General features: G+C 35.4%; 4 protein-coding genes across 6 annotated transcripts in view; 1 reads left to right on the forward strand and 3 right to left on the reverse strand.

Moving 5' to 3' along the window:
- dpysl2a (dihydropyrimidinase like 2a) overlaps positions 1-5,827 on the reverse strand; it is a 21,128-nt gene extending 15,301 nt beyond the window's left edge. Inside the window, exon 1 of the mRNA XM_046871904.1 lies at positions 5,470-5,827. Within this exon, the coding sequence (XP_046727860.1) occupies positions 5,470-5,511 (42 nt within the window). The 5' untranslated portion in view covers positions 5,512-5,827. The remainder of the gene's footprint in view (positions 1-5,469) is intronic.
- Positions 5,828-10,349: 4,522 nt separating this feature from the next.
- bnip3la (BCL2 interacting protein 3 like a) lies at positions 10,350-20,453 on the reverse strand. The gene is made up of 6 exons (XM_046871902.1): positions 20,273-20,453; positions 15,308-15,575; positions 14,184-14,265; positions 13,966-14,066; positions 12,882-13,037; positions 10,350-12,719 (listed from the first exon to the last, which is right to left on the reverse strand). Exons 1-6 carry the CDS (start codon positions 20,436-20,438, stop codon positions 12,671-12,673), a joined length of 822 nt encoding a protein of 273 aa, XP_046727858.1. The 5' UTR covers positions 20,439-20,453; the 3' UTR covers positions 10,350-12,670.
- Positions 20,454-27,387: 6,934 nt separating this feature from the next.
- Positions 27,388-39,838, forward strand: rnf165b (ring finger protein 165b). Of its 3 annotated transcripts, none has more exons than XM_046871204.1 (8): positions 27,388-27,658; positions 31,757-32,066; positions 32,206-32,340; positions 32,665-32,794; positions 33,565-33,669; positions 33,817-33,912; positions 35,860-35,963; positions 36,111-39,838. In XM_046871204.1, exons 1-8 carry the CDS (start codon positions 27,598-27,600, stop codon positions 36,226-36,228), a joined length of 1,059 nt encoding a protein of 352 aa, XP_046727160.1. In that variant the 5' UTR covers positions 27,388-27,597; the 3' UTR covers positions 36,229-39,838. The 3 variants fall into 3 exon arrangements, 2 of the variants coding, with proteins under 2 accessions (XP_046727160.1, XP_046727161.1); XM_046871205.1 differs by having other exon boundaries at positions 32,209-32,340; positions 36,111-39,835; XR_006928290.1 differs by lacking the exons at positions 31,757-32,066; positions 32,206-32,340; positions 32,665-32,794; ... (2 more) ...; positions 35,860-35,963; positions 36,111-39,838 and adding an exon at positions 28,703-30,036.
- loxhd1b (lipoxygenase homology PLAT domains 1b) lies at positions 39,753-59,773 on the reverse strand. Its single transcript, XM_046871203.1, has 42 exons — positions 59,485-59,773; positions 59,153-59,267; positions 58,968-58,979; positions 57,855-57,935; positions 57,574-57,758; positions 57,356-57,454; positions 57,130-57,278; positions 54,793-54,916; positions 54,232-54,482; positions 53,977-54,112; positions 53,645-53,805; positions 53,466-53,552; positions 53,249-53,384; positions 52,984-53,138; positions 52,712-52,872; positions 52,541-52,617; positions 52,028-52,224; positions 51,738-51,930; positions 51,428-51,588; positions 50,482-50,800; positions 50,155-50,306; positions 49,775-49,908; positions 49,392-49,537; positions 48,849-48,953; positions 48,636-48,764; positions 48,089-48,250; positions 47,608-47,789; positions 47,358-47,474; positions 47,120-47,282; positions 46,491-46,645; positions 46,143-46,352; positions 45,906-46,011; positions 45,444-45,622; positions 45,107-45,292; positions 44,770-44,897; positions 44,570-44,687; positions 44,173-44,350; positions 43,642-43,827; positions 42,372-42,542; positions 42,091-42,229; positions 40,645-40,797; positions 39,753-40,526 (listed from the first exon to the last, which is right to left on the reverse strand). The coding sequence occupies exons 1-42, from the start codon at positions 59,771-59,773 to the stop codon at positions 40,046-40,048; spliced, it is 6,768 nt and encodes a 2,255-aa protein (XP_046727159.1). The 3' UTR covers positions 39,753-40,045.
- Between the last annotated feature and the right edge of the window lie 8,291 nt (positions 59,774-68,064).

Raw genomic sequence — 68,064 nt, forward strand, 5'->3', positions numbered from 1 at the left:
TAGGGTGTACTCACTTTTGTTGCCAACGATTTTGACAATAATGGTTGTATATTGAGTTATTTTCAGAGGACAGTAAATATATACTGCTATACAATCTGCACATTGACTATTCTAAATTATATCCAAGATTCATTTCTATAATATTGTCTCTTGAGAAGAAATACTAAAATGGTTGATAGCATTCAAGGTGTGTACTCACTTTTGTAAGATACTGTATGTTTGTTGGCTGGTTGTTCATAGACCTAGAACGTGACTGCTTTCTCATCTTCTAACTATGCATATAAGACACTCCCAGACATAAAGGCATGCAGTTAACAAGTTGTTTATACTGCTGCACTTGTGTTAAACTTGTTAAAGGGTATAAATCTGCCATCAGAGTAAACCATTTCGGTATTGGCACTGCCAGCCCATTTCATGTCTGAACACTGCATCTTTATAATGGCCAGAACACACAATGGCCAGAGCACACAATAAGAGCGCATCACTGGCTTCCAGGGGAGTTAGACACTAGTTGTATGAGCAGAATGGGTCATTTATTCAGTGCTGAAGGAACAAGGCGTTTGTTATACAGGGTTTAATATATAGAGTGAACCCCAACTCCAATATCAAAGCATTGTATTATACCCGGTCAAAATAGCAGAATAAACAGATAACAAAAACACTGAAACACGCATGCAGCAGCTACTTAAACATACTAGTCGATTGAAAGGTTTGAAATGTGGAATATATGGGAAAAGAATAGGCAATTTTCACCAGTAAAGAGAAAATGTGATAAATGAAATTCAAGCCCCAGTTCTGTGTACTAGCAAACTAATCAATGTAGCAGGCTTAGCTGTACAGCATGCAGCATGGAGAGGAAAACTACTACAAAATATTAGCAATGCTAATTGGTTAAAACCAAACCAAAGGTAGTAGGCACCATTGAGTTCCAGAAAACTCCAGATATGCAGTAACTGTACATTCATTGTGCAAGAAAGTATCCTATCACTAGACAATCTATTAGTCACAAGCGGTAAAGCAGATAGCTCCCTATACACAGTACATAGTTACTAAAAGGCTAAAAGAACAAAATCAACATCAAAGCCTATAATTAAACACCATCTTGATGAGATAATTGTCATTACTACACCTAACAGCAGGCAAATGCAAACTGAAATCTTTTTAAATCTTCGGAACATTGAAAATGTATTCTGTCGGTCTTGTCTTGCACCCACACACCTGAGAATCGTAACAAATTGAGCAAAGTAGTATGTGGGTCATGTGCCACTATAGGTGGCCAATAAATCTTTGAAGAAAAAAAACTAATAAAAATGCTAGTTTTAACTTGCTCTCAGTCTTAAAAAACTTGCTTACAAAATACTAATACGAAACAGAATTGAAAACTTTTATCTAACACATGCAGGTAGTTGGGTTGAAAGAGGCAGATGTAGAGGACAGGGGGGTATGGAGACGAATGATACGCTGTGGCGACCCCTAATGGGAGAAGAAGAAGAAGAAGAAGATCTAAGACAGCTTGAATCCCCTCTGAAAAAAAGAAGTTTGGATTATTGCTGATTTGTGGCTGTGTTGTATCAGGATACTTTAACCTGAAACTAAGTTGCCTCTGCCAGCAGATTAAAACCTGTTTATCGATGGATATGTTGCTCAGATATGTTCCCCAAACATACATTTAAATAAAGGCATAAATGTTGAAAGAAACCTTTTTGAAAATCTGTAGCTTATCCGTTAGATATTATAGGAGGTGTCTCAATATTGGTAAAGCACTTTTGTACGTCGCTCTGGATAAGGGCGTCTGCTAAATGCCACAAATGTAAATGTAAATGTAAATATTGCTAATGCGTCCAGGAAAGGCTATCTAAAGTTATACAAGGTAAGTATTTCTAATAAACAACTACCAAATTCTTTTTGTCACAATTCTGTTCAGTCTGGTAAGCTGGTAAATGCATCATATGGTGCTGCCCATCTGTGAAGTCCTGACAGAGCATCTTTCTCTTCCAAACTGTCAGAACTACTTTCATTTATGGTGTAATTAGAAATTGTAGCTCTTACGTTTGCAGTTCTCAATTGCAAAACTCATTTACAAAATGTTGTGCTAAGGCAAATGCAGCAGTTTGTCCAATACTTACTGCCTGATAAAACCTTAACCCTCTGTATTATCACTAGCTTAAAAAGTTCCTGACAATACCCCAATTCTCTACCTTGTATTTAAAATAGCTGCAATTCTGCATGACAAGCATATCTCTATATTATAAAATAGAAAGGAATTCAACCTTCCTTGTCACTAAATGAAAACTAGTGAACTAGAACTCCTGACCACTAACTGATTTTTAGAATTTAGTCAAATTCATGCCCAAGGTATAGGTAACAACCTTTAAAGCTGTTGCTTGAAAGTCCCAGCTTTGTCCTTTGACATAATTTAGAAATACAAATAACCTAGTTTGTACACTGATAAGTCATGATATTAAACCATTTTTCTATTATAGTGTAATTCCCACCTGTGCCATTCCTGAAAAAAATAAATATAGTCTTCTGCTAAGTTAATAAATGACAGACTATTATTTGGATTTGCCATTTATTGAGTCTTTCTGAAGTTATCTGCATGAAAAGAAAACTTCTTTCTAGTTGTTTTATGTTACTAAATAATGTTTTGTATGCTGTCTATATATACAAAAAATACAATAATCCCCCGCTTTACCGCAGTTCGAATCTCTGGTTTATCGCGGAATTGCATTTGCCACATAACTAATTGTTTAGCTGATTTTTCCGGTCTCTTGTGGATAGCACGATAGACCGGAAAACCTATAGGGAATTGTTTTTATGGAGTTTTATGTTGAAATAATGAAATGTATTAGTAAAAAAATAATTTAATTATAAAATAAAGTAAAATGTTAATACAGTACAGTATTGTACTGACAATACAGACATAAAATATCATTTTTGGGGTGGTGTCTTTGGAACATAACCACCGTGATAAACGGGGGATTAGTGTAATAAAAAAAATCATTATTATATATATTAATATTACAATATTACAATATGACAATATTACAACTACAGTAGTGTGACCACTGTAGTCAGCCACTGCATCAGTGCACTATAACATGGATGGCCTACTTCACATACCTGCTTTCATGGGCAAGCTTCCATAGAGATCATAGGGGTTGCTAATGCCAACTTACAGTGAGTCCACCCCTTCAGGATTCAACTCTTTGTCATACTAAATAGAAATATATGCTAAATCTTTAAAACCATGCTATATATTGTTTATCAACAGGTTAAAAACGATGACAAAGACTATATCCAGTTTTCCAAGGATGTCAGCCTACCAACCTACTAGTCAGGCTGACTAACTGAAGATAACAAAGCTGTATCTACATGCAAACAATGTCTCTTATTACTTAAGTCTTTCTGACTGTCTTGATTTTGTCAACTTACATAGACATTTGTTATGATGCTAAATTTAAATTGCTGTCAGACATATCTTAATTTCAATAAATCAGAATGGTGGCAAAACTTGCAGAAATTTATGACAACCATCATTTAAATCATCTACTCATCATTCCTTTCTTAGTCTGTTTAGCTGTTTCTTTACCTAACTAACAAGCCCTTGATATAATTATTTATTTCACTGGTAAAGATTTTTATTAGACTCATGCTATACTCAGCTGCCCCTTGTTTTTTCTTAATATGCTTTTTGAGTGCCAAGCAGTAAAGACTATGTTATTATCAAGGACACAGTTTCTAGTCTGAGCACTACAAAAAAAAAATGGACAATCCAATGAGTTGAAATGTCTATCGAAAAGAGACAGTGCCTGTGGTGCAGAATCACCGCAGTCAATAAAACTCAAGAGTGTATGTGCATGTTACGATGAGTGAAGGCCAAGGCATGACGGTGTGACACTGCCAGACACAACTGAGGAAGCAGAAGCCAGAGACACTGAGAAAAAGTGTGTTTGTGTGAGAAACAGAGACAGAGAGAGACGAGGACACAGAGATAGAAAGAGAGAGTGTGAGAGAAAGAGACTATGTGGAATGAGGAAGATACAGGAAAGGAAGCTTTAGAAAAATGGCACATTTTACATCAAGGAGAGTCAAAGAGAGACCAATGCATGAAGAAGAAACAGACCGCCATACTGACAGACTCACTGATGCTTTAAATAGGTTGACATTACAGTTCCATCATATCTGTAATCTCAACCTCTAATTAGCAGTCTTTAGGAATACTAGGCCTCAACTCTTGTTTTTATTATTTTTTAAATCCATAGACAAACCTATTATTTAATCAGTAGCTCTGATTAAATGCGATATTGTGATAAGTACTGCTCTTGTGATAAATATTAGCACATCCATGATTTGTAATTTGTAAAAATAAAAATAATAATAAATGACATTTCAGGCTTAATATGGACAAATACTTGCATATTTTTCTTCAAAATAAAATAAGAATAAAATCATCATGCTTGGAACAGGACAAGAACAGTATGATGTGTATAATTATATGTATAATATGTTTGTGCAAAAAATTAGGATAAAGCTTTTTTTAATAATGCCATAAGCAGTGATATACAGTATCTCAAGCAGGACATTGTGAACTCTTGGCCTTCTCTCTTTGCCCTTAGTCACTGTATGCCCATCTAATTAATCCTTCACTAAAAACACTAGTGTTCTATCCACTCCCTCCTTTATCACTCCCTCTCCCTGCTTTTTCAGTCATGATTATCATTATTAAAACACAGCCTTTAACTTATACACATCTATTAAGTTGCAAGGGCAGAATCAGCCTAGGCTCCATAAGATGCTGCTTAAATCCATTGACCTACTTTCCAAAACAGGATTTCCATTCAGTTTTCTCCATTTAACCATTTTCAAAAGCAGCACACTCCATGCTTTTCCACAGGAGCAGGCAGGGAAGCCATTGTGCATGACAGCAAAACGCCTGGATACAAGACGAAAGGTTGATGCTTCAAGCAGCTGTAAAGAGGGTCATTATTTTCCAGGATTGTCAAAGGCAATTCAATTTTACAGTACTACAGAAGGACTGATCATTGTCTTTATCATCAGGTTATAAAGAGCATCGGTGATGACATTCCTGACGACGGGGCATCAGAGGGCATATGATGCCATAATGCACCAATTTGTATGTAGGTTTTAATCTAAACAAGAATGACAAACCGTTTTACACTGTGATCCTGTTAATAAAAAACGTGGAATAATCCATAACCATTAGACATTACTGGGCCAAAGTGAAACCAGGGGAGAGACGGCAGTGTGTCACTGCTGCAACCAGGTGACAGGAATAAAAATCAGTATGCGATGACATTTTGTTAAATAATATCAGGTCATTTTAAGTCTAAGTTGAATTAATGCAGCGCCATTTCTATAAATCACCTGCAGCTGGAGAGATTTGCTGATTCCAGGGGTTTTCAGATTTTAAATGGTTTGATCGAAATGCAGTGTACAGATACTCACAGTGATGCGAGGGATGTTCTTTTTGCCCTGGTATCCGGACATGTCGACGCTGATCGCTGATTGTTCGCCGCTTCTCAACCACAAACAGCTGAATTGATGCTCAAGTCGACGCCCTGCGATTGGACGACACCCGCCGTCTGATGGCTGGCAAAATAAAACAAAAACAAAGCAACACAAATCTTGAAACAGCTGCGATTCACAGGCGACACAACCTGTAAGAGAGAGATCCCCTTCGTTTAAAATGACAGCTTTTCCCCCCGACGTTCCGGTGTTACACCAGATTCACCGGCGTTGCGCCCGAGACACTTTCCGAATATCACTGATAAGAGGGGATTTGCGCCGAGAAATCATCCGCGCATGCGCACCGCCCCGCCCTGCTGTCCCACTTAATGAAATACAAAAATACTGAATAAGATATATTTACAACTGAAACAAGACAATTAGATAATATTTAAAACGGAATAAATAACACTACCGCAGCAAAACGTTGGGGGATGTATTTATTATAAATCACACACAATACGCGCGGGCTCGCACGCACGCGCACCTTCGTGGGGACATTTCCACTGACCTCTTTATTAATGCAATATTGCTTTACATACATATTAAGATCATCCTTGCTGTAACCTCCTTAAATAAAAAGGAAAGGATGTTGGCATTTAGGGACCCGTGAAATGCCCCCATCGTTGCAAACAAGCATATTCCTTTCGTTGTGGGGAAATCTTGGTCTTAACAAAGATATAAAAACATGGACACACACACACACACACACACACACACACACACACACACACACACACACACACACCCGCGCTCGCGCGTAAAAATAATACCACTAGCTCTCGCCCAGTCAGAGGGCTCCAAAACAACACTCTACTCCAACCTGGTTGCTATGGGATACATGGCATGCTCCTAGTAACTTCTACTTTAGTCTCACATAAATGAACACAGGACACAAAACACACAAAATCGAATCAAGAAACTGCACCAAACAAAAAGTGGATTTATATTTTACATGCATAACTTTACAGTAGACAACTGTGTGTAATCAGAGTAGCTGTCCTGTTTTTTTATGCTGGACTTCAAAATCTGGATCAGTCTATGTGCTTTGTAACTTGTACAACTACAGGTATAATGTGCTCCAAAGGCTGGGGATGGCCTCCTCTTGTTGCTTTCTATCTAGTGCTTATCATCTAACCATTCAGGTGGATATAAAAAGCAACCCCACTGCTACCACCACCACTCAAGAACCTTGCTGTTAATGGAAAAATATCTTAGAAAACATTTCTTATTGAATGGTAAGTGCATCAAATCAGAGAGAACCCAAAGTGGTCAGTCTGACTCAAAGTTTGTTTATTTTTGATGGCGTGGGGTTAAAGAAGGTAGAATTTAAAATTTAAAATGAGTTATATTAAATTTTTCTTTTTCAAAAAGGGTGGTCGACTCAGAGATAATAGTTTCTTAAAGAACATCTCTTTTTATAGGATACATGCCACAGATTTAGTTCAAGCCATATAGCCACAGAACTGGCTTATGTTTGTGGTCATGCACAACACTTATTAACATGTTCTTATTGAAAACAACACAGATGAGTGTTAAACTTTGCAATTCAAGAGCAGGCATTCAAATTAGAATTTCTTTCTTTGGCCTCTCCCAAGCAGTACAAGTGTTTTCCAAGATGTAAACATGTGTTCTTGTCTCATCCAACTGACTCTGGTACAGGATGCTACCATATTCAGGTGACTGGTTCCTTTCTGGTCCCATCAATGACTCTCTCTGCATCAAACTAGAAGTTGAAAAGAATGCTAGATAACCTTTTAGGTGTGACACTCCAGTGAGATTTATACATGGCATGATATTCTCGATACATGTGGTTATGCAAGGTATCCACAACACACACCACCTTGTGTATGTAGTATGTAGTATTGTGTATGTAGATTTTGAAAGAATTTTCCCCATAGACTAGATGTAGATGTATGTATATATATATATATAGAGAGAGAGAGAGAGAGAGAGAGAGAGAGAAATATGATTGTTTGGGTTGAGTGGAAAATGTATATTTAAGTAATCACACATATTTAATGGTTTGATTGACACCAATCGTTCTTGAGGCAAGGTTGTCATAGTTTAATATATTAATAATGTGTGTATTTGTGAAGCATAATATATTTACATATGTTGAATGTTGATTGACTGGTGGAGGTTTTTCCGGATTCAAAACGGACCTCATAAACACTCATGGGACATTATACACATGACCTTATGCATATTTTGGCATGCTTGCCATCAGTTATTGACATGTTAAGCATGAAGGGTTTGTCTTGGCTTGTCTGAAGATGAGCTGAGCAAAATTTGAAAAAAAGGCAGAGTTCAAAATAGTAGTTTTAAGATTAGTAGCTAAATATTATTAGCAGTGTTATGGTTGTCCCCAAACTCATTAAGTGCGTATAACATGTACCATGGTTCATAATGATACTCAGATGTGTTTGTGAAAACCCAGGGGACTAACGATACACGTACTTAATACTGAATTATTTTGGTACAGGGCTTTTGGTTTGGTACACGTGCACCAAATGCAATTCTTTTTTACGTGCGGAACAGCAGCAACGTATTAAGTGGCGGATCACAAGTTTGTCCAGTGTCTGTCTTCCACTTTGAGTGCCTTTTTTAAATGATTTAACTTGAAACCATACACCATAATGACAGGGTATTAAAAAAAAACTAGATTTAGTGAGGTGTCAAGTAGCTGCTCATTACAAACTTTAGCTGCTAACCAGAAAGTGGCTGATGGCTAATGCTTTCGTTATGGATTCTTAAGCGTATTATTATTTATTATTTATTATATATTATTTAAACCAAGCTGGTATTTTATTTAAAATAGTTATTAAAATGTACTGTTGAAAGGTTGATCACAAATGTTAAAAATAATAAACTGCATTAATAAAAAAGACAAGCAAATGTATATTTTGCATTTCTTCCGCCTACCTGTACCGAAATTGAACCGGAACTTAAAAACCGAACCGTGAATTTTGTGTATCGTCACACCCCTATGAATAGTGATTTTAGGAAAATGTATGCACAGTCAAAAGCAAAAATAGATTTTTTTTACGACCAGTAGATGGTGCTGTTTCGACAAAGCTCACGATCCCACAGGTTATGGTTGTTATCCACCCACAGGTTTGCGGTCAATACACCAAAGTATTGCACAAATGGAACCTCACGTTAATTTTGGGACACCTGCCACCATGTCCCATGAAAATGTCTAAAATGAAATTTTTTGCCTTCAGTGTCTACAGAAAACCTGAAAAAAACAAAAACAAAAACTATTTTAACAATCTAGTAGTACAATTGTGCGCACAAGCAGACCAGTTTCACCAGGTTTTAGATGAATGCCCTCCACGATACATTTAAACATTTTACTTCTCTACAGAAAATGTATTACTTTTATTGCAGTAATGTGATGCTTCAAGCAGATATTGTAAGAAAGTTATATTTAAGTTGTTATATTTCAATATATATTTCAAATTTCACACAGGTATGTTTCCAAACAACACATGCCGAGTCATTTAGAAAGTTGTTATACCATCTTTAATGAAAACAAAACAAATAAGTAAGACTAAATTACCAGTATAGAGCTTCAAACTTATGTTGAATTATGTTCAATGTTATGTTGTTCAAATGATGGGATTAAAATGCTTTAGGTTGAAGCCATGTCAGAAGCATCTGGGGATAATTTGAGAAAGTAGAGAAACCTCTGCACAATTTAGCATAGAATTGAGAGAACTAATCAAGCTTACAAATAAGCCTAACATGCATGTGCACGTATTCTCTAATAACTAATGCAAAAAAGCACGTCTGTAAGTTGTTTTGGATAAGGGCATCTATCAAATGCCAATACATTATGTAAAATACTAACATTTTGCTAAAACACAATACATATGATTCTCAGCTTATAAATAAAATTCCGTTCAGACAAGCTGATGATAAACAATGTATCCAGTGCTGGCAGTAAAAGAAAAGAGTAAATATTACTCAATAATGAATTTAATAATGGCCCATCTGAAACTTAAAGTAAAGATCAGACACAAACATTATATGACATTAGAATAAAAACATTTAAATGTTCTGTATTGTTTCTTCGTCTATTCTGTAATAAAATGGTGTGTAATAGCATAAATTACATTTAAACACTGATCTGGTTTGTGCTCTTAAAGAAACATCACCAGTGCACAATAATGCTTGCAATATCATGAATTCCAGTTAGAGTGAAGCTTTTCTTCATGAAAGGACTTTCTGTGCCATGCCACAATGTTCTTACCTTTTCCATGCATACGAACCAATGAGAGCAACACTACATGTCAGAATTCATGCTTGCCTGTTTGTGTCAAAAGCACAATCTAATATCACAGTCCATCACCCAAAGTCATGCATTCATACTTAATGGTAAATAATCACAGTCCACACACACGCACATTCATGCATGCATTAGTAAGACAATACCAGTTAATAATTGGATATTTTACAATCTTTACCATTAAACTCTCTGAAGTCTATTTCCCCATTAATTAAACATGCAATTAAATGTTGGTAAATGTGAAAAGAATTTGATAACCTTTTTCAATTGTCGTTCTGGACAATTTCTAAACAATCAACTAAATTTGGAATTTGATTCAAAAGTTTATACAAGAGAGCCATGTAGCAATTTGGCAAACTGTGCTTGATTGTTATTTTCAAAATGTTTTTTTTTTTTTTCTTTTAATTGATTTAGAATACATCTTTAAAAAGTCATTACATTTGCTGAACCATCCTACAAAAGATACATTCACGTAAATAGTATAATAACAACAACAATAATAATAATAAAAATAATCTAGAGATTGTTGGAGTGTAATTGGGACTTTTAATGTAAGATTTCTTAAGTTCCAATATGTGAACGTTAAACAAATTAATGTTTCTGCTTAATCACTTCCAACACTCAAATGAAAAACAAACCACAACATGAGGGCCCTGCCCCAAACAACACATTTCAGTCATTCTCTCATGGTCAAAAAAAAAACAAAAACAAAAAAACACAAAAACAAGCAAACAAAGATGAAAAAACAATCAAGCAAACAAAAAGCTCAATAGAATGCGAGTAGAATGAACATTATAGAAAATCTATCCTTTACAGACAAATTAGGCTTAGTTTATCTTGCTGTAACATGCTACTTTTTTCATTCACAGTTATTTGTCCCACTCATGGATCAACTTTTCTTCTTTTCTTCCAAAGCAAATGTAATCATGCAATATGGGACATAATAAGTTTACCCTAAACCTTCTGTTATTAGACACACAAAAAAAAAAAATACCTCTTGTTCACCTGTTCCCCAAAGAACCACCTGCTAATCACAAACGTTTTAATGTTTGTTAAAATAAGTCTCGGGGACAATGTCTGAGGTAAGATTTAATCTGTATAAATCTACCCATAACAATAAGCAATGTTATTGTTTTTTTATAGAGTCATTCCTATCCAAAGGCCAGATGTTTTGTCATGAATGTAAACTTAAGTTAAAGTTTAAGCATATTTTCAATAAACCTTGCTTGGGTTCACATTTTAACAGCCATAAAGCAGATAGTCCTACTGACACTATGGAATTTAAAAGGGGAGAAATATCACAGACTGTACCTTTGAACACTGAAATGAGAGGAAAGGGAAAAAAAGATCCTACTTCACATTTTTAAACGACAGATGACAACAGAAATGTTTCACGCTGCACAAATCTAAATTATGTATACGCAGTTACAATAAAATGTTTTGCATGACATTTTGTAATGCCAAAATGGTGTGTGCAACAGAACTGCGCTGATAAGAGACTTTAGACAGAGCTACATTAACTTTTAGAACTAGATTTACTATAGAATTAGTCAGTGTTGGGTCTTGCAGATGTAAACATCACAGTGGAGACCCTTTGGCACTCAGGAGCATAGTATGTAGATTCTATAAGCCTCATCTATAACAGAATGATATGCATCATGGCAAATGAGTATGCATGTAGTAAATCACTGCAGTGTAACTTCTCTTCAAATTGGGAAGCATGCAAATGTTCCACTGCTACTATAATCCGCCCTCTATTTATATCTGGATAAGGCTATTATATTGTACACTGCCTATTTTTGTGATGTCTGGAAGAATAACTTCATTGACATAATGTTTGTATACAAAAAGGGAAAAAAAAGTTTTTTTCCAGTGTACTCCCATATCATCAGGGCCTATCCTTGTTTACCTTTGTACCCCAAAAAACATCCACCAAAAGCAGATTTCAAAAATGGATTTAGATTGAAAAATCAGTTAGTGGTCCCTACCAAACCTCGTGATAACCAAAAGAATCACAAGGCTATGTAAGGCAGATAGCTTTCAATAAAACCAAAATGTTCAAGTATGTGCTATTAACAGTCTATTTAAAGCCTTTCTGCCATATTTCAATCTTTAAGGTGCTGTGGGAAATTATAATAGCAGCCAATAAAATACAAGTGTCTTTTCAGAATTACTTCAGAAACAGCACTGAAATAGCACTGCAAGGATGATAAAGATAACTAAGACCACAGTACTAGAATTGGAATAATACAAAATGCTGGAAGTGGACTTTCTTCAAAGATGGCACAAGTTAATTGGTTGGCATCATAAAACAGAATGTGTGTTTCACTGGAAACTAGAGGGGAGCAGAAAACGAAATATTCTACTTCCTAATGCACATTAGCCATTTATAAAGCTAAACATAACAACACTATTGCACCTTTATCATAGATACCAAGCACACAAAGAAATGATAGTTTGGTAATGTGCTGGTGGTTGTAGTAGTTGTATGGTTTGGGGCATCACAAATGCAATCTCTGTTTGCCTTACATGTTAGCATAAAAGAGGAAAAGCTTGTTTTAAATTAACAACAAAATATGCAAGGGAGATGAAACACCTACAACCAATCAATTCAACACAGTGTTAGAGGGCAAGCAAAATATTAACTCAAGGTAAAGGCAGCAAATAAACCGCCCAGCATTTTCTGGTAATAGGTCATAAAGAATTTCAGCATGACAGCTGAGAGCATGGGGGAAAAATGAATAGGAAAGAGAAAGTCTAACATACAATAAAAGTTAGAGATATTTGGACACAACTTTGCCACCACTGGATCTTATGGAAATTTCAGGCACTGGTATTTGTTTGGGTTTAAAATGAGCTGGTAGAGGGTGTGCTCAGCCTCTTCCCAATATAGACCCTAGAAAAAAAGATCATTAGTTATATAAAATATTATTATATCATAAAAATGAGCATAAAATCTATTAATGTGCTAATCTCACAAGTCTCAGTAATCAGTCACTGCTCTCCTACAAGTAATTCATATAAAATATGCGGCATTCTAATATGCCTTCGGACTTACCCTAATCCCAGGGCAAGGAGGTGAGAGAGCAGAAGAGAGGGAATGAACACCTTGAGAAATTCGGCAGAAAACACTCCCCCTTTCTTCATAGCACCTGTCTTTCTCATACTCAGAGAAACCGGACCTGATCGCTTTGGGTGCCGGAACTGGAACTCCCTGAGCAAAATTTTTTTCTTGCATTTTAATTTGCATTATGAGATTTACAGAGAATTATTGTGTAAAATAATAATTAGTGTATAATGAATGACTGATTGTTAATCCCACATGCGCAGTTCAAACATGCATACAACTTCCCTTCGGTATAATACAAGGCAGGATTTTGAAGGTATTACAGTATCTGCAATGATGCTGTAATTAATCTAAAACACTATGAGTGTGTATGAGTGCTACAACATACAGTAATTCCCCGTTTATCACGGTGGTTAAGTTTCAAAACCACCCTCGATAAACGATAAACGATAAACCACGATAAACGGACGCCACCCCAAAAATGCTTTATGTGTCCAGTACTGTACTGTATTAACATTTTACTTCATTTAATAAGTTATAATTATATTTTGTTTAATAAATTGCATTATTCCAACATAAAACTCCATAAAAACATTTCCCTATAAGTTATTTGGTCTATTGTGCTATCTGCGATAGACCAAAAAAATCAGCTAAACAAATTAGTTATGTGACAAATGCAATTCCGGGGGGATAAACCGGGGGTGTGAGATTCGAACCGCGGTAAAGTGGGGGATTACTGTATATTAAACTGTTGAGTTTTACATTTTCTACTATTTCTCTATTTCCCCTTCTTAAACTAAAGACAGTCTCTTTCTTTTGGCACCGCAATAATGTTCCCATGAACATCCACCAAATGCAAATTTTTTTTGTTTAGCCCCATGAATTACAGCTGGAGGTCTACACTTCAATCCAGTCCTCTTTTTTTTCTCGAATATGTTGTACAGTGTTGTACAGAGGTATATGGATTACACTGTGTCACTGTCCAAATACTTATAGACCCAATCAAAGTATATGTGAGAGAAGTAGTCATTACAACACATTCCTAATGGCAGTGCGATTCCTAACGATCACTCACTTGGGAGGAATATTTTCAGGTCGGCTAGACCAATCTGCCACCCAGCTCTCCCCTGTAACCATGTCATCCTCTTTGTCCTTCTCCAGACTGTCATCCTCTGACTGCAAAAGCACAGGAAGAAAATAAGATCTCAAATGAAAAGTATATGTGGCCTGGAAATGATCTCAACTCATAGTCACTGGCAGCAAATAGCATATAGTAAAATGCAAATGTGTTACCTGGCAATCTTTCTCACTGGGCATCTCCACATCAAAGGTAATCAGGCCTTCATCATGCTCAGGACTGTGGGGTCTTGGAGGACTTTAGCACAAGCACACCAAAAACAAAAACAATGCAAATGTGAATTCAAGGAAATTTACAAAAGTGAAACCTAGGAGATAATAAAAAGCCAATGCTAAAGGCTTACAGAAGTCTATACTAATCAGTAATGCTCCATTTACACATGTCACTATCATCTCAGTAAGGCTTTTCAACTTGAATCTTTTACTTTCAGTGTACATCAATGTATTTAACAAGCTAAAACATGTCTGATTCTGCAGTATCACCGATTCATTTTCTCCAAGGCATCTATAATATACCACGAAACTATTTCTGTAATACTTGTCATTTGTTTAACAAAGTGTTAAAGAATGGTACCTAGTATGATCATGTTTTTGGACTTTACCTACAAAGACCAAAAAAAGTAACATTAATGTTTGATTGAAACTGCTTAACAGTACTCTAATTAGAAAAAGAAGTTTTAACAATGAGCATTTTGCTTCCAGTAGCAAGGTTTAATTAAATAAATACAATCCCAATCCCAATCCCATTGATATGTTGCAGAGCAGTAAACAAGGCCTTGTTCTAACTTTTTTAAAACTGTTTGTGGCCATTAGATTCAAAATTACATAATTTTTTAATATTGTATTATTAGTTATTTAAATTGGGGTTGTACGTCTGAATGCCCATACTGCTAATTTGCCCTGCCAGGATTGTTACTGGAAGAAACTAGCATTGCTTAAATCATTACTACTTGCTAGCAGTCTGGGTCACTTACATGTCGCTCATAATGCTCTTCTCTAATATTAACACTATACAATTTATTTGGTCTTCCTAAAACATTTAGAGCTTTTATCAGACCAGAATGACTTACAGAAGTTATTATCTATAAAAGAAAACTATCCTCCTAAATACCCCAGAGTATAAGAATATGTTCCATCTTAATGATTGTACAGAGGAGCTAGATATGTATGTGAGTAGGTACAGAAATACAAAATGGTAAATGTTAAGAAAACGTATCTTCTAAAGCTAAACCAGAAAATCCTAAAGCTTCAGACATGGGCTTTTTTCTTGGGCGTCTTACCTATTACAGGAGGACCCACTGGGACTGGATTCATGCTGGGCATCCAGTAAGATCTTTTCCATGTCTCCATTATGGATGGAAGAGGATGAGGGGACATGTTCAAGTCCTCCAGTCAGGCTCTCTTCCTCAACTTCTTGCACCACCTGTAGGGATTGTGGAGGCTCCGTTTCACCGTGGTTCCTGTTGTCCTCAGAGACAGCCAGGCTTGGGATCAGCTGCTGCCTTCCAGATGCCATGTTCCCATTTAGCTCCAACTCCACCCAGGACCCTGAAGAAGTAATTTATCGATTGTAATGGAACCACTAACACTGACATTTTGGATGTTTAATATCTAACAGCATCTTGGTGACTGGGATTGTGTTATATTAAATGCATCTCACTTTACTAAGCCTCGTGGTTCTAATTAACTAATTTATTAGGTCATCATCAGGGAATGGTTATAAGTCCCTTGGATAAGTGGTAAAATGTCTCAAAGTCTCAAAGTCTCAAAGAAGTCCAGTCATCTACTGTCATGACTATACAGATTTAAAAGTCTTTGGCCCATATATAAAACAAGACAAAGCCTTGAACTTAAAATATTTGTACATATTTTACCATTCTTAGGAATCTGTCAGTTACAAATTTAATCCTGCATTATTTTAAAAATACATGTGAAAACACTTATTAAAATTGGCCTACAGTGGTGTGAAAAACTGTTTGCCCCTTTTCTTTTTTTTTTTTTGGATGTTTGTCACACTTTAATGTTTCAGATCATCAAAATAATTTAAATATTAGTAAAAGATAACACAAGTGAACACAACATTATTATTGAGGGAAAACAAAATCCAAAACTACATGGCCCTGTGTGAAAAAGTGTTTGCCCCCTAAGCTTAATAACTGGTTGGGCCACCCAGCAACAACTGCAAACCAGCGTTTGCGATAACTTGCAATGAGTCTGTTACAGACTGCCAACACTTTTTCACACCACTGTAAATGCCATTTCCCAAACTTAACATCTCCTTCTCATCCATAAGTTCTGTCTCAGTTTTAAACAAAGTATTTTTTACATTGCTTTTCTTTAAATGAGCAATGATTAACAACAGATCACCATTGGTGAAGGAACCTTTAAACTTTGGGCTAACATCCTTTTTCACATCTAGCTAATCCCTCCACCTTACCCATTTATCCTCCTTCTCCTTTAATAATACTGTGCAGTCGTTTTGTGTTTGTCCACAGCCATAGACCGGTTGCCATAGAAGTGTGCGAATCTAGCATTCCTCTGGCTTTTCATTTGAGAGGCATCAGCTGTCACCTTCCATTAAAACAATAAAACGCTTTGGGGGAAACTCTCACCCCAGTTACCTAACAAAAAACCACTGAGCTAAAATCCTGCTATTCTGCTTTTACTAACCTAGGAGTCCAACAGGTCACAGTATTCTTACTGTGCTGTACCAACATTTGTTACATATCATACAACACATAATTCCTCCATATTAAACATTGCTGCACTGGACATATTTTAAACTTATGCAGCATTGAAATATTTTTTTAAACATTAAATAAAGAAATAGTAAAACTAAGGAAACATCCTAATGAGAAGGACATCAATCAGTTGTTGGACTGTTCTCAGCCATCAGCAATTTAGGAAAACTCCTTGGATTTACACCTTGTATGTAATTTATTGGCACTTTACCTGAAATTGTTTCTAAAAACATAATGTATACAATGCTGCATACATTTTAACTGTCTATTTCTGTATTAATTTCATTGTAGGGCTGCAGCAATCGATTATTTTAGTAATCTGATAGGAAATACTTTTTAAATAAAAATCTTCTCGCTTATCCCTGTTTAAACAATTCCTCCATTTTCCACTCTGCAGCGTATTCTGTGTTTTGTCCAGATCGCTCCAGAGTTAAGCGGGTGTTGCGCCAATAATAATGGTCCGTGGGGAAACACAGTGCTCCGTGAAATGGACTAAATAAAGTATCGAGGCAAATTATTATGAACTATTAATTATTAAGTCTATTATAAAATTGTCTTGATGATTTTATTTTATTTAAATTGCTTGAGTTGTTCAAGCAATCATTTTGCCCCTAAATCATTGCACACAAGTTTTTTAGATAGTGTTTTAATTTTTACACCAGAAGATGCAATACTAAACTAAGAATACTTTTTTTTAAGTTGCCAACCATCCATTTCAGTCTCCAAAATCAAGACTCTTACTTGCACAATCGGCATATATAAACGTGATTACCATAATTTGTAGCTTTATGGACTTGAATTATGGCAAGAATTTGGCTGTTTGGTTCTTAGTCACACCAGACAATGAGAACACACTCTGTTCAATTCCACATACATTATAATCAACTTGATCAACTCCTTCATCTGGACACTGCTTAAGTTCTAAAATCATCCTTTCATAATCACATGCATACTTTCTACATTGCTCTACACTAAAAGCACAAACAAAAGCTCTATTCCTCTCCAACAATTGTTCCCCTCCTTATTTAAAATACCACAGAGTCTCTTTCAGTACACACTCCGTCTGACCTAACTACCAGAATTTTGTGACTTTCTTGCCATACTCACCTACCTCTTAGGTACTTAGTGCCCTTAGGTAACATGAAAAGCACTTATAAATGATCATTATATTTTTAAGCCATGTGGATAAAGATACAGATCAGCCAAAGCAGCATTCCTGGAATATCGTTAGATATACTCCTGTAATTCTGTTTTATTTATATATATATATATATATATATATATATATATATATATATATATATATATATATATATATATATATATATATATATATATATACTCCTGATATTCCTAGAATATAATGTACTTTTTATTTTCGATGGGTGTATGTATGTATGTGTGTGTGTATATATATATATATATATATATATATATATATATATATATATATATATATATATATATATATATCCGTTAATAGGCAAAAATGTGAAAACTGTGAGAGACTTTACCCATTTATAAATACTGCAATAAGTGGTTTATTCATCCAGAGAAGATTAAAACAAAATTAAACATTTCAACCGTTTCAGGTTTGGCATTACCACTTGCATTAGGCTATTTTGAAATATCAGCTGTGGTACTTGGATCCTGAGAGCTGTCTTAACCATTTTCTGGGTAAATATTTTGGTGGCATCAATAATAAATATATTTAGTTAATGTTTATTTAACTTGTTTAATGTTAACCAAGTCAAGTATACATTGACAAATTTTTGATAAAATCTAAATACTTTCCAATTACAGGGACAAAAAACTAGGCTTTCTGAAAGTGCCTATTATGTGGGGAAGTTCAAAACACCTGCACAAACCATTACAGAATCACGTGTCTCACTGGGGTCTTCTCCCATTTCATTGCTGAGAGAAAGATCTGCTCTTTTGGTGTACTTTGGGTTGTAACATCCAATAGCTACTATATGTTGTGGCAATGCAAATTGTATTGATGATAATATTGATATATTGCATAAGCAGAAAATTTTGCTTTCTTCGGGCAACTACTGTGAAACCATCACCAAAAACGTTTGCCAGAGTACATTTACATTTGTGGCATTTAGCAGACACCCTTGTTCCGAGCACCATACAAAAGTACTTTGAGTCTTTATCAATGACTAAATCTACACTGGTACACTAGATTACAAACTTAATATAAATTAGACTAACTGTTTTTTTTGTTTAGTTTTAGTAGTTCTGGTGTAGTCCATCGTGTTTTATTTGTACTCATTTGATGCTACAATGCTCTTCCAATTTTCCTGTTGTATGGGTTATCATTATTAATTTTCTGAAATGTGGTTTAGTTTTTTTTTTCTATGAAGTTTTGCAACTTTCATGCACATAATAGGGTTCTCATACACGTAAACATCACACAAATTAACACCCTAAAGAGACCCATGTCCCTGCATGAACCAATTACAAATAAGCCTGCTGAACAATGCAGTTTGTTCAGGTGAGCTACCTCTGAAACAGACTGATCTAACATACAGCTACTAATGCAAGATCATAAATAATGTACAGAAGATTAGACAGCTGTTTAGGTCAACAGGTAAAATGGTCATCTGGGTCAGACCGAACTGAAATTATGATTATTATTGTTATTATTGTTGTTGTTGTTATCTCTAAACAGTATATAGCTAAAGTACTGTAAACTAGTAGCGGGTTTTTAAAGGTTTAACCACTGATTATTTAGATTTATGCGTTGGATAAAAATCAACTGGAAATCAGGGGCCATTGAGCCTGTATCCGGACTCGTGTTTACACAGAAACTCAACACCAAATATACGAAAATAAAAGTATCCTTCATTGCTGAGGAAAAACTGCCCTACTGTTAGAACACAATGGCACCTTAAACCCAAACATGTACTCTGTTTACAGTTTATTTATACAACTAGGAAATGTTTTTAGCACTGAAAATACCTTATTAGTGTTTAACATCGGCAGAATCTTTAATCGAAATAAAAATACACAATATGCTGAGGATTTCTAAAAAATAAACGGGCCGTATAATAACATCAAAATGAACAGAAAGCTTAGTTTCAAAGCTTGAATATTTACAGTTGCCTAGTCATTAACAATTCCCCGCCCCCGCCTCCATTTTCTTAACAACCCCCCCCCTTGTTTTGCTTCATTCTAAGCCCGCCTTTCACAACATACTAATATTATACTATCTCAAACGCGATAGGTCTACAGTCCGTCAATCATCACAACTTCCTCCACACAACCACAGGTTTACCCAGCCACACGGATTTCTATTGGCTATTCTCAAATGACGTAATCCATGTTCCCGTCTCCAACCCGCCCTGCCTGAAAGAGGAGGAAATTCCATCCTATATAAAACAATAGCTGTTGCATAATATTGTTCAAAACAAACCGCAAAAAGGCAATTGACAAAACGGCGTTAAAACGCAATTCAATTCAAACTGAACTACAAAATCGTTTAACAAAAAAGTTTACCGTTTAGGCCTGGCTCTTCATTGTTGTTCTGCTGCACGGCGCCAGTAGCAGACATGTCGCCTCTCCTGCACTGATCTGGTCCGTCAACACGGCGGCTCGTGTACGCTCTCGGGAACGCGCAAACGCCGTGCGAGCCCTCGCGGCCCCACCTGCACTGCAACGTCATCACGGGTTTACTGCACCGACATTCATCAAAACACTTCAATGGGCCGCGTATGTGACTGACTGCACGATTACAGACAGAAAACAAATGTTTAAATAAAAAATAAAAATAAAAACATTAATTCCCAGACTAGCAGTTATAGATTTTAATCACCTCCTTCACTAAAGTGCCCATTATACAGAAATTCCCAGATAGGAACATTCGTCAAAACAAAAAGGCCGAAGTTTACACAATTTACACATTACTCCAACCAACCATGCAATTGTCCATGTTACCATTGGATGTTCAAATTAAATATTAAATTAAAATGTAAATATTATAGCACACGGAAATTTCCGCTACAAATGATATCAGACTTTTAATAAAGATTGTATTCCCTCTTCATTCGTTTTAAAATACCATTCAATTGATTAAACTATTCCATGTTTTGCCAATGATTATATGCTTTGAATTGTTATTTGAGGGACAAATGTTTTTTCCCTTTAGAATTGCAAAATGCAATACACACAAACGATCCATAGTATTTAAATCCCACAAATATCAAATATATACATGTGTGAGAAATGATTTGTAAATCAATAACATACATGACATACATCTTGGATTATGCTTACATTAATATATCATAGTTATGGGCTTGATTAAATTAACATAGTGCTGACCTGAAGTTACTTTAAGATCAAAACTACCTTTAAACTACGGCTATGGGGATTCACATAGATTTGTTCTTGTTCTTTCATGACTCTGGTTTATGATTTGACAGACTCATTATGAGTGCGATAACAAGGAATTCCCAACAGAAAGTGACAATTTGTGTTACTACAGGCAGAACTAACAATAAACTAACAATAAATCCAAAAAACGCTATTTTTTATTCAATGCAAAAATTATTAGCAAATAATAAAATAATTTTCTGCTCAAGACAGTGAAGTTCTCAACTAATCTTTATTATGTTCGGGGCACAAACAGCCCAGACAATCCACATGGTGCTGCATTGTGTAGCTAAGAAATGTTTATGAGAATTATTATGACTTCACTACGTGATCAAAAACGCCATTTCAAACTAAAACAAAACATTTAAATCTGTTCTATGACCCCTGTGTCGTACAGTCTGGTATCTTTAATCAGCTCTGTTGTCTATGTTTGTTTTGACTGCAGTGTATTCAAGTATTTTTTTTTATCAATCTCAGCCTGGTTGATTGCGGAATAATACTGTAGATCAGCTTAAAATGTAGGAGCATATAATATCTGCAGTATGCTGCTGGGTGTATGCAACAGACCAGCGCAAGAGTGAACATGACCTCTTTGTTTGTGCTTGTGCCCTTGTAAGATAGTTAATATTTTAAAACATTTTTTGAAACAAAAATATTTTCTGCTTAACAGCATGTTTACAGCTTTTTATAAACATCATTGATGTTATATTTTTTAGTCTATCATATAAACCTGAAGTTATTAACTTTTCAATTAGATACTTGAGTGTTTTGAACATTTGTCATTTCAGAAGCTATAGGCGTCTTCAGGGTGTCTATGGTACTAAACACAATCTTATGGTAATTTTCAAACTACTCATTTAAGGCTACCTTCAGCAAAAGCTCAAAAAGTAGAAGTGAGGCATTACAATGGATCAGGCAAAAGCCATGGTCGCTGCTAATTGGGGAGAAGCATGTGTAGCTCAAAAAATAAAAAAATAAAAAAACATATTCCCAGTTTACCAAAACACTTTTGGTGAATGAACCCTCCATATCTATGCCTTTACATATGAGAAAAGCTAATGACCAAAGGCTTGACTAAACATATATCTGTATGTTTTCAATCTGGACTTTATCGGAGTCCTGCCACTAATTGAAACTGTGCTGCTTTTTTGTAAGAGAAAGCTCTGTTCTCTGCTGTTGCCTTTATTATTTACCATAAAATATGCTCATAAAAGAAAATAAATTGTTTAGGTACTGCAATATGAAACCATTAGGTGCTTTATGTCAATAGCAGTATTTTATAACCAATGTGAAATTTTACTGGAAGCCAATTTAGTGTGGACAAAATGTAACATGATCATGTCTTCTGGTTGATTAAGGAATTATTGTAATGAAAATAATTAAGTTGCTTATTTTGATCAGGAAATAATTGTAATTAGTTCAGTCCCTTAATAGGGAATAAAGACTGCTAATTTAGTTTTAAAATCATTTGCACTGTAATTTTAATGTGTTCTGTTTAAAGCTTTATTCTCTCAAAATGATGTGGATTATTAAAAAGAAAATATATTTTGGCTGCAGAAACCACTAGCTTTGAGATCAAATCTGCAGCTTCACAAAGAAATTCAGAATTTACACCTATAACACATGCAAAGCTGGTAAATAAATATCTTATTCATATGCTAATTGACTGAGGTGTTACTCTGTGCAAATGCAATACTGTGCATTTGTCTTAGCTACATGCAAAGACATTTTAAAAAATACTATAAAAAGTAAACGGCAAAAATTAATGTTTGGAAAATAAAATATATTTTTAACTCAATTAAGGCAGTAGTCATAAAATAACACCTATAACTAAATTTGTACCATTTAAACTTAGTGCCTAAGACATTTGTACAGTCCTGTATGTTTTCTTGTATATGGCACTGAGAGATAAGCGATGATAGGGTGATTCTGCATATGCTCTGATATCTAACAGGGCCAACACACTAGACTGTACCATAGTACTTTTAAGGTCTACAACTTATGAATCATATTCATACAGTGTAGAAAGAGAGCCCGAAGGGCTAATGACACTTCCCCAAATTACACATAAGACAGATATTTAAATTGCTTTTTGGTCACTTATTGATTTTCACTTAGTGATGTTTGAATGCACATAGCATGTGAATTTTAAAAAGCTGTTAAATTATAAATATTATTATACTATATCAAGATTCAAGATGACATTTTTCAAATTGTCACAAACATAGTACACAGAATACAGCCAGTGAAATGTAAACCAGATTGGCTGCTCAGATAATTGTGCATTAGATAAAAGAAACTATAGAATAAAATAAAATATGAGAAAATAAAGGAAAATAAGAGGAAATATATTAGATAATAATAGTGCAAATATATTTTTGTATGTGCAAAAGGCAAGTACAAATTGTATGAAATGTAATGAGGTATGACAATAACAAACCAAAAACAGTAACTTTGGCAGTGACAATGACAATGTAAGGTGCTGTGTGCAAAATGCAGAATTAATGGAAGTATGATTGTAAAGTAAAACTGATTATGGGCATGCTGGCATTAAGAAGTCTGATAGCTTCTGGGAAGAAGTTCCCCCTAAGCCACCCAGATTTGGCCATCAGACTGTGGAAGTGCCTGCCCGATGCTAGTGGACTGAAGAAGTAGTAACTGGGATGATTAGGGTCCTTGATGATTTTAAAAGCCCTGTTTCTTCATCGACTGATGTATATATCCTACAGAGAGGGAGGAGCAGACCCTGAGATGAACTCTGCTAAGTGCACTACCCTCTGAAGGGCTTTACAGTCCTGTTTGGAGCAATTGCCATACCAAATTGAATTGCACAATCAAAAGAAAAGCATATAACATTGTTAATATCAATACAAATATATAAATTAAACCAAATGACTCAAAAGCTAGAATAAAGTAATCTCGAAGTAATTAAGAAACGTAAAAGAGAACACTTGCACCCCTTGTGACAAGAAACTGCATCAGAAAACGATAGTGATTTTAAATGAAAACATTAAGGGAACTCTAGTACCCCCTTGCGGTAAGAAAAATGGACCGGATAGCGAAAGAGATTTTAAATTTAGACTTAGAGAACAATAGCACTCCCTTGTGGAAAGAAAAATATAGCATCACATATTTTACAATAAAGCATATCAGATATACCACATACTGTGATTTTAATCTGTTTCCAGATTTTGTCTGACTTATCGCAGCAGCAGTGCGTTCTTCATATGGATTTACACAACAAAATAAACATAACATTAGCCAAGTAAGCCTTCTGCAAATCCTGCAATGAGGTCCACATTCACAGTCACTCTGAGTGAAATGGTCTATTTTTGGGATCTTACACAAACTCACTCATTTAAGACATGACTTATCATAGATAATTTGAGATTATATGATATGTAGAAATATGAGTGTAACATATTTCCAGACACCATTTACATAGAACCCATTGGAATCATACATAAGACATAATAATGCAAATCATTGGCACCATTGTAGAATGATGACCTCAGCAGCTGCCCGTACTGAATAATATGATCTTCAATGTACTCCTATCTTTCTTTCGCTCAGACCCTAAATACTATGACAGTCTCAAATGTGACTGCTTATTATTATCCCAAGGGACAAAGGGTGGGAGAAGGAATTACAACCTGACTGGTACATCAGTCCATATCAAAGCATAATGTTCACAGCTTTCATTATACCTAGAGGCAATTTATATTATTCAGTCCACTTTTTGCCAAGTTTCACAGGAGGTGGGAAATAAAGAAGGAAACCTTGGTGAGCACAGGGAGAACATGAATACAAACACTGAACAGACAGTAATCCAGGCTCAGGGTAAAACAATGGATCCTTGAATTGTTTTACATAAGAATGGCTGATCTTTATTGTGGCTTTTATTTGGAAAAAGTTAAATTCTCAAAAGATGCTGACGAATGACAATGTATGTTGATTTAAAATTTCGTAATTGCCCTAAAACAATAGACGTAATTACATTTCTGGTCTGCTGAATCATACAGTACCTATAGTGTAACTAATCAGAAAGATGATAAAATTGTAAAATTTCATAGCATAACTTCAGCAGGGCAGAGGAATTCAAGAAGAAAAATGTGCAAAAAAGAAGCACTATAGAAACATATTGACCACCCTGGCTACATTTTGTGTTGAAATATACTTAAAGTGGACAAAAATGTGATTTCCATGCTTACTAATTGAAATGATAGACTATAGAATATTCACTGTTTGAATAGGAAAATTTGTTTGTCAGTATTATTGATAAAGTTCAGGGCTATATAAATTTGGGAAGTGCAGAAAAAAGATAAATGGAATGAATAATTGTGTGAATAGAAATTGGTTAAAATAACATGATGCAATATACAGTATATATATATATATATATATATATATATATATATATATATATATATATATATATATATATATATATATATACACATGTCTTATGCCAGATTCTATCTGCTCAACAGCCTGGGCCTTTCTTTGTCAGATTTTTTATTTCATGATACGCCAAATGTTTTTAGTTTAGTTTAGTTTAGTTGGCCAGTTCAGCTGTTCAGTTCAGCTTCAACTATAAACTATATATATCTTGCTGAAATATGCAAGAGCTTCCCTGATAAAGACATCATCTGGATAGAAGCATATGTTGACCTGAATGAAATGAACAATTTAGTACATTCTTGAAAAGAAATGTACTGACATTCTTGAAAAGAAATGTACTGGCAAGCTGAGCAATACCAAAAAAACTTGGAAGACAACTGTGATGGGTGAAGGGGATGACTATTAACTGACCACTGATAACACTGAAGAACAGAAAGATGATAAGAAGAGATTACACAGAAAGAAAAAAACATCTATTAAAGCCTCCCTAGTTCTAAAAGAAGATTCCTTGACAGATAGAAACAAGATAAAGTAGAATATAGATTTTAAAAAAGCAAAGGGAGAAAGAAAGGAGGGTCTCGGCATCCAAAGCATACTACATCCTCTGTTAAACATGGAGACTGTGTTATTGCTGCCAATAATATGTCACTGGTGTTTACTGATTATGTGACTGCTGATAGAAACAGCACAACAAATTCTAATTTTAAAGCATGCTGTAAAATGGTGTAAAACACATATTATAGTGTTTAACAGTATAGCTGGATAATCTCAAAACACTTGATAATGCTGATGCTGTCTAGATGCTTGATGCTGATGCTGTCTTGATAATGCTGATGCTGATGCTGTCACATGGAACCAATGTGGAACTAGTGAAAACTTGCCAAAGCTTTCCAGAAAAATAGCTGCCAAAAATTAAATATTAAAATTAAGTAGTACATCATACAGTCACCATGTAACTTATATGTAGTATGATCAAAATAAATAAAGGAATTTGTAATCTTAAGAGCAGAGGTACCCGAACATTTTCCATGAAGAAAAAGGAAGGGCCATGAAGGGCCAAAAATCAAACTTGATTGAAGGCTGTGGGCCAAAAGAGATTGTTTCTTTTATTTCACATTACCTTGTAATCTGCTTAAGTCATGCAGTTTCATTTTCAGTTTAGAGTTTTCTAGTTCAGCAAAATTTATAGGACAGTAAAAACCTAGAAGAAATCCTATTTATACTATACTGCCTAATCAAGCTATACACCAACACATCTATATGCTTGTATTATCAGTAAACTCTAATGAGACAGGAAGCTAGTCTTTCTTTTTCAAAAGTTTTGCTAAATTGGGCTGCAGTTGACAAATGTACTGTAGTTGAGAGTCATTTAGTTTACGTTTTAGTTTGCACTTGTTAATGTTCATCTGACTAAAACTCTGTTCACAGACGGAGGTACCACCAAAGGTTTTTGTAGCTTAAAAATAAAATTGAAATGTTAAATAAGAAATGAAGATCTGTGTCAGTGGTATTTCCCCCTTTTTAAATAGTGATTAGATTTGAAATCTGTTGCATCAATGTAGATATTACGGTCAAAGTTTGGCATCAACGTCTGCTTGTGTTCACAGTTCAAGCTGATGATGGTGGTGTCAAGTTCACAGATATGATTTACCTAGAGCACATTATGGCTTTGTTAGAGCTGCAATTGTGGAATCCTTTTGCCTTGAAATGGAACAAAGCCTCAAATAAACGTTGTGGAAACAATTTCCATGAACAGTTTCAGCTGTTCTGGGATCATAATATTGAAATAAAATAATCAAAACAGCGCATTGTGCTTAGACGTGTTTCATTCCCTGCTCAGCCGCGCCATCTGGTGGTGACTTACAGCCTCAACCAGTTCATGTCCAGCTTTGTGTAGATCATACAGCAGCAGTCCGCTGCTCTCCGTCTTTGTCCTCAAGGCAACTGCGCGCGCTGCCTTGAATGTAAACCCAAGCTAGTTTTTATTTCTAAACGAGTATTTTGAGCCATCTATTTAAAGACTGTTAAACGATCAGAAGAATTCAAAGATGGTTTTAGTACATGTTGGATACCTGGTTCTACCCGTTTTCGGCTCAGTAAGAAATAGAGGTATTTATTGCATTTATTTGTCTTAAACCATTAACATTAGCTGTGTACGAAATCTTCCAAAAATACCCTTTGCTTGCTAACATAGCTAGCTACGATCACTTCCCTAGATAAATATCACACGTCGACCTTGGTGGTAAATCCGCTCAGGCTGTAAGCCAGCAATAAAAATGAATTCTCTGTGGCTCTTTGCCCTCCTTTGCTGGCTAGTAAGCAAGCGACAAGGGAGGATTTCAAACAATCGTTGCATGACTGATTTCTGTTTTAGGGCAAGCTAATCTGTTAGCTAGCCAGCTAGCAAGTCAGTGTTTTTGGAAAACACTTTAAATTCGATCGTCTAACGAGGCACATATAGTAAATTTGGGGGGATTATTATGTTTTGTGTAGTAACCACAATATTATTATTTTTCCCCTACGTGTTAATGTACGTGTGCGGCCAGCGTGTTAGCCAGATCCGCTAAGAGACTATGAAGGCCCGAAACAGTAGCAAAGGCAGTTGATTCGTGTGCGGCATTTTGTAGCTGATAATGTCTTTTTATTTATTTTACACCGCAATCAACCTGTGCAAACATACTTCTTTTAACCTTTAATAAATCCTTAAACACACGCGACCACTCACAATTGTGTTGTCGGGGATCAACATTCAATCTGCAATTCTTTGTAATGGCCGCTGAAAACGCCTGATTTGTCAGATCTTATACAGTCGCATGATACCAGTGTTAGAATGTGTAACTGTAAGGTGGTGACCCGCAGTGGCATCTGGGTATTGGCCGCTAATTTTACATTTCATACCAAGTATTTATTCCTAAACTCGCATTTTGAGTGCGGGGCTCTCAGGATGAGAAATCCGCTACATAGCTATCTAGCTAACTATGCTTAGCTTGCTCACCTCGTCTACTAGCTGCCCGACTGACTAGCTAGCTGAGCGAATGTAGCTAGCTGGTTAACTAAGCTAGCGTGGCACTGATTTTTTTTTTTTTTCTCCATGGAGTGCCATCAACGATTTCATTGTGCTTTTATTTCTGTTTCTTATTTCCTGTCTCATAGTATCGAGGCTGGCTCTACATTCTGCATTATCCGATCTTTGTCGTCCCCCCTCCATTGTGTAGCTAATGATCATCTGCTGCTGTGTGGTGTGGCCTCTGCCTGTTCTCTGCATTTAGCTGTTTTGTGATCCCCCTTCTTCATTTCCTCTTTCCATCCGAAGACGACATTGGTATTTGAACACCCAAGAACAGTGCCCTTATGTTAAATGTTAAATACTTAAAATAATAAAAAAAAAAACACTGAGCTAAAATGTGTTTTCTCTATGTTAAGTTGACATAGTTAACCCGTATACAGTAGACATTAGAGAAGCTGATTCATGTACATCCCTTCCAGCCTTGGTAGTCAACATGTGTAAATTCCTGTAAAGTGGATGCATTTTGCAGTTCATATTTCTTAATCATAGAAAGCATCATGCCTGTTGTACCAGCAAAGGTACATTGTACCCATTCAATGTGTTGGCTTTATTTATCATTTGCAATTGGGCTCATTTATAATTATTTAGTTTCCAGTCTTAATCCTGGAGTACCTCCTGTCCTGCACATTTGAGTGTTTTCCCTGTTCACAACATGCCTGATTCTAGTGGCCCCTTCCTGATTTCAAGTGGGTGTGTTATAGTGGTGAAAACATTGAAGTGTGCAGGACAAGGGGTACTACAGAACCACGGTTGAGAGCCTGTGCCCTATATGGCTATGGAGAGATCTGGCATTAAAAATAAGTCCTGAATAAAAAAAAAAAAAAAGGAATGAAACCTACTTTGCAATGAAACGGCCACACAAATGTTACACTGCACCTGTGTCGATCACCCAGACATGTGCCACATTACTTTAACCGCTGCCTAAACAAGGCTCATCAATACACACAGCATTAAAAACAATGATGCTAATTAATTAAGCACTTGACTTGATCTCTGCACTAACAAATTTCAAAATGCTATCCATTTCACAGGGATGTTTAATTTCCTGCACTGCTACAATTATTCTCTAATAGAGTGAAAATGTCTATTGTTTGGTTGTGGTTTCTCTACCTTTTGTTCTGGTAATAGACTTCAATGCATGAATCACATTATTCATATTATTTTTATTCAACATTTATTAGACTCCAATGTAATCTTTCTGTAGAAAAGATGTACCCTGCTGTACTGTAATGTGCTGTAGCAAACACATCTGCTCATTGGATGCTGCTTTTGTTCTGTTTAACCCTGTACGGAGCATGGTGGGCCTTGCCTTTGTTCAATGTTGTTTTATTTGTTGCATGGTATTATTATTATATTATTATTATGACACAAATCCACCTATACTAATATTTTTCAATAAAGAATATAGTATTTTTCCTAACCTCCAGTGTGCTTCTTGCTGATTTCCATTTATTGCCCCCTCCCCACCTCCTCCCTCCTGCTGTGACAAAGATATATTCTTTGCTTTTTTTCATCATGGGAGCTAAATGAGTTTATACATGGCCATTATGTTGTTTATTTAGGCACTTGAAGGTGCAGTGGGAACCCAATGGTCCTTAAGTTTGGATAAGGTTTTTTAAAAAGATCAGCAAATCAGAATTGTCTTGCATTGTATTATTAAAAAAATAGGTGTGTGTGTGTGTGTGTGTGTGTGTGTGTGTGTGTGTGTGTGTGTATAGATAGATAGAAAACATTTTAAATGATGTTGGTTATGAAACTTTAAAACTGCACCTTTAAGTCTTTTCTTAGACAAAGTTTCTGACAAAATGTATATATCCCGATGCCGTGGTGTGGGGAAGTATCCAAACATTCCATCACTGTGATTGATTATTCTTTCTTCCTCTAACATCTGGAAGACATTTTGCCATTGTGTGTGTGTGTTTGTTTTTGTTTTGTTTTTTTAACACATGTAGTAAATATAAAATAATCAGATTTCTAAATAAATAATTTCTTTTTTGTTCTTTACCATTAAAGCTTTAACACTCATTAAACAGGCTAAAATCTTTATAACACAACCAGGTTTCAGTCAAGTTTTAGTTTTAGACCCTCAGATTTGTTTTGAACTAAAAAACAATTGTAATAAACCCTTGCTGTTTAAAATTTTATATAGTTTATATATTTTTTTTTCCATCTAGAGCTTATAATAAACTTTATGCAACTAGGATACCTAATCCAGGTGTGTTTGTAGGTAGCACAAATCAGAAATAATGACTGGTTGACCTAGAGAACCAAGGAAGAGCATTTACAAGTGATCTTAAATCGAGGCATATAGAGCTAAAAAAAAATCCAGAGTTTTCACATATATGCAGGGCATTGATTATTCTTTTTTGTGTGCACAGGAAGGTCTTTTGTCAGCTCATGGAAAACAGATGTTTCCTAGCTTGCCAATTACTGCTTTACCTTTTGAGGTTCTCATGCTTTTTTACTTAAGTGTAGACATTCTGCACATTTTTCATAATTATGGAAGATGGCTTGAAACGTTCAGCCACATGTCTTGACTAGGTCCATGATTGTTCCATTTTAATTTTGTTAGTTCAAATATGAACTTAATTATTTTCCCAACATGCACTAAAAACAAATTATTAATCATGCTCACTGTTTTATTTGTTGTGTAAATATTTAATGAGAATTTTTTTGCTGTGGTACTTTCCCGCATGCTTTGCCAGGACAATTGTGGACAATTGTTCACGTCACTTAGTGAATTCTTCATCTAAGCCAAACGCATAGATTTTCCAGGGTCTTTGAGACGGCAGGTGTGGCCAAGGAACTCCCTGTGAGGGGCTCAGCTAGCTGCTTGGAATAGTCAGTGAATAATAGTAGACTTGCTTGCATCTGTTGCTGAAGTGTCAGCTGCTGAGAGGTGAGAAGTGACCATGAGAACCAAAATGAAACTATACACTGCTGCTGACTGCCCGCAAGATGCCCTGGTAGTATTACAAGCCAATAAATCTGCATAAAACACTTAAACTTCCCCTTTGCATTCTTTAAAAATGTAGAAGGATTTGGGTAGATTGAGAGGTGATCAACCAGCATTGTACATTCATTTTAAAGTCAGCATTTCTACCCAAAATGTAGTTAATGTGGTGTCATTGTTCTTGCAGGATCTCAGTTTAACAGGCATCAGCATAGCCATGCTACCTCTTGCCGGCATTTCCAAGTAGGGCCTCAGGCCCAGATCCCTGTTGACTTCCCAATGCCCCATCCAGGACAATCACAGGCGGGCATGAACCCACACCTTGGCCCAACGCACCAGCCAGCTGCCCCGTTGCATCCTCCCCTTGGCCACATACCAGCACCACAGTTCCAGGATATCCAAGGCCCCCCCTTCCTACCTCAGGCTTTACACCAGCAATACCTCATCCAGCAGCAGATCCTGGAGGCACAGCACAGGAGGTTCCTTGCGCAGCCCAGGTCAGACAATGGCAAATCTAATACTCTGGTACATACTATGTATCATTTGGATGTCATCTAATATTGACAGGAAAAAACCCTAAAATGACCAAACCACATATTTCTTAATTAGCTGATATCAACCTTTGGTTCTTTTAAGCAGGCATGCCCAAGAAAGAACAGCACACCATCCCCAGGCGATCCGTGCCCCCTATGAATACACCCCCTCCATACATGTTCCTCCCCCTCCACCTGTACAGCAGCAGCCACGCTATCTTGCTGAAGGAACAGACTGGTAATTTTTTTAAATGCTCATTTAAAAAAAAATATTTGGTTACTCCATAGAGTTACAGAGAATTTTAATTGCAGTTATTAGCTCATGAATATTAATAGCTAAGTCAAGTACAAAAGAACAATGACAATAAGTAGAAATGTTAATATTATTGTTCATACTCATAATATCAAATTGTTAATATTCATGGTAGTAAACTATAAAGTACCCCGGAACCAAACTTCAAGGAGATCTATGTGGAAATATTTCGCAGTTAACATGATTTCTATGCAAAAGATGACTCTGTGATGATCGGTTTACCCATGCTTTCATGGTGCTTCTTCTCAGGGACTTGAGTGTGGACCCTGGTCTACCTCATTCACACTACCATGTCCCTCAGCTCCCACAGCACTATCAGCACTACCTGGCCTCTCCAAGGCTGCACCACTTTCCCAGAAATGCATCCTCAGCTCAAGTGGTATGTGTTCCACCTGTATAATTTATTGCAAAATGATATGCACCAGTTGAAAAATGAATTATGGAAGTTGTTAGTTGTTGTTAGCTCTGTTTTCAGTCCAACTCACTGTCAGTAAGTTTATTTAGGAAGTTTATATGAAATACCTTGCAGAGAACATGCACATATTGTTCGAAACACTGCCACATTCAGACAGTTCTAATCAGCCAATTATGTGGCAGCGACTGTATGCAAAACATCGTGCAGTTACAGTTTATGAGCTTTATTTAAGGTTGAGCATCTAATTTATATGAGGTACTTTATTCTTCCTGGCAACCTGAACTAATCTGGCCCATTTACTCTAACCTCTTTAATCAACAAGGTATTTACACCCCTAGAACTGTCACTTGCTTAGTATCTTTTGTTTTTCAAGTATTCTATGTAAAGCCTTGAGACTGTAGTGTGTGAAATTTGCAGTAGTTTCTGAAACACTCAACCAAGCTCATCTGGTTCTTACATTCACATTTCAGAGATCACACTTTCTTTTTATTCTGATGTTTGATTTAAAAATGTACTAAATCTCTTAACTTCAGTATCTGCAGTGTTATTTGCATAACATTGCCATGTGACAAGCTGATTAAAGAACTACATAAATGCACAGGCTTTATTGATAATGTGAACAGCGAGTATATGATGCTGATGTGTTTAGTAACACTGTAACACTGTAACTTCTAAATTGGATAAACTATTGTGGTTAAAAGGAACATTTGTCTTATTGGTCATGCTTTTTACAGGTTGTCCATGAGATCAGAAATTATCCCTATCCACAGTTACATCTATTGACACTGCAGGGCCTCAATCCCTCCCGCCATGCCACTGCTGTGAGGGAAAGCTATGAGGTAGTATCAAATCCTGCTCTGTACAGGAGCATTAATTACTTTATTTATATATAATTTACTTTATTAATATTCATTATTAAAGTTCCCTTTAAGCCCTTGTGTAGATGGTAAAAAAGACCACAAATGGATATATATTTTTAATTATAGGAACTCTTGCAGCTGGAAGACAGACTTGGCAATGTGAATCGAGGGGCTGTGCAGACCACCATTGAAAGGTTTACATTTCCTCATAAATACAAAAAGGTGAGCTGAACCCACTTTTATATTCTAATAAACAAATTAGAAACAGTTGTTATAATTTTATAGTGTATTGTAAATGTATCACACAATATGTTCTAGGTACAATGCATTTCTCTAAACAAAGACTACAGAGTTTCCAAACTACCCACAGAACATCCCTACATTCTACCTTTATTAACCAGTGATAAAGATTAAACCTTATAGTGGCCATTATTTCTTTCCATTAGCCATGCACTTACTAACATGTTTAAACATGGTACTGCTTCTGTACAGCAGTGGCTGTATCCTGTCACAACAGGTCTGTTGGAGGTTGTGTAAATCAGGCAGGAAGAAACTATGGGGATTTGTTTTAGAATAAGTACTTGATATGCAGGGAATGTAGAAAAGCTGTCAAGGATCGTGGTTCACCAATTTTATCTACACGTAGGTGGGATTTGTTTATCAGACTGGGACCTTACAGAGACGTATGAATATGAGGATATGGTATTGTATTTGAGCTGCATATTGAAGAACCATCTTTTGGACTAAATCTTTGAGCCACATTGAGCCATCTTGGAGAAATTATTGCTGCAATAATGTGGGCTTAATCACCAGTGCCACACTGCTATTTAATTGTACACATTTTTTAACTTTCTATTTAAATTCCTGGTATTTCTTTATCTTTTTGTACCCATTTGTCACATGATTAACCACTATATACTTAAAAAATGAAAACCATTTTGGGTTTTATAAACTGCATTAAATTACACAATACATTTATTAATGTAGGCAGCACTGTGTTGTATCAGTTACTGTTGCCACTGTGCTTGTTTTACTGTCTGTGGAGGTTTTCATTCTAATGATAATGATAATAAACATGGATAGGAAAGTATACATGCTTCTGTTGAAATGGCAGGTGTGCACACCATTATAAAACAGTAACTCTGCTCAGAATGAAAAAATCACAATCAAACTTTATTTATTATTAGTAATTATTAAACACCTGTCAACAATGATCCTAAATAAAGAGCAGCTTTAGGATTTTCTTGACAATTCTTTTTTTATTTCATCCTACTGTTTAAGGTTCTGAAAGTGCTTACAAAGCATTTACAGGATCTCATTTTCGAAAATGCATCAATGCAAGTTTTATCATTTAATCTAGTATATATTTTTTTTCTCGGCTCCCACAAGGCCAACAATTGGCCATATGTCCAGAATTGTCTAAACAATGTCATCAAGGAGGCTGTCAAAAAAAACAAAAACCTCCAAGCCTGCCTAAATCACCCAAGTCAAATTGAAATCATTTCGGTTATGACTTTAAAATGTATGTTTAATTAAAAAGACAGTTTATCAAAACTAAGAACTCCACACTAAAGACAAATCCTTCTAAATGAACCATGTTGGTGGCAGCATCATGCAGCGGTGCAGCTTCTCTGCACCTGGGATTGGGGCTTCAGTTAATATGAAGAGGGCATCATGGTTAGCTCAAAATACCAATCTATTTTGGCACAAAGTCTGATGGGCTCTGTTAACCCAGAAATATTTTACCCTTTAACTAAATTCAATTGAAAACCTGTAGAATGACTTTAAGTAGGCTGTGTACATCAGATCCCCTTGTGGAGATGATTGATTTGGAGCATTTAAGCAAGGTAGATTGGATTAAAATTGTCAAATCTAGAACTGTGAAAGCACATTTTCTGGTAATAGAGCACTCTGTCCTTTTGGATAAGGATCTACCAAATTAACAAAGTAGTAGTCAAGAGCTGTGCATTCACATTATTTTTTTTTTAAATACGCTATATTATTTATTTTTATAATTTTCTTGTAATTGACCCTGGTCTTGTTGTTTTGTAAATGCCTCTTCAAATTATTCTCTCATCCTCGGGTGTTGTTTTTAGCTTGCTATAATTCCTTACGGACATATCAGTGCATTTTTTACATCCTTGTGTGTATTTTTGTATTCTGTAACAGAGAAGACCACTGGAGCTGAAAATAGGGATGGATGAGGATGAGCTGGACACAGATGAAAAATGTACAATCTGCCTGTCGATGCTTGAGGATGGAGAGGATGTGAGGTAGTATGCAATTTAAAATGTTATATTAATCTGATTAATTAAAATTAATCTGATTATAAATTAACTTGGTTATATTTTGTACCTACACTGTATTATAGTATATGTATATTACATACATGTATATTTTTTGTTTGGTTTTTCCATCAGGAGATTACCCTGCATGCACCTCTTCCATCAGGCTTGTGTTGACCAGTGGCTTTCAACCAATAAGAAGTGTCCAATTTGCAGGGTGGACATTGAGACCCAGCTGACTCCGGACAGCTGATATCTCCTGTAGCGTTGGTGAAAGGTCTGCCATTTTTCCCTGTCCCTTTTCGGGTACTTTGCCAAATGTCTGTCTCTTCATCACCTCTCACCTTTGACCTTGCCTTCTGAGCCAACTCGAAACGTGAAACTTTAATCCATGTCGGATTAAAGGTGAATAGCAAAGTGAGCGAAATGAAAAAGAGTCCGAGGATTCATGGAGAAGAATGTTCAGATCTGCGCGAGTGTCCAGGGCAGGTTTCAGTGTGACTTTTTGCAGAGTCTGTCATTAGGATGGTTCCTAACGAAGTCCCCTGCATGGACATTCAGTGTGTTTAGGACAGTAAGTGCATCCCCTGGATGATCTCAACTGCAGATAACATAAAGCTTTTCCTCTGTCACAATGTTTCATAATGCATTATAACAAAACTTTATGAAGCTTTCAAATTTCCAATTGCTAGTAGTAGTCAGTCATGTATTTCAGGTGTTCTGCATTCTTCTACAGTGCAGTTAATCAAGTAAAAAAAAAAAAAAATCAATATTCAAAATGAGTACTATGTGGGAACAATATGTGAATGAAGATAGTAAAGTAGTATGAAATGTAATTAGTAGATAAAAAAAAAGGTGGATTTCAAACAAAATCTTAATCCTAATAAGGAATGTGTAAAGGAAAACTTTATTCTCACAAGTCGAGTTATCCAGCGGTATGAAATGACACTAACAATTATTAACTGTAATTATCAGAAGTGATATATAATATACTTTCTGTAACCATGGTGACAGCAAGACCAGGCTTGATTTAAGCTGTGACAGTATGTATTTGTGCTTGTGAACTCTCCATGCTTAGAAAAGTATCCTCAAAATGCATGTTCTGTGAGAGGCTGAGGCTTGTTTTCAGGAACATAAACGGAAAGATGGGCAATTTGTGCATGACAGATATCTTACTAATTCTGAAGACACTGTGTTCTCAACATGTCACTGAAGAAACCAGGAGTGAGATGTATACCTTAATGCCTGTAGGACAAGCACACATTCTAATAACAACAGCCTACTTCTCAGTGTTTCCATTAGCAATGTACGTGTGTGGTATCGCTTGAAAGTACAGCATATGTAGAGTATGAAGCTAACTAAGAAAGCAGTCATATTGTGCATGAAAACTGTTGCTGCCATTTCTGGGGGAGATGAAAAGGGAGAAAAGCCATTGTTTTATAGAAACCAAACATAACTTTTCTAAACTGTATTTTGAGTTTATTTCATTCTTTCCATTCTGTTCTTCATGTTTTTTTTCCCCTAATATTGAGGATTATGCCAACCTATTTGTGGGGCTGTTTCAGCTTCTCACCATTTTAAATAAGTAGCTGCAATGCTGGAATAATATTTATTGTTGTCTTAATGTAGCTAGCTGTTATTTTTGTAAATGCACTATATTATGAGGTTGCCTGACTTCGATGTGATTGTGAATGTTTCTCTTGTCCCTGCTTATGCATTTGCACTCAGTGACCTGTCTCTTTGAACATGTACACTGCGGTTGCTCCTGACAGTATACTCCATCCAAAAAAAAAAAAAAAATAGTAGCGTGGCTTAACTTCAGTCATTATTTCCACTTGTATTACTTAAATTATTTGAACCCTTGCTTAAATGTATGTGACATCATGGCTTAGTAGCATTTCTGACACTAATTTGACAAAAAAAAGAAAAGAAATTGCATTGCAGTGCAGTGATGCATTGATTAATTACAACTTGCTTGTTTTTTTTCGCGTTTCCCTGGATTAGAGGCAATTCTAAACCATTGTGGTAAATTGTATTTGAAAAACAAAGAAGTTTCTATTTCTGTTTCACTATAAATTGGCTTTATTATTATCACAATTGTCTCAGTGAGAGTTTTGTGTAGCTCACCCTTGCTGGCCTTTTTGTGTGTGAGCAGTGTTAATGTCTGTTGAGCTTCCTTCTGTTACTTCAATGAAAACTTTTCTTCAGAAGGTACAGAGCAGTCTTTTTTCTCATTTCCTGTGTGCAGCATTCAATAGTTTACACAGGATTTTGTGCAGTAAAAATGCCTTAAGTATTTAACAATCATAATTTATTACTAACTTAGCTCTATGGGTGCATATTTAAGTTTTGATTTAGTTTAGCGATTGAATCAGTTTATTTATTTACATAGGCATAATGTGTATAAATACCTCATCGTGCATATTTTAATGGGAGTGCTTTGCATGCATTTGTTATTTAAAGGAGAAAAAGAGAAACTCAAGTTTAAAAAAATTCAAAGGGGTCTGCTGAAATGTGTCAGTGTGTGGTGCTGTGGATTTGGTTACATTCCATTAATGCGATTTCAAAGAATTATTTAGCTGTGATCTAGTAGACAAACTGCTATAGACTGGAAATGTTTTGCATGTATCTCCTATTTTGCACTCTCGGCTTGGCTACCCTCTCACTGGCATTTGGAAAATGTGCACCATACTCTTTTTTTTGTTTGTTTGTTTGTTTGTTTTTGTTTTAATTCTTCTAACTTGGTTAGTATCTAACATTTTTTAAGTATTACAACACAGCTTAGTGCAGAGTGAGATGTACTGTGATTAGCCTCTTGTCCAAAATGCTTTACATTAGCTTGATTTCTATTAAATAGAGATCAGTCTTTTTTAAAACGTTCTGTTTGCATACTCACCCCTACTCCCCCAATTCGTACTCATTTTTTATACTAATAACAGGGTCTGAAGCTAAATGTCTGTCTCAAGATATATATCACTAAATGTAATGTGGCCATTATTTATTCTTTTGATGTTTTTAGATGACGTGACGAACAAAATTGTCAAATATAAAAAATAAAATACAAATAAAAACCTCCCATGAAATATATTTAGCTCTCAGCTTGACCAGGCACTGATTTTTTTAAAGGTGCAAATTTTAAACAACATGGCATGGTACATTAATTTAGAGTAGATTTAGCTAATAAGGGCAGAAGTCCCTTCTCATTGTGTCAAATAATTGACCCATCCCAAAGGAAAATAATTTTCTTGTTTGAACTGACAAACATATTGGAACTCCCTATTTATTTGCAGACGCCTGATATGATCTAAGACATGCCTTGTCATATGATTTGTCCCACCAGCCTTAAGGTCTTTTTCCTTGCTCCACCACACTAGAAGATTTTGGACATACAGCAATAGTATTATGTTTTGCAAACAGAATGAACAGTAGATCCTAAAGCACAAGCTCTATAATGCATGTCTTTCTCAGGTTTTAATATACGTATGAGAATGGATAGATATGTTAAAATATTTTACCATAAATCTTTCTGATGTTTTTTCTGCTGCTGATGTTAAAAAAAAAATATTGAATAACCTGCCAGTGAAAGGGAAGTGGCTATCTTTGTATAAGACACTGCTGTTGCTGTTACTGCGCAATGTTTTCTGACATTAATATTTTATAGTTGAGTAGAAAAAAAATATGTATTGACAATATTTAAGCAATAGCTCGATGATCATCATGTACGATAACTAGATTAAGTGTATATTGCGTAAAAAAAAAAATTAGATTCACTTTTGGTGGATTTTGTACTGTATTTATTACTAATGATGCAAAAAGTTGCATAGCTTAACCCAAACTGTTCTTTCTTTTTTAATTTCTTGTCTTGTATATGACCTTTTTGTATGTGTTTTTCAAATAAAAAAAAAAAAATAAAAAAATGCTTCATGATGGCTCTATTATGTCAAATCTAATATTTCATTTAGGTAAAAAAAGTAATAAATAGTTTGAGAATTTTAAAAATTATTTTCTAAAATTAACAAACTAATGAAAAATGTAAATTAAATTGAAAAACCAACCTAACATAAAAAGTGTCAATATCTGGGGAACAAAACTCTATCAATTCTTCCGTCTGCCTTTTTCTTATCCATCCATTTTCTGCAAACAAATATTGTGGTCACCCAGTTGGCAGTGTTTGTAATCTCTACACACTCCAGGAACCAGCCTGGTGCTTGACCAGTGTTGTCATGCTCCACGTTTACTCTCTGAAGATCACCCAGGTCAAGTGTCTCCAAAATGAAGCGGTCAGTACGGGCCCTCTCAAACAGGTTCCTAAACTTCTGCTTCAGTGGACGCTTCCCTGAGTCTCCGTTCACACCGTAGATGGTAATAAAGACATTGGCATCAGTTCCAGCTCCCTTCACATCACCTGTGATGATTATAATCTCATATTTAACAGGAACCAAGCTGCGCACTTTGCTGGCGAAGCTCTCCACACACTTACTACACTCAAAACTCATAAACTCGAATTTCTTTGTAGTAAGTGGTATCTGGGCATTGCAATAAAAAAGGTACCTGAAGAGGTATGAGGGATTGACACAAAAGAACAGAAAACATTCTATTAAAATGTTTTTCCTGTGCAAGTAAATGATCTATAAATTGTTTATATTGCAATTGTAAAAGGTAAGCTCACTTGTTTCCCAGCTCTTGTTCGGTCACTACCACTTCTTCAACATGCCAGTAAGCCTCGTTCTTTACTTTTTTATCTTTTGTTATATGGGCCAAAGAGATAGTCACAATATCTCCCAGAAGTTTGGAGGAAAACTCAAATGAGTCAGTCGCACCCCTAAATTACCAACAAACAAATTACAGTATTTATGAATGCAATAATCTTATAGTACACTATAACTATGTACCATATAACATTGCAGTAATGTAAACATCACACTGTTCATTTCTTATGTATTACATTAACACAATCAACAAGGACCTCTATATTGCAACCCTGCATTTTGGACTTTTTGCACAAACTGTATAGTTAACATCTTTATTATTTTACTAGTTTATTATTTTTTTATGTTTTTTTAAAAAAATAATTTTAAAGCACTAGCACACCATGACATGTACATGCAACCCATACTCCGCAATTTCCGGACTATAAAGCGCACCCATATATAAGCCGAATTTGACAAAGATTTTTATTTTGAACATAAATACGCCGCACCTGTCTATGAGCCGCAGGTGTCTACACTGAAACTAATGAACTTTACACAGGCTTTAATAAAAGACAATGTCTGTTACATGGTGTAATGGGTGAAATATGTTGTGGCTCCTTTAGGAGCATAGCGGTATTTAGGGAATAGCCTGCCACTGCATTTTTCCGCTATTACTGCATGTGTGCAAGACCGAGGATTATGTACTTATTATTTTCTAATGCTCATTTTTAAGTTTCTTTGACTAACCCGCAACGCTGTTGCCAAGAAATATAAAAAAGCACGAGTTTTGGAAACCTGTCTGTGCTTATATGATTTCTGTTGCAACTGGAGTTAGTGAGCGCTCCCTTCACCCAGACTCAACGCGCTACAACGGCTTGTATCTAAACAGTAGCCGACCAAGAAAGTCATTGTTTACTGTCTTCCTCCTTCCTTTCACAACTATTTCTCTCGGGAGTTTATCTTTTGGCATCGTCGTGCGTTTAAAAAAAACTTTTTTTCTCCCGATGCCGTGCAGCTCAGAATACAGGTGAGGTGCGTTTTTTTGTTTATGTTCGGAAATTTCATTGGTCTAATGTTATGGGGCTCAGTTTTTTGGCTTGAAATTTGTGAAACCGGGAAAAACCCAGTAAAAAATCATAAATAAGCCGCTTCGTTGTTTAAGCCGCGGGGTTCAAAACGTGGGAAAAAAGTAGCGGCTTATAGTCTGAAAAATACGGTATTTGGCAATAAAGATGATTCTGACATGAAAGCATGATGACAGAAAATAAATAAATAAATAAACGGATAAGCTGAGTTGTTCTGGTCTGCTGAGTGGATCTTTTAGGTTAAACTCATTAAATTCTAACAATTCTTTGGTCAGAAAACCAAATCCCACTTTGAGAACCACTGTTAACCTAAGTTCTGTGAGTTGTGTAAATTCATACCACACAAATCTCTTTTTCTTTGAAGAATTTTCCAGCATGAACTCTTTTGAACGTGCTCTCCTCCCCTCAAGCAGTATGCACACATTATCCTTCGTTCCTGCACCTTCATAGTTGGCTGTAGTAATGTCGATATTATATTCTAGAATGAACATATGAAAATGTTTTTTTTAGTGTAGGTTTAGGTTTTCCTTTAAACATAACTGCTTGCATTTATCACATGAATAAAAAAATCACATCAACAAATGAATCTGAAATTATAAAATGTAAAGCCTGTGTCATACTGGTCTTGTCACTGAGGTCCAAGATATCATTGTTGGCACAGGCAAGTTCCCGAATAATCTGGCCATCATCATCATTTTTGGCCAGCCAGCGGTCACAAGGGAATCGAAATGGTTCACTTATTAACTCGTCTTTTACATCAATGCTTTCTAAGTGCCAACCAGGAGCAGGTCCTTTAGGCGAAAAAAGAAAAACAAACAAGTATTTTTGACATGATAATAAATACTGTAATAATATTACGTTAGATGTTATAATGTGTCTAAAGCAGTGGTTCAGGGCCAGCAAGGCCTTCTCTGCTGGCGTAAACATCACCAGAATCACTAACTTACTTTTACTCTATATATATATATATATATATATATATATATATATATATATATATATATATATATATATATATTTTTTTTTTCCCATGAATATGTATTAAATATTCCCAATAGTCTATTAATTTTTTTAATAGCTTTTCTCACAGTCGCTCTGCCTCAAGTAGTGTATGTTTACGTTATTTTTTTTCTCCAATCAAAGTTTTTCAACCGTCACATCTCATGTTGCCACACTCAAAGAAATCTACCATGGGGCCATCAGAGTTAGTCCCCTGTGCAGTCCCCTGTAGCGCAAAGTACATGTTGCTGTTGATTTAACCAATCAGATTTTGAGTTGGCGACACTGAGGCCATCAGCAGGCGTTATAATGTCTGGATTTTCATGCTTTTTGATTGAATGATTAGAGAGCACTCTAGTCAGAGCTCACAAACTGCATCTGCTCAAATATTTTTTATTTAACTTTTTTTCATTCCATAATGGATGATGGAAGAGAAGAAATTTATTTAGTTGCAAATATACTTAAAAGGCCATTTTTCAAGATAGACTTTTTAAGAAAAGTTGGACATAGGGGGGAAAAGGTCAACCAAAACATTTCAAAACAGTTGTTAAGCTTTTTCAAAAAACATTTATACTTTTGAATTACCTTTCCCATAAAATTTACAAGATTTGCCGTAATTTAAAATCCCCAGGAAAACCATAATGCATGGAAAAATAACGGGGTCAACTTATGAGAGGAGACTTTTTGAATTGCCTGAGATTCCTGTCTGTGAAGCAACGCTCTGTTATACTGTGTTTTAGTGTAGTATTCTTTCTTTCTATAGTCATATTGTCATATTGATGGTATTAAGAGGTGGATTGATTCGGGTAGGACACCACTGAATGCCTAGTTGTAAAATGCACAGCACACCACAGGTCTAAAGTCACTAGGCAGAGTAAAAAAATATCTTACCCTTATTGTCATGCCATACTCGAACTTTGCAAAGCTCTCCCAGACTGAGGATATCTGGAAAGCGGAACACATCCACCTGATTGCGCTCAAATTTGTTCCTGTTGCTGCTCTCTTTCAGTGCTAAAGTACCCGTGTCCCCATTTTCTCCAAACACAATCAGGAACACATTAGCATCTGTGCCTGCACCTGGAAAACCACATGTGTATAATATACTTGATTCGTTTGTGTGTTTCTTTATATCAGTTTATGACAAGCGAGTTCACATTTCTATTTGCAAACATTTTGTATTTTATCTATTATGATCTTAAAAAATTGTGTATATAATTCTGCTTTATTACAATTTGCTTAAATTATAGAGTCATCTCATTTTATCATTGCATAGCTATTAAATAAGGTCACAGCTGGCATGATTCCAGTAACAGTTGTAGTTCCATGAATAACCTGAAGAGAGCAGTGTTGTCAGTAAAGTTTTTATTTACATTTATGCAATAATTCAAACGAAAGAAAAAAAAACATGCATGTGTGACCTACCAGCAATGTCACTGGTCTTAACCTGAATAGTATAGGTGGTTTTCTCCACCATCTCCTCATCGTCCACCACTGCAGGGAGCTCACAGACCTTCGTCCTCTTTGGCCCTTTTGTTTTGGATAGCCAGTCCTCATAGGTGAAAACCGACACTTCCTCAGTGATTGGGTTTCGCATGATAATCTAGGTCATGTAACATGACAAGAAGACAATGACAACAACGCAACATAAAACCTGAACACTGTTTATCATCCGCTATCTTCAACCAGATTACCGTATCCAGCAGGTGACTCATTGTACTGTCAAACAATAAAACACAGTTGGCTTGTGTGTAATTGTAACCAGTAATATCAATAAAGACTCACTCAAGTCATTAATGTCAGGCTGTATGTTTAAACTAACCTTGTCAAGGAACCAATCGGGTCGGCATCCTGTTCCATCGATGCGAACTCTTAACTTTTTAAGTGGAGCAATGTCATCTATCTCCAAATTAAAAGTGTCCTGCTGATCTCTCTCAAACCTTGGATATGTAAATAAAAGTCAGATGCCATCTTAAACATTTAATAACATTATGATTAGCTATTTGAGGGTATATCTAGCACCTGTCTTCATTCTTTGGTAACAAGATCTCCTCTGAGCTCCCGTTAGCCCCAAATACCGTAATAAATATATTCGTGTCAGTCCCTGCATACTGGGTGTCCCCTGTAACAACTGTAATCTCATAGACAACCTGAAGAAAGAAATTTAAAGATTTGGGTGACTAGATATCAGTGGTCAAATAAAATAACATCACTAACCAAGTTATTAATTTATTTATAGGCCCATCCAGGGTGTATTCCCACCTGGGGCCCATTGAAAACCCAGGATCCACCAGCGCCCTGATCAGTATAAAGTGTTTACTGAAAATGAACGAATGAATAATTATAAATAAGAAATAACCTTTTGAATTATATTAATAGTGATGGCATCAAGTATATTGAACACTCTTGATGTGAGACCATCCCCTCTATCCTTTGCAAGCCAGCAGTTACATTGGAACATATATTTGATGCCTTTGGTAGGAACTGCTACAGCAAGTTCCTCCACCAGCCAGCAGCTTTCTGGAGTAGCACCATTATGGCCTAACTGCAGAAAGAAAATAGAAAAAGAAGAGGTAGTAAAGAAGACACGTACAACTTTTCAATTACATCTGCAAAACAATTTCTGACTGAAGCTCATGGCACTGTGCATTTTACGTCAGGTAGGTCCAAAAACATCAATAATGCATTTGTCTTGCCTCGATTTTTTTGATTTCTCCTACATCCAACCCATAGCATTCAAAGTGTTCCATACTTTCAGCAGCAAAACATTTCTTTCCTTCAGGAAGGTCAAGCCAGAGTCTGTCTGTTTCAAGATCATTTGCACCTATAATGATCACAAAGACCCTACTGGTGGTACTAGCATCATGGTCTGAGCCTGTTGACACCGTAAAGTGATATGGGATCACTGTGGATTAGAAAATATAATATATATTTTATATATATATATATATATATATATATATATATATATATATATATATATATATATATATATATATAATCAATATGCAGATTTAACAGGGGAAATATTCTTAGATAATACAATCTAATCCCAATTTAAGTGTTTAGAGTCAGCACATAAAGTTTCTTGTAACATGTATTTTAACAACAATAACTAATACACAGTTATTCAAATTAATATATAAATTAAACCTTACCAGAATTTTCCTCTACAACGGCTGATTTTTTCTTCTTTTTCTTCTTGTTCATATTGTTGTCAAGGCTTGGCTTAGAATTTTGGGGATTCCTTTCACCTTCATATCCCTGGTAGAATGGCAAGTACCTCAGGTAGATAATTCAGTATTAAAAAAACAATAATTACTTTGGTTTATTATACTTAGGAATCATAAAACTGCATAAAAGAACCATTGAAAATGTAATTTAAACTTTCTCACCTTGACATAAAATGTTCTCTCAATCCTTTTATCTTCTTTCTTTTTTGAGAGCCACCTTTCACATAAGAACATGAAGATTTCCTCCGTGTCTGTATCCACAATTTCTACCTGCTCTAGGAACCAGTCTGCACCTATCATAGAATTGTCATGCCGTATTTTGATCTTAAACACTTGCCCAAGGTCCACAGCCTCAATGCTGAATTTATCAACCTAGAACGAAGAATCAGACACCCATTGATGTGTAACAGTGATATTGTATATATACTCAGATAGTGTTTATGCATGCTGTGCATGCGTTTATGTTTTCTGTATTAAATTTGGAGAAATACTGTTCAAGAAAAGACATACTGCTCCTCTCTTAAACTTATTCTTGTTGGTTTCTGATTTGCGGAGTTTGCGTTCTCCTGTGTCTCCAAGTTCTCCATAGATAGTCAGGAACACATTGGCATCTGTTCCTGCTCCATACATATCACCTGTTCTTACAGACACTTCATAAGTGTGAGCTAAATTTTTTGTAAATACAAAAAAACATGAAACAGTGGTTACAACAAAAAATCTTTGTAAAGAAATGTATTTCTAATTAATGTGTTTCTATTACTTAACAAGTATGGCAGAACAGTATGTGGACACCTGACCAATCACATCCATATGTGTGGAAAATTCCAGCATAGATTTAGTGTCTCTTTGCTGTTACATTAACCTCCACTCTTCTCTCAAGGCTTTTTAATGAATTTGGAGATTTCATAGAGGCAATGTCATACTGGAACATGTTTGGACCTCTTAGTTTAAAGTGAATTCTTAATGTCATAGCATACACAAATAGTCTAGACAACTGTATGCTATTAAATTGTATAGCAGTTTAGCGGAAACACCCACATATGAGTGTGGTGGTCAGGTGTCCACAAACTTTTGGCCATTTTACATTGTAACATTTAGTTAGTCAGAAGTTAGTCACAAGTGCACAGCAGGGATCATACTTTCCAATGCATCTTCCACTTCAGTCTCAGTGCATTTCAGTGTGCCATCTCTCAGAAGCCTCTCTATAATGATATCTGAGGGTACCAGCTCCCTTACAGTCTCACCATCATCTTCAGACTTTGCCAACCATCTCTCACATGGAAAGATGGTAGTCTCAGATCCCTTAAAGAAAATACAAACTCACAACTATTTCTGGTAATTACTATCCAGAAAGAAAACAGCATCAAATTTTACTACCTTTCCTTTCCTTAAAAGCCTTCTAATCTCCACTCGGTCAAGATGCCACCCAGGGTTTATGCCTCTGTTGTCATGTCCGATGCGAATCTTCTCAATGATGTCACCTACATCTTCCAGCTACACATTAACAAAATGCATCATCATGTAAATATACATTTATCAAGCACAATAGAGCTGAGAAAAGGTAAGTAATTTATAAATTATTATTAAAGTATTTAATGAGCAGTAGTATTAAATGTACTGTGCTCACTTCCACAATGAACATGTCTTCTGCTCCCCTCTCAAAGTACATGCGCCTTTCTCTTTTATTCACACAAAGATACTTTTGGTGAGTACAGACTCCATTTTCACCATAGAGAACAATAAAGACATCTGCATCTGTTCCTGCTCCAAAGATGTCACTAGTAAAGGTTTTAATCTCATAGGGCACAACTGTAGAAAGAATAAAAAAACATCAGAGAAAATCACAAGTCAATACTTACTTTTTTAAACATTATATGGCCAGAAAATGCAGACAAATGAACAATTAAATTTAACTGTGATTTACATTTGTGTGTGAGTTAAGCTTTGTAGGAGCCCTAGAAGAAATATGATAGATAGATAGATAGATAGATAGATAGATAGATAGATAGATAGATAGATAGATAGATAGATAGATAGATAGATAGATAGATAGATGACATTGGGATCTAATGAAAGTGTGTATATATAGTGTCAAATATATTACTTACATGGAGTGTACACCTCAGTCTGCAGTTCAGCTGGGTACAAATCTCTTGCTAATGCCCCATCATCTTCTCCCTTATCCAACCAGCGACCACATGGGAAACAGAGTTTCAGACCCTGAGAAGGTGCATTAATCTCCACCCAATCCAAAAACCAACCTGAACCCCCTGAATGAAAGATAGAATAGAATAGAATGTGTTAACATCATTTTACTACTGTGTTGCCATTGATATTCAGATGTTTATTACCACTAATCATATTTCGTTCAGCAATTCTCCTTAAGATTAGACTCATTTTCGACTTCATTGCTATGATACACATTGCTGAACAAAGGTGTAAAGGAACACCTTTGGTCCTATAACATAATGTTATATGAATTCTAGGATGCAGACAGCTTTGCTTGCAGATTTTAGAAGCAGTTCATTGTATCCAATAAGAACATAAAGCTTAAGTTTCTCATTAATCTGATGCTGACTTTCAGCAACATTCTATCAAAATTAACCAGGTTTCTTCTGCAAACATCTTACATAGTAAAACATTTCAAAATCTTACCAGCATTGTCATGACCAATTCTGATCCTTTTAAGTTCTCCAAGATTAACAGCTTCCACAGTGAATTCATCTATGTATCCTTGTTCAAACTTATTCTTGTGATTTTTGCTGGCCTTCAGGTTAATAATTCCTGTAGAATTAATGAACAATCAAAAAAAACAAAAAAAAAACTAACAGCAGATGATGTCAGCACAAATCACCCATTCACACAAACCTGTATCATCATATTCTCCATAAAGAACTGCAAAAACATTGGCATCTGTTCCAGCATATTTCTTTTCCCCAGTCTTAATCCTCAGTGTAAATGTTGTTGACATGGCTGTAAAAAAAAAAAGAGAAAAAAAACCCCACAACATTCCTCTAAATCAGCAGTCTTCAACTAAAATTGCTTGCAGTCCAGTAAATAAACCCTTCTCGTCAGGTGAGGTCTGGACAATTATATAACTAAAAACATGAATTGATGTTTTTTGCCAGACAAAAGAAATGAGTGTAGACAACATTTTTATTGGACACTGTAAATGAATAAATAAAAGGAAAAATAAAAGATAAATAAAAGAAAAAGCTAAGGTATTTTTGTTTCTGCTGAACTGAGTTGAACTTAAAGATAGAAGCATCTAAAACAACTTTCCTTATTTTGGAGAATGCCATTGTTTTTAACCTGCTGAAAGTTTCACTACACACAACTGCACATCTGCAGTTGTGGAAGTAAATCACATCACATCCACAACACATAATATGTCATGAACCTTTTCTTTACCTTTCTGCTCCAAACCTAAGGTGGCTCCTAAATCTTCCTCGTCCTCATTCTTCTTCATGAAAGCCTCATCCACAGGGACCAGTTCTCGAACAATCTGGCCGTCATCCTCATCAACAGCCAACCAGCGGTTACAGGGGAAGTAATACCTGCATTAGTATTACAATTCAAATGTTTTCATTGTAATGTATAACAGTATATATTTTAATTAAAAACGTAATAAATCAAAATTAGTAGTATAGTTATCTAAAAAATAAAAAATAAATAAATATATATATATATATATATATATATATATATATATATATATATATATATATAAATAATTGAAAATATTTTTAGATTTAACTTATGTGTTAAAAAATTATTTTCAAAGGCACACTCACGTAGTGTCATCTTTTGTATCTATAATCTCAACTCGGTCCAGGTACCAGGCTGAGTTGGCATGTTTATTGTCATGATGGATTCTTAGCTTTTTCAAAGGCCCTAGTTCAATTGCCTTTATTGTGAACACATCTTCCTAAAACATTCAGATGCAGCGGACTTGTCATCAAATGTGATCAAAATAAATGACAATAAACAGAATGACCTTATGTTACAAAATAAAACTGTCCTTACAATCAAAACTTCAAAAGTAAAAAAAACATGTTAAATTATATATGATTAGTTCACATTAAAACTATATTACACCAGCACACCTATTTTAAAAATCACCATATAAGGTTTCTTAGAGTTAGAGAACAAGTGTTCATCAAGTGTTTCTTACCTGGCCACACTCAAATTTGTTGAGGTGGTTAGATTTCTTCAGGGGACGCTCCCCAGTGTCACCACTCTCACCATAGATATTGATAAAAACATTGGCATCGGTTCCTGCACCCCACATGTTGCCCGTAAAAACACTGACTTCATAAATATTTTCTATGAGAAGATATTGTCAAATGGTTATTTCCCTTCATGAACATTAATATTCATATTATAGCTGATTTTTTATGATGGTACAATAAATCAAGCAGCCTGTATGTAAATGGATGAATATAAAATAGATGTTTCTTGAGATGATGATTAAAGGTATTGAATGTATGTATTTCTTTACCCTCTAGCTCCTCATTGCCCTCAGGTAGAAACTCCACTATCAATTCCCCATCCTCCTCATCTTCAGCCAGCCAACGGTCACAGGGAAAGGCCAATGTCTTTACTACTTCCTGCATCACTTCCTCACCCTCCTCATCCTCATCCTCATCCTTCTTTTTCTTCTTTTTGTTTTTCTTCTTGTCTTCTTTCTTCTCTTTCTTAACCATGGCCATGACAAGGTATTTCACTTCCACTTTTTCTAAGTACCATCCAGAGCCAATTCCTGATCCATCATGACCAATGCGGATTTTAAAGATATTTCCAACATCTTTAGCTTCAATCTGTATCAAACAAAAAAACAAACAATGACTCAGTGTTGATATTTCTATTCAGAACATTCTCATGAATTGAAACAGTTTTTGGATATGTAGATATTTTCCTGTAAAGTCCTGTAAAGTGTAATATGCTACTGAAATAACTAGTATTGAATAAATCTAATTACATTTTGATACAATTTCTAATTATAATGTGGAGACTGTTTCAATTAATAAATAGCTGCTTCCATAGTAACTATGATGTTTATCACAGTTTTGTTACTGTTTAGACAAATTAAATTAAATGATTATAATCGAGATTCTTTAATATTTATTCAAGATATTTTTTATTACTGATTGTTGTCCTCTTTTAACCAAAGAAATATATACATTACTAAAGAATGTCTGATGATAAATCATCTTTACAATATTGAACTGGTAAAATAAACTGCATAATTTTAGTACATAATCTTTTTCTTTGTCGCTTCTTGAATAAACTGGTAGGTAAATCACTTATGGATGTGAAGCAGAAATCTTCTGTAATCACTAACATTTATATAGGGAATTAAAGGCTGTTTAACAAAAATGATATAAAACATTTAATGTCAAATTAGACAAAATAGGTATGACTAAATTATAAATAGAAGTCATGACCTTGAATATTTCAGTGCTTCCTCTTTCAAAGTTGTTTGACCTGCTTTTCAAGGTGATAAGTTCTGTTTTTCCTTCCTCTCCATATATTTGGATAAAAACATTGGCGTTAGTTCCTCCAGCCCAAACATCACCTGTTACCACAGTAACCTCATAGTTTATTACTGTGTGTAAAAAAGAGACAGAGTTAAAATTGTAAGTTAGAATTCTATAGAAGTCTTTAGATAATTCTAATAAAGAAAAAAAAATTAATACATAGAAAATGTATATATAATGATATTTAATTCAATAGTAAACAGTGTGAAATTAGTACGTTTTTCAATATCAAGTATTTCACTTGGGTAGAGCTCTACTTCAGTTTTGCCATCAGCTTCATCTTCAGAGAGCCAGCGATGACTGGGGAACATGTAGTGTTTTCCCTGGTTGGGCACCCTGATCTGTACACTGTCCAGGAACCAGCCCGCCCTCATGCCTTCATTTGTGTGGCCAATCAGCAGACGATTGATCTGGATTCAGTTTAGCAACATCAGTTTACAGTTTAAAATGAGCATGTCTCATATAAGAACTCAGAGAGTAAAGTTACAGCCATTAAGCCATACGCACTTGTCCAATGTCAAACGTCTCAATGGTGAAGATATCGACCCGGCCGGTTTCAAAGTAGTTGCGCAGGTCATTAGACGAAACAACCAGCATCATTTTACTAGTGTCCCCTTTATCACCATAAAGCTTCACAAAGACCTTGGAGTCTGAGCTGGCACCACTGATGTCACCTGTTTTTACTTCAATATGAAAGCTGCTATCTAAAAATAAAAACGATTTTTATTTTTTTATAAACGAAGACAGAATTCAGCGATTTGCAAATCCCATAAACCTATATTTTATAACATATGCTTCCATCCAGAGGATGTCTCATTTAGGGAAAGCCTTGCCTTTTTCAGCAGGACAATGCTAAATGTTCTATTGTAAATAAAATATGGGTTTATAAGATTTCTGTTTTTATATACATTTAACACAGCATCCCAACTTTTTCCAATGTAAATATCATTCTAGACTCAAAGATCTCAAATTGCTTTCAGCTGCATTATTACACAATATACAGTACCACAAGACACTTACTGAAGAGTTTTTGTCCATCAGCAAATGGAACTAGCTCCCGAACAATCTGGCCATCATCCTCGTTACGGTCAAGCCATCTGAATTTGTAAAGAGCAAACAACTGATTTATACTTCTTATCATTATGATTATAATTTAAAAAATTTAAATAAAAAAGTGCAAACATCACTAACCTATTACATGGAAATTCTACAGCCTCAGACTCAGCCTGTCCATCTTCTCTCACCACCACCTTGTCTAGGAACCATCCACAGCCTCCACCTCGTCCATCATGACCTATCCGTACCCTGCGTACCGGCCCTATCGACACAGCCTCAATTATGAACTCATCACCCTGTGAATGAACACAAATTCAAAGTCTAAGGTGCAATGGCAAGCCAAAAGGTATATTATGTCTGAGATATTATGTCATTCCACAAAGGTCTGGATTGACAAATCGACTTACGTTGCCTTTCTCAAACTTGTTGACATTATTCTTGCAGTTTACTAAGATGCGTTCACCTGTGTCTCCTAAATCTCCAATCAGGCATAGAAAAACGGAGGCATCTGTCCCACTTCCACTGACAGATCCAGTGTAGACTGTTACTCTGTATTTTATAACTGCAAATAAATTAAGAGCTTTGTTGTGTTGTAAAATCACATGAAATTAGCTAATCATTAAAGATACATGCAGGATCCATAAAATTACAAAAAATGACTATGTCTCTTGCCTGGTAATGGCTCAGGGATAAGATCTCCAGTGGCAGGGAGCTCTCTCACCACTTCATTGTCATCTTCACTTGTATCTAGCCAGCGATTACAGGGAAATTTGTATTTCTCTTTTGTTAATGTTTTCATAAGTGTCACCTTTGAGAACATAAATAAATAATTACACACAGTCCACAAACCTATTTTTTTTAAATGTTTAAACATATCAATTTTTTTTACCTGGTTTAAATGCCATCCTGCAAATGGATTTCTCTTTTCATGAAATATTCTCAGTTTTTTCAACCTTCCAAGATCAGGTAGTTCAATCTAAATGCATGAATAAAAATTCAACCCATAGCCTGAGACTAACGACTTTCAATCGTTTACAAATAATGAATTTGACACTAAACAATAATTACCATAAATTTATCAAGCTGACCCTGCTCAAAATTGTCTGTTTTGTTGTCCAACTTCATCTCATCAGATTTGCCCAACTCTCCATAGATCTGTAGTATAATAGAAGCATCTGTGCCTGCACCAGAAATATCAGACGTCCAGATCCATAGAGACCATGGATACTCTGTTGAACAGTAGAAAAATAAAAACAAGGAGAACAGCATCAATCATCACATGCACAGCTCTGTAAAGACAGAGACACATATATTAGACTCTCAAAGGATCTCCGACTTTCTGAATAGATTATACATTTTCTTGAATTGAAAGCTTATTTTAGAGCTAAAAGACTGCTCACTCTTTTGCCTTTTTTGTCGCAGTGAGACCATTTCATATATCTCTCTCTCAATTAGGCCATCACCCTCATCCTCATCCAGCCATTTAGAACATGGGAATGTTTGCTCAAGCCCAGTGAAAGGACAGTAGATTACTACCTAAAAGAAACAGGCATGATCAGTAGTGTTTTGAACAGTCATTGCTCTCAGTTTGCCAGTAGAGCCTAAAGTGATTGTTTTAGTAATTATTTGTCATATGATATCAGTCTGTAACTCACCTTTTCACAGTACCAGCCTGCACTGACACCCTCATTATCATGGCCAATAGTTATGCGAGCAATAGGACTTAACAAAGCTGCAATCTCTATTTTAAAGATATCAGTCAGTTCACGTTCAAATTTGCCACCCTCCAGAAAGATCTTTCCACTGTTCTTCAAGCCTTTTGAGCCATGCATGACTATGTGGATTTTGGAGTTTGTGCCTGCTCCCCTGATGTTTCCTGTAACCACCTGTATGTTGTAAACAATGCCTGCAAGATAGGATTACATGCAATGGAGTTAGATTCTCTGAAGCTGCTCTCTAGAAAAACGTGGCCTAAAGCAGGGAATAACTATCTGCATGTCTATAATTTAAATCAGAAACATTTTTCAAACAAATAGTGCTTTTTTTCTGAGCTAACATTAAACCAGATATATTAATGTGCTTAATAAACTTTTGCTGAAAAAATAAACTAAAGTGCATTTAATAATTAAATGAAGATTGTACAATATTATTGCATCTGGAGCATCTGTTGACCTTGCTAATTTTTCATAAATATATAAATAAAATAATTTCTCTACCTGTGGGCTGACTTCCTCCCACCAAAATATCCCTTTGAATCTTTCCATCATCCTCATCTATGGCAAACCAGCGGCCAATAGGGAATTCATACACTGCCTTGTTTCCCAAGTCATCCACTACCACCTACAAACATGCAAAAACAAATCAAATTATATTAAATAAAAAAGCATTTCTTTTATTCAAATACAATTTAAATACATAACTTGTGTCTTGATTGCATAATTGGAATAAATGGATTTAATGTGTACAATCTATGTGCAAATCTATGTGCTTAGTAGTGTGCCTCTTCAATAGGAAAAACAATCCGTTAAGTAGAGTGGTGTTTCCTTTCAACACAGATAAGGTGACTACAGTCCAGGAGAATGTCCTCATCTCAAAGTGTGTGAGTGACACAGATGCAGAGGAAGGTACCGAGACAAACTTCAAGGTCTGTGCTGCATTACCAATGAAAAAGATGGTAAAACTAGTTATAGCTAGATGTTTCACCAGTAGTTTCAATAGTTTCCTACACATTCTTTCATATGCACACTCATGTTAGATATGGATTGAGAGTATTTATTAACCAACTATTGAGTTTCTATATTAGATTTTGGTAATGTATAAGCTATGGATGCAATGTTATGAAACAGATAACTGTACAATAATCAGTTATTTACAACCTACTTCAGCAAACAAAGAAAAAAAAAACCCAAAGAGCGTTAATACAAGTAACTAACAAATGTGATATAGTTCTGCTCACAATAAAAACTCGAATTCCAAGTTTGGATGCTTTGTAAAATGTAAAAAAATAAATAAATAAAAAAAAAATAAAATAAAAAAATCTCATAAGATTTACCCTGGGGATCCATGAAATTACAGAGTAAGAACAGAAACTCTGAGGATGGATTGGACTGTAGTTAATGTCAACAGTCTGCTACAATGACTCAGGACTACAGTTTGCATCTGATCACCATCACTGCACACCTCAACATCATTTATCTGTAATAAATGGACATTCGGTGCAACCCAGATGAGGATGGGTTCCCTTTTGAGTCCGGTTCCTCTCAACAATTCTTCCTTATGCCATCTCAGGGAGTTTCCTTCTGGCTTGCTCATAAGGGACAAACTTACACTTATAAAGAACATCTTATTCGTTTTTATCACCACGTTATCTGTGTAAAGCTGCTTTGAGGCTATGTTCATTGTTAAAAGTGCTACACAAATAAAAATGAATTGAATTGTATTGAATAAGCTCATATTTTATTCACGACAGAACAAAGATAAACAGAATTTTAAGGTGATTTTGAATTTGATGGCCACAGCATGTCTCAAAAAATTTAGAATGGGGCAACAAAGGGCTGGAAAAGTAAGTGTTACTAAAACGAAACAGCTGGTGAAACATTTTCCAAAGAATTAAATTAATTAGCAACAAGTCAGTAACATTAATGGGTACAAAATGTATATCTTAAAGAGGCAGAGTCTCTCATAAGTAAATATGGGCAGAGGTTCAACTATTTGCAAAAAATCTTTGTTTTCAAATTGTGGAACAATTTCAGAATAATTTTCTTCAATATTAAATTGTGAAAACTTTAAATATCTCATGGTCTACAGTACATAATATCATCAAAAGATTCAAATCTCAAAGGACAAGGCTCAAAGGATGAAAATCAATATTGGATGCCCATGATCTTTGGGCCCTCAGACAGAACTGTTTAACCACTGCACTGCTCAGACAAAAAAATCAGTCTATGAACACAGTTCGCTATGTCATGCACAAACACAGATTTAGCTCTATCATGAAAAAAAGCCATCTATGAACATGATCCAGTAGGTCAATGCTAACCCACATACTGCATCTATTACAACAGCATGGCTTCATGGTCAGAGTGCCTTCAGTCCAGATCGTTCACCATTTAAAAACATTTGGCAGATCATGAAACAAAATATATGACAAAGGAAACCCAGGACAGTTGAACAGCTAGAATTCGGTATCAAACAGAAATGGGACAAAATTCCTCTTCCCAACAGTTGTATAGGGAAGATGAAGATGAAATGCTACACAGTGGTTAACATGGCCCTGTCCCATTTTTTTTCAGAAATGTTAAACATTTAGAAGGTTTCCCATGTTCTTTTGTGAATAAAATGCAGGTTTGCGAGATTTACAAATCATTGCATTCTGTTTGTATTTACATTTTACACAGCATCCTTTTGTACTTGGGGTTGTAGTTTTATATTTTCATCATAATAATTTTCAGTAGTTAAATTATACTGGTCAGTAGTTAACAATAACAGTTCAAATGGCCAATATATGGTACATTAAATATTGAAATAATAAAAAACAATAGTTAAATTTGTACCTTGTCCACAAACCATCCAGCAGAGGAGCCCTTGTTGTTGTGGCCAATGGTGATCTTCCTTATTTTACCCAGGTTTGGTGCATCAATTGTAAACTTATCCTCTGCTCCTCTCTCAAAGTTATTTTTATCACTGTCAAGTCTTCTTTCCCCTTTGCAAAACACAATGTTTTAAAAACCTACCATAACTACTAAAGTTATGGTAGGTTTTAAAAAATATGCTGCTTACCGGTATCTCCATTTTCACCAAAAATATTAAGGAATACATCAGCGTCTGTTCCGCTACCTTTCACATCTGCAGTGAAGACACTCACCACATACTTATTATCTACAAAATGAGAGAAATGCATCCATAGAGCAAATGTCAAATAATTTGTCAAACTAAAAAGTTTAACTGTAAATGTCTAACTGTATTATCCAGTGTTTGATGCAGGATAAATGACTCACATTTTGGCATGTCAGAGGGATCAACAGTTCCCAGCAGATCTCGTGAAATGAGTCCATCACCCTCCTTCATGCTAAGCCAGTTGTTGCAGGCAAAATAATATCGTTGATGGGGTCTGTTCATGTCCGTCAACATCACACGGTCCAAGAACCAGCTAGCACTTAGGCCTGTATTATCATGCTCAATCCTTAAAAAAACAAAAGTAACTTTTCTGTTAAATAATTACACTTCTATTAATGATACATATAGATATTATAAAGAAACTGTTTTTTATTGTTGATACCTTATCTTTTTTAAAATACCAATATTGTGAGTTTTTATCCGAAAAACATCAGTTTTGCCTTTCTCAAAAGCAGTCCGATTTCTGTAAGAAAAATAAAGATGTTACAATATTTTAGTTCTAAAACAGTAATATGACTAATTTAGAGTAAAGAATAAAAAGGATTCCCTGAAGATTATTAAGAAAAAAAATCAAACTAGCTGAGTAGCCATGCATATGCATGAATGAGCTACTTTACTGTGCATAAAGCCTTATGAATTGTAACTAATTGTATAGCACAATGTTCAAAGAAATATCATCTCTTTACACCACCTCATTCCATTCCATTGAGTATCTTTTCCACATATATAAACATTAGGAATAAATGGTATCTTTAAAATTGGTTATCACATTGTGCTACATAATTATTATTAAAATAGGTTCAAGGTTAAACTATCTTCTACCTTGTCCAAATCATGCAAGCTACAGAATATCTGTGTTGCAATCATGCAACACAGATATTCTGCATCCTCTCATTGATAAAAAAAAATTAAATAAAAATAAACACCAAACTTTTAATAATTTTAATCTAGAAGTAACTTTCATTTTCCTACAACTAGAAAAAAGAAGACACAGTACCAAACCATACATCCAAGCAGGTCCTTTATAATGTACAACACATGGATATTCTATCCTTTATCCTGAGAACCAAGTCTATTTGCCTCTAAATTAGCAGAAAAACGTTCATATGATTTAAATTTATAACTCACACGTTTACCTTGGTAATATTTTAGGTGGCGGCGTTTAACACTCTTAGAAAAAAATTAAAATCTTAAAAGGGTTTTTTGGATTGTCTCTCTGTAGGAACCCTTAAGGCTTTTATGTAGAACAAGACTTTTAAATATAATATCTTCAAAAACTGAAGAACTTTTAAACTTTTCCAACAAAACCCTTAAGGAAATCTTTTTCTAAGAGTTTAGTTTTATAAGAACCTCATGCAAATAGCCAGTTGGTCCTTGATAAAAAAAAAAAAGGCTATAGAATATCATGTGTGTACAAACACCCCAACACAATTTTAAGACTTGTTCAACTGGCTTTTCTGTCATTTTAATAGGTGACAAAATGCCAGTCAGATACCTCTTTTCAGTGCTGTGGATTTGAGGAAGAATAAAAAGCACAAATTGCTGTGAATATCATAAATATAATGACAATCTTTAACAAAACATTTTATCTACTATACTGAAAGTCTCAGTCTGAACAATCACAAGTAAATCAGATTTTCCAAAATTATTTATGATACATAAATATGTGTATATACTCACTTGCTGGCAAGATGCACCTTTGGAGCTATTCCATATTCACCAAAAAGAGTAACAAATACATTGGCATCTGTCCCTGCCCCAGCTACTTCCCCGGTGACAGTAACCACCTCATATACTGCAAGTATAGGTATTAATGAGAAATCAGATGATTTAAATAGACATTCTACAATAAGCACTTATGCAAATACAAATGATGATTCTTCCAAACGTTATGAAAGAATACATCTTGATCTTGAAAAGTAAACTATAGAAGTGCAAGACTACTACTTAAAGCCATTAGGAATACTCCCCAGCAGTGCACTAATGAACCAAATTTACAACAGAACCCATACCTTTCTTTTTGTGGTATTCATCTTCATAGTTTTCCACCTTTTCTGGTTCATAGTTCCTTAACTCATTCTCATAGATCTCGACATAGTCAACAGTTTTTTTCTTTTTCTTTCCTTTTCCTTTTTTGCCCTCATCGTCACTGTCTGTGGCACCTTTTTTGGCCTTCTTTTTCTTTTTCTTCTTTTGAGAGTCGTCGTCTTCTTCTTCTTCCTCATCTTCTTCTTGTTCTTCCTTCTCGGCCTTCTTCTTTTTTTTGCCCTCCTCTTTGGACTTCTTATCTTTTGACCCCATTATCTCCCAGCGTACTCCTTATGCTGGCTTTGCTGCTACTCACCATCTCATCCTCTGCTTCATCTTCCAATTTGTTTTTCTTACCCTCCTTCAGGCTCCTTTGTGCTATTTCACCCTCCTTCTTGCTGTTTCTCGCAACAATGGTTGTTTAGTCTATCTTAGGTTCTCCTGCTTCATTTTACATTTATTGAAATCTGTATCGTTGCTCTTTCATTTCCTTCTTAACTTTGACTGCTGCTTCTCTTCTTCGGTTTCTTCATCCTGCAGCATTCCACCCCCCTTCAAGGGCATCTTTAATTTATTTACTGCCTTGTAACTTTAACTGTCGTCTTTGCGTTCACGTAAAGGACACCCCGGCTGACCTGTGATGCTAGGGAGACCTGCCAACAGGAAGGGTCATGGGAAGAGCGCAAGGGCTCTTGGGTACAAGTAAGCTGTCACATCAGGGCCTTCCTCATCACAAACAACAACAGTAACTGGCCTCATTAAAATTTACCATGTCTTTGTCATGTGGACACTCACTAGACAGGGCTACTGTTTAAGGGCATGTTCCTTGTAGAACCAATTAGCAGGGAAAATCCTGTGTTTTTAGCATTAAGAGGCACATTTATACATTATCACGTTCATAATAATAATTTTTATTTGTATAATATATCACACAATCACTTAAATAGTTTTGGAGCTACAAGATTATTATTAAAATATCAATTTAAATTCAAAATAATAAATAGAGGAATAATAATTTTGTTTGTAATAATTCTTTAAATACAGACTAATAAATTTACCATGAGGTGGGGGATATTTCATAGTCTGGCAAATGTCGCGATTTTATTATGAAAGTTATACCCACATTTTTCCAGTTGGCGGAGACATTCACCTATGATCAAACTTGTAAAACATGCTGATAAACCCATTACTTTTTGTCAAGCACTAATGTAAAGATTATAGGGGTAAGATTACCTTTCACCATATACATAGGGACTGCTGTAACTTTGAAATATTCATGAAATCCATTTTACACATTTTGTATGCAAAAAAAAGATCTGCATATGTTGAACATATTTTAAGCTTATCGAAATATTTCTGATCAAAATTTTGATACTATTGTGTCTATATGTACAGTATAGTACAGTATAGTATTTTCAAGCAACCATTTTATGATATGTTCTCAAGGACCAATAATAGAGAAATGAAAATTGGATATATTTGAGAGTAGTCAATGTGCAGCTTTATAGCAATATAAATGTACTATCCTCTAATAATAACTCAACGTACAGCCATTATTGTCAAAAATAACTGCCGATAAAAGTGAGTACACCCTAAGGGAACATGTCAAAACTGTGTCCAAAGTGTCAATATTTTGTGTTAGCATCATTGTTATCTGACTCTCCCTTAATTGTCCTGGGCATGGAATTTACAAGAACTGAACAGGTTGTTGCTGGGATGTTTTTCCACTCCTCCATAATGACATTACTGAGCTACTGGTTGTTAGACATGTGTTGCTTTTCCACCTTCTACTTGAGAATGCCCAACAGGTGTTCAATAGGGTTCAGGTCTGGAGACATACAGTACTTGGCCACTCCATCACCTTCACCTTCAGCTTCCTCAGCAAGGCGGTGTGTTTGGGGTCGTTATTATGTTGAAAAACTGCCGTTCAGCCTAGTTTCTCATATTCTGCTTCAGAACGTTACAGTACATGTTAGAATCCATATTCCCCTCAATGAACTGCAGCTCCCCAGTAGCAGCAGCATTCATGCAGCCCCAGACCATGATGCTACCACCACCATGCTTGATTGTAGGCAAGACACAGTTTTCTTGGTACTCCTCACCAGGGCGTCACCACACATGCTGGACACCATCTGAGCCAAACAAGTTTATCATAGTCTCATCAGACCACGGGACATGGTTCCAGTAATTTGTGCTCTTGGACAGGTTGTCTCTTGCAAGCCAGCTTCAGTAGAGGCTTCTTTCTGGGACAACAGCAAATGCAAATGCAAACCGACGTGTTGCAGTGTGCTGCATATAGTCAAGCCCTGACAAGCGGATAACAGGTGAAAACACAATTTTATAAAATGGCTGTAACTTTTTTGTACCAGGAAGTTTTAGAGCAATTCACTCTTCCCTCTGCGGAACCAGCAAAACCAGCTTTATGGAGATGCTGATTTCATTTTCCAGCAGGATTTGGCACCTGCCCACACTGCCAAAAGCACTAAAAGTTGGTAAAATGACCATGGTGTTGGTATGCTTCACTGGCCAGTAAACTCACCTGAGAATCTATGGGGTATTGTCAAGAGGAAAATGAGAAACAAGAGACCAAAAAATGCATATGAGCTGAAGGCCACTGTCAAGAAATCTGGGCTTCCATACCACCTTAGCAGTGCCACAGACTGATCACCTCCGTGCCACGCCGAATTGAGGCAGTAATAAAAGCAAAAGGATCCCCTACATATACAGTAAATGAACTTTCCAGAAGGCCAACAATTCCCTAAAATTGTTTTTTTGATAAAGTATTCTAATTTTTTGAGATTTTTGAGAGAGTGAATTGGTGGGTTTTTGTTAAATGTAAGCTATAATTATCTAAATTAAAAAAAAATAAACACTTGAAATATATCAGTCTGTGTGTGTGATAAATCTATATAATATACGAGTTTCACATTTTGTATTGAATTACAAAAAAAAATCATCTTTTAAATGATAATCTAATTTATTGAGATGCACCTATATAGATAGATAGATAGATAGATAGATAGATAGATAGATAGATAGATAGATAGATAGATAGATAGATAGATAGATAGATAGATAGATAGATAGTGAGGAAAATAAGTATTTGAACACCCTGCTATTTTGCAAGTTCTCCCACTTAGAAATCATGGAGGGGTCTGAAATTGTCATCGTAGGTGCATGTCCACTGTGAGAGACATAATCTAAAAAAAAAAATCCAGAAAACACAATGTATTATTTTTAGCGATTTATTTGTTTGATACAGCTGCAAATAAGAATTAGAACACCTGAGAAAGTCAATGTTAATATTTGGTACAGTAGCCTTTGTTTGCAATTACAGTTTCCTGTAGTTTTTCACCAGGTTGCACACACTGCAGGAGGGATTTTGGCCCACTCCTCCATACAGATCTTCTCTAGATCAGTCAGGTTTCTGGCCTGTTGCTGAGAAACACAAAGTTTGAGCTCCCTCCAAAGATTCTCTATTGGGTTTAGGTCTGGAGACTGGCTAGGCCATGCCAGAACCTTGATATGCTTCTTACAGAGCCACTCCTTGGTTATCCTGGCTGTATGCTTCGGGTCATTGCCATGTTGGAAGACCCAGCCTCGACCCATCTTCAATGCTCTAACTGAGGGAAGGAGGTTGTTCCCCAAAATCTCGCAATACATGGCCCTGGTCATCCTCTCCTTAATACAGTGCAGTCGCCCTGTCCCATGTGCAGAAAAACACCCCAAAGCATTATGCTACCACCCCCATGCTTCACAGTAGGGAGGGTGTTCTTGGGATGGTACTCATCATTCTTCTTCCTCCAAACAAGTTTATTGGAATTATGACCCAAAAGTTCTATTTTGATCTCATCCATATGCCTGGACATGTGCTGGTTTAAGCAGGGGAACCTTCCGTGCCATGCCAACAGTATTACCAACAGTAACCTTAGAAACGGTGGTCCCAGCTCTTTTGAGGTCATTGACCAGCTCCTCCTGTGTAGTTCTGGGCTGATTTCTCACCTTCCTTAGGATCATTGAGACCCCACAAGGTGAGATCTTGCATGGAGCCCCAGTCCGAGGGAGATTGACAGTCATGTTTAGCTTCTTCCATTTTCTAATGATTGCTCCAACAGTGGACCTTTTTTCACCAAGCTGCTTGGCAATTTCCCCGTAGCCCTTTCCAGCATGTGGAGGTGTACAATTTTGTCTCTAGTGTCTTTGGACAGCTCTTTGGTCTTGGCCATGTTAGTAGTTGGATTCTTACTGATTGTATGGGGTGGACAGGTGTCTTAATGCAGCTAACGACCTCAAACAGGTGCATCTAATTTAGGATAATAAATGTAGTGGAGGTGGACATTTTAAAGGCAGACTAACAGGTCTTTGAGGGTCAGAATTCTAGCTGATAGACAGGTGTTCAAATACTTATTTGCAGCTGTATCATACAAATAAATAGTTTAAAAATCATATATTGTGATTTCGTGATTTTTTTTTTTTAGATTATGTCTCTCACAGTGGACATACACTTACGATGACAATTTCAGACCCCTCCATGATTTCTAAGTGGGAGAACTTGCAAAATAGCAGGGTGTTTAAATACTTATTTTCCTTACTGTATATATATATATAAATAAAATAAAATTGTGCAAAATACTATTGCTATAGTATATTATATATACAATAGCACTGTTGGAACAGATTACACCCTCTTAAACCTCTTAAACAATATTTGGACAGAATTTTACTGTGGGATATTGCTGTTAAAAGTCTTAAAAGTATAGGTCTTTCTAATTGAGAAATTGCAAAGATAGCTAAGGTATCACTGAGTACAGTTTCCTACATGATCAAAAGAGCATTAGGATACTGGAGGAAACTCTGACAGTAAGAGGTGTGGCAGACCACAAAGCCACAATAGAATCAGAAGACAAGTTTCTGACAGTCAACAACTTGCATGATAAGCAACTCACAAGACAACAGCTGTAAGAGCAGCTTAACACTGGTCAAAGCGAGCAAGTCCCAGTTTCAACTGTAAAGAGAAGACTTCGAGCTGCAGATTGAGTGGCAGCTTGCATGGGCCATGAAGCATCACCAGTGGACTAATCAAGACTCGAAGTAGGTATTATGGACAAATGAATCAAAATCTTGAAATATTTGGTTCATCACATATGGTTTTTGTATGCTAACGAGTAGGTAAAAGGATGGTTCCTCAGTGTGACACCAACTTTCAAACATGGAGGAGGAAGCGTTATGGTCCAGCGGTTGCTGGATTCAGAATTGGCGACTTGCACAAAATGAGTGGCACCCTGAAACAAAAATACTAACACAGCATTTAGCAGTACCATGCAGTACCTGTTGGTATACACCTAGCTCATCCTCCAACAAGTTGGCGACTCAGAACATACTTAGAGGCTGTATCAGAAATTGTAAAAAAAATAAAATCATGGGAAGGCCAGCACAGTCCCAAGACTTAATCCCTATAATGAACTGAACAGAAGGGTAAAAGACAAGCAACCTACAAGTGCAAGATATTTGCAACAGAAAAGAACTCTCTTAAAAATAACTTCCTAAACATTATTTTATTTCTGTTGTAAAGAGAATGGCATGAGTGTGTTTGGCAAACATTCTGATTACATTTTGTTATGTAAATGATTCTATTATTTTTTCTTTTTGTACAATTGCTTATTTGATCCATGGTTTAATTTCAGTGTAGGATGGAAACGATTCCTCAAATAACTCAAGTGATTTGAATACAAAAAATCCTCGAGGCAAATTATTAGCCTCTATGCCTCGTTTAGTCCATTTAATTAGACATAGAGCACTGTGTTTCCCCAAGGACCATTATTACTGATCCACCACTTGCTAAACTCTGGAGCGCTCTGGACAGGTAAACACAGAAGACACTGCGCAAAAATAAAAATAGAGGAATGGTGGAAAAAAGCGAGGGGTGAGGAGAAGATTAATATGGAAGCCCGTTTCTGCCACATAAAATTAATTTTTTTGCAATTTCTTACAATTTCAACTTTATTTATTGCAATTCTGACTTGCCTCTCAAAAACAATAACTAGATGCTTATACTACTATTTGTTTCCTAAATAATTGACAGATATGTTTATTAAAAGTATAGCACACGTTTTATGTTGGTAATTCAGTATTTTTCTCACAGCACATACAGTACTTTAGTGAAATAATTTTTCTAAATGAGTTTTTATTTTAGCTTCCAAAAAGGGAAGAATGGATCTTCCATGGAATGGAATCCTTCATGGAATCCATTCTAACAGCACTGTAGAGTTCATTATATTCTAGGCATGTATTAGCTTTTAAGTTTAGAAATGTGGTGCTGTCAGGATTAAGCAAAGATCAGCATTATACTACCCAGTTCCTCTGTGTAAATGTGTGTGTGTTTGTTGATGTTTTCGTCATTATAGTTCACGTTTTTGTACTGTATATTGCTGATATATACGAAATAGACAATATAGATAATATAGTTATAGTTAAAGTTATAAATTTACATGCCACATTTATATAATATTAATATATTCGACAATTATGTGCAGTAATTTCAGTGCAATAATAATAATAATATTAATAAAAAATAAATAAAATATAAATAATAATAATTGTTACACGTGCAATAATTGTATAAATATAATTTTAGTCTGACTTTTCCCGCCACCTATTTCACTACTGTAACACATTTCTTTTCACTATATATAAAAAGAAATAAAAAAAGAAAAAAAAAAGAAAAACTATTTCACTTTATAATCTTTACTGTAATCTTACAGTGAGCAACTGGAACCCAACAATTTCACCATGGGATCAATAAATTCTGATTCTGATGATGATTCAGGTTCATGTTTCTTGTTTTTTGTGTCTTAGTTTAGTTCCCAATATTTCCAGTAGTATCCATGTTTGTTTATAGTTATGTTTTATATTTTTTTGTAGTCTTAGATTGTACTTATAAACATGTACATGCATCTGCCTTTATCTCATTATGTGAAAGGTGTGAGAGAACAGAGAAAGCAAATGATCTGCAGTTACTAAAACTTATATTACAATCTTTTCAGTTAACTCACATTTGAGGTAACTTAGTTTTTAAGCAGATTTTTAAAAATGTACATTACTTTTCTTGAATTCAACACATCATAATATTTATTAACAGAGTACTTATATTATATAAAGTACATAAATATGATATAAAAAGATTTATTTCTATACAACATTGGGATTGTTAATGGACATGGTTTATTATTTTATGATACTCTAAAGATTAGTGTATATACATTGTAAAACATTTAACACAGTTAAAAGACCCGATTGCCCATTCTGCATTATTAGTTATTATTAGATGGGTGTGCTTGTTCAATGTGCTTGTCCATTGTCTTCTGTGCTTATTTTCTACACAAATCCAAGAAGATAATAATCTAAACAACTGCATCCTTTTTCCCAAAATAATACAAAAATGCAAATAAACAAAGCAAAAGGAAATCAATTATAGATACAAAAAATAATAATCCACAGCAGAAACAGAAGAAGCTTCGGCTGTTATCCTGAAATTAATATACACTTTTTATTGTATAATTTTCCTGTAAAAATATCAGTTCACAGTAATGTACTGCACCAATCATTCTTTATTCTTTGAAAATGAAGCCTTTATCAACAGTCACACTAGATTATTGATGATAATTAAGAATAAGCATTAATTTGATAATCCAATCTTTTGCAAAGTATAATATAAAAAAAAATCATTATTAATACAATAGGATATTATTGTATACACTGCACTAACAGAGGGTTGTCAGGTCAGTTCTATTTTAGTGTCTTAATTCATTTTATTGATACAATTTAAAGGGTATAACAAAAATGTTTTTAAATGTACTAACTGAAAAAAATGTTTTTCTGAAATTAAAAAAATGTAATGCCATTACATTTGACTGCATTAAATTAGTGACATAAAGTACATAATGTCCATTTCTTCAGATTTCAGCGGGACCTTTCAACTGCGTTTTTGCACACCCCTTAGAATAACACATTCAAGTTTATTTGCAGGACTCAGCATTAGACATATTGATGTGAGCACATTTAATATAGCTGTGATAAAGATTTGAATCATACAATATGTGAGCACTTACATTTTATTTTCAAAAATAAACATTTCACCCTATCAAAAATACATACCTAAATTACAGTAAAATAAATAAATAATCAGCTTGTATTTTTATAACATGCATGAAATGTTCTAATGGGGTTTAGTGAGATATCGTAAACTTTTTTTATCTGTATTATCTCTGTTGGCATTACACATGCACATTACACATGCACATGAACATATGTTGTTATTTTAATTAGGAACAAAACCCACCTGTGCAGTGGGACTTTTTAACCCATTTTGGTTAAAATAAGTGTATGTCTCATGTGAGCCCCACTTATCTCAGACACAGGCTTGTCATGGTATTTTCCTAACCTCAAGCACAGCAATAATTACCCTGTTGTATTTTCGAAGTTTGTGGATGTTTACTGTTAGTTAGTTATTTTTTTATACTTGCTAAATACAAGAAACTTATTTACTTTTCCAAGACTGATAAGAA

The sequence above is a fragment of the Silurus meridionalis genome, chromosome 17 (assembly GCF_014805685.1).
Source record: "Silurus meridionalis isolate SWU-2019-XX chromosome 17, ASM1480568v1, whole genome shotgun sequence".
NCBI classification, from domain to species: domain Eukaryota; kingdom Metazoa; phylum Chordata; class Actinopteri; order Siluriformes; family Siluridae; genus Silurus; species Silurus meridionalis.

Excerpts from the sequence above, each read along its gene's own strand:
- rnf165b (XM_046871204.1), top strand. The coding sequence starts at position 27,598 with ATGGTTTTAGTACATGTTGGATACCTGGTTCTACCCGTTTTCGGCTCA. Across the intron at positions 32,795-33,564 it reads ATGCATCCTCAGCTCAAGTG|GTTGTCCATGAGATCAGAAA; the intron begins GTATGTGTTCCA and ends TGCTTTTTACAG. Across the intron at positions 33,670-33,816 it reads CTGTGAGGGAAAGCTATGAG|GAACTCTTGCAGCTGGAAGA; the intron begins GTAGTATCAAAT and ends TTTTAATTATAG.
- loxhd1b (XM_046871203.1), bottom strand. The coding sequence starts at position 59,773 with ATGGGGTCAAAAGATAAGAAGTCCAAAGAGGAGGGCAAAAAAAAGAAG. Across the intron at positions 53,806-53,976 it reads GCGACAAAAAAGGCAAAAGA|AGTATCCATGGTCTCTATGG; the intron begins GTGAGCAGTCTT and ends ACTGTTCAACAG. Across the intron at positions 52,618-52,711 it reads GTAGAATTTCCATGTAATAG|ATGGCTTGACCGTAACGAGG; the intron begins GTTAGTGATGTT and ends TTACAAATTCAG.
- bnip3la (XM_046871902.1), bottom strand. The coding sequence starts at position 20,438 with ATGACGTTGCAGTGCAGGTGGGGCCGCGAGGGCTCGCACGGCGTTTGC. Across the intron at positions 15,576-20,272 it reads TGAAGAGCCAGGCCTAAACG|GGTCCTGGGTGGAGTTGGAG; the intron begins GTAAACTTTTTT and ends TTACTTCTTCAG. Across the intron at positions 13,038-13,965 it reads CCTGAAAATATTCCTCCCAA|GGAGTTCCAGTTCCGGCACC; the intron begins GTGAGTGATCGT and ends AATTTTGCTCAG.